Source organism: Rhipicephalus microplus, chromosome 8 (assembly GCF_043290135.1).
Source record: "Rhipicephalus microplus isolate Deutch F79 chromosome 8, USDA_Rmic, whole genome shotgun sequence".
Taxonomy (NCBI): domain Eukaryota; kingdom Metazoa; phylum Arthropoda; class Arachnida; order Ixodida; family Ixodidae; genus Rhipicephalus; species Rhipicephalus microplus.
The window spans coordinates 11,410,952-11,481,844 of record NC_134707.1 but is presented as its reverse complement, the minus strand read 5'-3'; the positions used below and the strand labels follow the sequence as shown (position 1 = coordinate 11,481,844).

General features: G+C 46.4%; 1 protein-coding gene across 1 annotated transcript; it reads right to left on the bottom strand.

The window, feature by feature from the left end:
• Positions 1-27,902: 27,902 nt before the first annotated feature.
• LOC142769286 (cell cycle control protein 50B-like) lies at positions 27,903-53,152 on the bottom strand. The gene is made up of 9 exons (XM_075872404.1): positions 53,042-53,152; positions 52,000-52,134; positions 50,091-50,280; positions 47,933-48,043; positions 44,608-44,769; positions 39,220-39,426; positions 31,325-31,457; positions 29,962-30,041; positions 27,903-28,027 (listed from the first exon to the last, which is right to left on the bottom strand). The coding sequence occupies exons 1-9, from the start codon at positions 53,150-53,152 to the stop codon at positions 27,903-27,905; spliced, it is 1,254 nt and encodes a 417-aa protein (XP_075728519.1).
• Between the last annotated feature and the right edge of the window lie 17,741 nt (positions 53,153-70,893).

Here is a 70,893-nt window from a genome sequence, read left to right as displayed (position 1 = left end):
ATCGAAACCTAAAAGCAACCGATAAACAACACGCAATACTTCTGTTTATGCTAGCCGTAAATTTTTGCGGCCCATCAGAAAACGTGTCACCATAAGCGCGTACGTGCCGCAGAAGTTGCGTAAAAGACCCACCACTAACCACCAGTGCATGAAAAATGAAAAGGACAACAGTGAGCGCAACCAATGGCTGCGAAGACACGACGGCAAGCTGAAGACCCCACGTACGTTCAACGAGACAGTACCGGGAAACGGGGAAATGCAGTAGCGGCGGCGAGAAGAGCCCGAAGCGACGGAACCCCTACGCCAATGAAGACGTTCTCGTAGACACACGAGAGTTGCGAAGGCTTGGTTTTTGGCGCGAGTTCCTGGATCTGGAGTTCGGACATCCGTGTCCTGTCTCTGATTGTCGAGGGTTTCAGCTCGAACCCCTCTGTACCGAGAATAAATGTGGAAACAATCTAGGCGAAGCCTAGCCGTGACCTGGAAGTAACATATAAATAATGTAAATGAAAAATTACTATGGTTCTGTATGAATGTCATGTATTGCGTGTATTTTTCTTTTTCTCTTCACACAGGTGGATTGTGAGCCCTACAAGTTGTTCCTAGTTTTTTTGTGTGTATGTAGATGAGTATAATGCGATTTTATTTTTCTGCTCGAGAGTTGTGCGTGCACGTTTTAGGTAAAATGGTATTTATGTTTCATTCTCTTTTTATTGCTATATGACTGTGTTATATCGATGTTATATTGATGAGAGGTGTAGTACTTGATTTTCATGTACCCTTTTATATTTGTGAATGTATGTTTCTGCTGCTTCTGTATGGATAGAACGGTAAAGTCAGGCAATGTGGCGGTGTATTACATCTCTTCAAAACGTGCCCACTAGTTCACTCTCATAGCCACTGACATGAGCCCAGATCTTTCGGTTTCCGAGAAAAAAAAAACGAGTGACCCGTCTATACGAGAACATAGATATACCTAATGCTATTCGTACGAGAACGTTCGGCATGCTCTTACAAATATAGCAATTTTTACGGAATTCATGTATAATTCCATAAGAGAGTCACAGAAACAGATGCACAAAATGTCGCAGTAGGAATCGCACGGTATTTTGCGAGATATCCTTCAGCTATAGTGTTGCCTGGCAAGGTAACTTTACAAGTGGCTAGGAGATGTGCATTGCACCAAAAGAGCTATGAATATTACACGGATTTGTGGCTTCCGACTTCTTCGAATGCGTTATTTATATTACGCCACCTACATTTCTAAGAGCTCGCAGTGTATATATGAAGTGTGCGATCTCGGAAAATCGTCTCGTTCAAAATGTAGCATAACCATATTTGACCGCTACAAAGTTGTCTTCGTTGAAGCCGAGATAGGCTGGAAGCGAATACGCGTGCTCCTTTTGAATGTAATTTTGATATACTGCGAAGCCACCTTATCCTGGAGATGTTACCGTATACTAAGTAAAATTCCAAAGTGTAATAATTTCCATGCAGCTTTCCTGACGCTTACGGAGGCGGCCTTCAGGAACACAATGCCAGAAACGTCTACTTCTTTCATTTGCCCTCCAACCCGGTCTCGCACCAGTCACTGTGCTGCACAGAATTACCGAAATGGGGGAGTACATATAGTGAAAACGAGGCTTAACTCGCGACCGATTTCGTCTGCAACGACTGGCTCGGCGAGTAGCACACGAAATAAAGTTCACGAGAGTTGCTATGCGGGCTTGTTGGTAGTTCATTTCGAGTAAGTTTCCTAGAAGCGCCCGTAAACAGCAGGAAGAAATGAGGGCACATGCAGAAAGACAGAACGCTCTGTCTGCCTGCATGTGCCCTCATTTCTTCCTGCTGTTTACGTGCGCTACAAGAAAACTTACTGAAGCATACGAAACGCAGCAACGCAAACAAGTTTTAAACAAGAAATTTTTGCAAGGAGCGCTCTCGTAGATGGAGCTCTGGAGAACGAGTTAAATTTAAAGAGCATGATATCTTTGTCTTCGGTTTTCCTTCTCAAGGGGCTGTACTTCCTGGTTCGTATTTTCGTAAACACATCATTCTTGGAACACCGTGTTCTGTGGTTGTTGCTCATATGGTGGCTGTGGTCGTCTGAATATTCGGAAGGAATAAAGGAGTATCTAGGGTATGGAGGTCGCATATAGGCTGGTCAGATTTGTTTAACCGAGAAGTCGTATTATTATTATAATTGTAAGACAGTAGCAACGTTGGAGTCTCGACGGCGTTTATTAGGCCAAATCGCCTGATCAACCCTTCGAACGAAGACGACGTTTTTCGTGATGATGATTATATACAGATGAAGAAGATGGAGGTCAAACGTTGTCAATATTGTGCTTACATTAATTTCCCCCTCGCGCGGAAGCGGCCAATTAGGCCGCTGTGTATGACGGTGGTGTACGGCGCACAAATGGTTTTAAGCGCGACACGTGAACGACCTCCGTACCACGAAAACGGCCGTCGGAAGGCATGACAACAGGGGTTACTCGATAGTTAACAGGGGACGTCTGCTCGACTATAGCGTAGGGGCCGATGAAACGTGAGTGAAACTTATCACACAGGCCGGGAACCCGCGGTGGGGTCCACAATTATTATTATTATTATTATTATTATTATTATTATTATTATTATTATTATTATTATTATTATTATTATTATTAGTAGTAGTAGTAGTAGTAGTAGTAGTAGTAGTCCCACTGGATACCCAATGACGATTAATATTCCATAAAGACGGTATTTTTGTCATACGAGAGTAAGAACATGAGTGTAGACATGCCCCAATTTTTTTCATCTGATGCAATGTGTAGGATGCCACAAATCTTCAAGGTTTCTTCTTGCAAGAGTATTGTACTTATGTTCTTTTACATTAGTGTTTGTATAATGTGATTATCCTATTTATTTTCCTTTGTTCCCTTTGTTTGCCTGGAATTCTGGTGCAAGCACTTGCGAATATTTTACGGTTTTTTTTTTGTCGTAGTTCTCGTCAAGAACCATGACCTGATAGAAGTGACTCTTCAGTATTTTAACGCTCTTTTATAGCGTTGTTGTCCTAGAAGTCTCTTTTATTTAACACTAATTTTATAGCGAACTATTCTGTAATAATAATCTACACAGTAACATTATTCATTATGAGTCTACATCTGATTTCAATGTAGCCCCCCTTACTCCTTACTGAATGCCTTCGGGCCTGTAAGGTATTCCTCAATAAATAAATAAATAAATAAATAAATAAATAAATAAATAAATAAATAAATAAATAAATAAATAAAAATAAATAAATAAACCGATAAGAAAGAAAGAAATAAGTTAGAGGAGTAGCGAAGGAGTAGCGGACACCATAAATGCCGTACATACATTTACACAAAAACGCGAACCTTTGGGGCTGAAAGTAAACCAAGAAGGGACCAAGCAGTAATTAAAAATACTTAACACTGAAGCGCACTGACATCGTGTATGTTGGAAACAGAAATCATCAACAACAACAAAAAAACAGCGAATAAGCACACTGTAATGTTCAGGCGCACTCAACATGACTTGAAACACGGCGGCAACGCAGCCAAAGTGGCACACCGAAATTTCGACCCCCCCCCCCCATATTGAGGAGTTCCCCCTTTCGCGAAAAAAAAAAATTCTTGACTACGCCCCTGCAACACAGAAGTGCGTGGCTTTCCAGATCAAAATTTCCACACGGCTTCGACTTGTTTTCATTATAATAATTAAATGTATTTTTATTTATTTCACATCACACCCAAGCGAAAGAAACACACGTTCAGTAGTGGAAATAAGGGCTTGTGGAAGTCGCGCGCAATGTTTTAACTCGTGCGGTCAGCCGCTCCCGTGTTGCTTTAGTAATATTGAGTGTCACTGTACGCGTATCAAGGTTGTATACAGTTGATAACAAGTCCATATACACCTATGCTGCACACACATAAAAAAAGTACAAAATACATGGTATGCCGCATTTCTATCAGAACGAATACGTTACTCTAAAGCTGAGATAAAAAGCAGTGATGGTGGAAGATATAAAGTACGGGCTTGGTAGCTCTTCCCATTTTTTGACTGTTCTTGGCAGAAAGCTGAATTTGTGTAATTTCGCCTGACAGTCAGGTGGCGTTTTATAGGAAGTATGGCTAAAGACAGCACACAGGGACGATACGGACGAAGCACAACTAACAAATTGTTTAATTAAACGAAATGATAGAAGTAGGAAGGAAAAATTCAAAGGAGGGAGGATTATGGGCAAACCAGGCATGAGAAAACATTGATGCTATGCAGAAAACATTTCTCGGAAATTTTCGTTCATGCAATACAGTATCAGTATCGGCAGTCTGTGTCGTATTTTGTCGTCCGTCATTGTGAACATTGCAGCGCCGTCTTCAGCATCCACAAATGTTCAAACCAGCACCCACACAGGCTCCTCTGAAGTAAGAACCAGCCAGCCCAAAGATACGTCCTTCGCACATTCGTTCTCCATGCAAATTCTGTTCAGCATCAAGTCAAGACACCCATTTCCTCTCCCCCTCTCAATTTACCAAAATTACCGCCGTTTCCATTCTTTGCGGAGTGTCGATGTGGTCGCAGAAATATGCGGCGAACGCAGTTCTGTGGTTTTCGCAAAAAAAAAAAAAAACGCGCCACATAGTTACGGCGTCGAGATAATTTCGTAACAGCATAACTCGTGTAACGTTGCTTGGCTTGCTTCTTTATTTTTTTTTTTGGCTACCATTCGCCCGTTGGCCTGGATTCACATGCATGCAGAATCTAGGCCTTTGACGCTCACCCAAAATATACTAAGTCAAGTTGTAACAGAATAAAGCACGCGAAAGCACATTCCAAAGCCGAAATAGCCTGAACCGCAGATTAACTTCTGGAACCGGAGCAATGCAAGCAGACGACACAGTATTTTTCTTTTTACGCGTATCTTCATAAAAAGTCGAATTCCCGATACGCTGAGCTAGCAGTTCATCCTTACCGTCCAATTTAATTATTTTTTTTTCGTTCTTCCTTATCGCGGTTTTCGTACATTTAATTTGCCGGTGCCGTTAACATCGTTATTTTTTGAAGCACTGTCTGCCACTGGAAAGTTGAGAAGCTACTGCAAAATCAATTCCACGGTTCAATTAGAGGGCCATGTCAGCGCATTGGGGCGGTCAAATGACGGGAATGCACGGAGTGATTTTGTCTGTCTTTATTTTTATGAGTTACTCTGAAGATTCGCTTTTGTTTCGTAAATTATAGTCTTCGCTGGTACGGAGATCTCATGTACATTTCCGCTGGTATAATTGCACTAACGCCACTTAAGCATAAGGATTGTCCTTAATTTAAGCTTTACACAAAGATTTATTTATTTTATTGCATTACGTCTATAGTTGCTACCAAAATTCCACGGACAGATACTCCGGTACAACAACACCTAGGCCAGTCACGAAAAGATTTAGGGAAAATAATTTTTCGATTTGGACAAGTGTTTCTGTTTTGTTTTACAAATTGCACATTCAATCTAGACATCTGGTGGGCGCGTTCAAGAAACACTTCCATGAAATACTGCCAAGACAAGGTTGAATTTCAACGACAGACATCACGGTTGAAATATAATTGAGAACCTACAATGGCTTTTTTTCCAGTTTGATAATGCACCTTCTTGGAGTTCTATTGTTTTTTTCAAAAAAGCGATAGACTTCTTTTAGTTAGAAAACATTCTGCCAATATCAACATTCGCCCTTTTTCAAACTCTAGCTAAGATAGAGTTTCCTCATGACGTCATTGACTCGCAGTGTCGAATTGGTAATTAATAATTTTCCTTCTTTACCCTGCTGTACGTTGTACACTGTTCCGAAAGCTCGAGTGCTACGCGCTTCTAGCTTTTTGTGTAAATGCATGTCATGCAATAAATGACATGGTAGCCCCGGTATACTTGAATGACTAATCGATTTCTATTCCCAATAAACATGGCATAAAAAGTAGATGTTACTGGAACAGGATCCGATTTCCAAGTGGAGGGTTAGCTAATATCAATTCTTTAATATTACCTGTTCGTCCGACACTCCCTGCATCTCTCCGTGCGTCCATTTATTACGCATTTGTCCATCCATCTATGCATATACGTGCGTCTGTCCAACCATCCATCCGTCAGTGTATCCATTCATACGTCCGTCCTTTATATTAGTCGGTTAGCTTAACATTGACATCATGGGCCTTAGGGCGTAGCTCCGCTTGATCATCAGAATTCGCTTCGTGGACCGGCTTCCATTTTTTTCTAGCATAGACTGCACTCAATGACGTTGCGAGCGAGCACGAGGGCACGTGGTGGCATCCCGTGGCAGCTACTGTAACTATTCAGCTCACGATGCTCAAGTCAGCCAACGGCATTGACTCTGGATTTCGGGTGTATGGTGCCGTAGTTGGGGTATATGGCATCACTTGTAGAGAGTCGAGAGAGCGATTTCTAGCTGACTTTGAAAATCGTAAATTACAGACCACGTGCTGGGCTTTAACGCTTGGCTCGCTTGTTTACCGGGAACCTCGACCACTGATCAGCAGCATTTTCTGACCATGCAGTGTTGCAGGGCGCCATTAAATCAAATATTTGAACGGCGGGCCTGCAGTATTTGTATCCTAATTATTTTATATGGTACTTATTTATTAGCCCATAAATAAGTTACACAGATGTCCTGGCTGTTAATGCAGGCGTGTGCAGTATTTTGAGGTAAGAAACTGTGCAGGATCTACAACACTATTTGAAAAAAAAAAAGCTGCGATAGCCGAGTTTTTGTGTAAAAAACGAATGAACCAAGACTAGGATTACTTTTGCGGAAAAAAAGAGAGGATTCTCCTAGAGGTTCGACCTGTCTTTTAGTGTGCAGACGTCTATCATATGTGGGGTACCCCAGATATTATATACATATGGTTATGAAACGCAAAACATTTTACGTTCCATGACCACGATATGATTATGAGGGACTCCGTAGTGGAGGGCTCCAAAAATTTCGACCATTTGGTTGTTTTTACCTCCACTGATATCGTACTGTACACGGGCTTCTAGCAATACGCTTCCACTGAAACGCTATCACCACGGCATAAAATCCAATCCGTGGCGGAGTACATCAGCAACCAAGTGCCATAACAGCCGTAACACACCAGTGGGCGCGCAGAAATGTTTGTCTAGGGACGCGTAAAAGTGGACAGGTAGGCAGCTAGGCTTAGAATCTAGGCCTACTCATCGGTGAGCTTGGCTTACCTGATAAAACATCTATTACGCGTACCGCACCCAACACATACACAATCCTAAAAGCAACGACGCATTACCTACTTGAGCTCGAGTGTCTTTGACCCCAAACATATCGTAGCAGTTGTGTTCAAATACCGCGCAGTAAGTGCACTTACCTGAAAGACTAAGTAGACGTGGGACCCTGACAGTGTAGAATTTCGGATGCCAGAGTGGTCACGTGGTTTCGATTGGCATCCAAGATGACTAAGACGATAGTTTGAACAATGTACGAGTAGCGGTTCGAAGGAAAGCCGAAAACGCTGACGGCCTTCCAGGGTTCTAGCCTAGGGTTTCGAGTGAACCCAGGGAACCCTCCGATCACAGAAAGATGGCTGCCATGACGTCATGGTGATGACTATGGCTTCTTGACTGCATTCGCGATTTGAATATGTCTCACATCAATGGCTCGCAACGACGCTAAAAACCTGGCTGAGATAATAAATTTCTTTAAAAAGATATAGACAAATCTTGAAACGATCATGAATTTTTAAGGAGAGTTTACCAATTTACAGACAGAACAAGCTTCATTCAGTCAAATATTTTTAAATTGCCGAACAGACATGCCTTTAACAACGACCTGATGTGGAGGTCCCAGAGGGCATTACATTTGAAGTAGAGAAATCCGACCCAGCCAAAATAAATGCTTATTTGAGAGTATTCTCATTTAGCCAACAAGAGGAACTAAGTGACCGGCATGATTTAGAAGAAAACAACAACAAGAAGTTATGATGATGATATCGTCTGGAAGATTTGATTTGATTGATATGTGTGGTTTAACGTCCCAAAACCACGATATGATTATGAGAGACACCGCAGTGGAGGGCTATGGAAATTTCGACCACCTGGGGTTCTCTAACGTGCGCCCAAATCTGAGCACACGGGCTTACAGCAGTACCGCCTCCATAGGGAATGCAGCCGCCACAGCCGGGATTCGATGCCGCGACCTTCGAACCAGCAGCCGAGTACCTTAGCCACTAGACCACCGCGGCCGGGCGTCGTCTGGAAGTTACGTCAAGTTTTGTGCAAGCGTTCTGTTTTGAGTAATTGCGAGCGACACCATGAAAAAAAAAAAAGGGAACGTGGAAGAGGTATCTGAGGTTGGAACACCACAAGTAAGGTAGACAACCGTGAGGTGACAAAGAAGAGGGGAGCAGTGTGGTCATTGTTGCTGACAGGGAAGTTTCAAAATAGTGGAGGGGAAGTATATATTTTATAAAGAGAAAAAAAGTAAGTTTGGCCTGAAAGGTGGGTTTTCCAATTAAATTGGCCCTGCAAATATTTTTAGCATGGTCACAAAACGCTTCCGATCAGTACTCGATACTTGTGAGAACACACGAGCTAAACATTGTAGTTCCATAGGAGGCCTGGAATTTGATTGACTGCTTTATTCGATTCGTCACAGTACAGTGTAACAGGAGGCGGAGGAAAAAGCCGTAATGACTGCTTGAGGGATCCTTCACCCCATTTGTGAACAGTGGCAGCAGCTGAAGGGCATCACAACATTATCACAATATCCTATACCTCGTACAGGGCATCACAATATGATATACTTTTTTTATAACTGTCACATTGTTTTGCGTAAAGATCTTGTCGTAAAAGAAAAAAAAAACTGAAAACGTTGTTTGTACACAGCTTACACAAGAAAGAGCGATCTTCTGCAGCTAAAGAAATTACTGCATAGTTTACACAACAAAAAGAGCCGCTAATTCTGCGACACTTAAATGAGACACATCTATACCTTTGCTAATATAAATATTTAGAATTGTTGGAAGAGTACATCGAACCATCTGAAGACCATTATTAGAGCGGAAGTAAGAAAAGTTCCACATTTCTGTATTTCTTCTTTCGTACGCCTTTTCCTTTGAGCAAAAAGTCGCCATCTCCATAAACGAAGAGTTTGAACATCTGAAGCTAAGACGGTACTTTCGTCTTAGCTGCAAACTTTCAAACTCTACGTTCAAAATTTACATTTCATTCTCAAGTTCAGCTAAAATTCACTGCCCCCCCACTTCTCTAAGGAAATCATGCAATATCCCCAAATTACTTCGCTATGTACCAAACGTCCACGTCCGTTGGCAAATTTGAGCATCGTGAGCTACCTAGTTACGATGGCCACCACCAGATGCCGCCACATGCCAGCGCTCGCGCTCATTATTCACGTGCAAGGACTGCGGCCCACGCCAATGGGATCCCAGACTAAGGATTCCATTAATATGCCTACTCGCGCAGAAAATTAGAATAAATGTTTTATTTTTTCTGTCATGATCACACTGATCTATGTTAGAGTGCACTAGAACATTCCAACACAGTGTTGGTTCGTGTGTTATTCTCACATTAAACTCTAACTGCGCCTTGTCCTTTTCGTAGCAGGACGACATACAGGAGAGCCATCTTTATTACCCTCTCTCCATTACCCGGAATACGCTGAGACGTGCTTCCAGCTGTATATTGCAGAAATAGCGTCTCATCCTGTCATCAGCCCTTCCTCGCCCCGCCGCGGTGGTCTAGTGGCTAAGGTACTCGGCTGCTGACCCGCAGGTCGCGGGTTCGTATCCCGGCTGCGGCGGCTGCATTTCCGATGGAGGCGGAAATGTTGTAGGCCCGTGTGCTCAGATTTGGGTGCACGTTAAAGAACCCCAGGTGGTCAAAATTTCCGGAGCCCTCCACTACGGCGTCTCTCATAATCAAATGGTGGTTTTGGGACGTTAAACCCCACATATCAATCAGCCCTTCCTCACTTTCTGCAAACACGATTGTTTGGCCCAGCGGATAAAACACTTCGTATTCGAAAGGTCGGTGGCTCGAATCCTGGCGTGTAGATTCCTTACCAAGAACGTATGCAAAATCCTTGAGAGCATATCAATTTTTCCCCAAATTTCCGAAGTTTATACACTATTCACATTAACTAAAATATATCCCGTGCATTTTTCACTAATGCGGTCATCACAGTGGTGCCGTATACAGTCAACCACAAAAGTTTACGGATCGGGTGAAGGCAAAGCCAGGAGCCTCTTCACGACCTTTCCGCTACGTCAGCTTCTATCGACAGGAGCGCAGCGTCTTAGGTGCACGTGTATTTAAACTGATGGCCAGTCTGTTTTCTGACTGGACGCTAATATTTTTTACCTTTATTTTTTTAACGTGAAGCGAACTTTAGCAGCCGCGGCTTTCGTCTCGAAAGCAGTGATTTCGCATAACTGTAATCAGTAACAATCTTTCTTGCAAAGTGATATCTACCAAAGAGCACGCCGCCTGTGCTTGTCGTTTGAGTGTTTCTTTTTCTTGTGTGTGTCTCTTTTGCGGCCAAATCATGCCATTAAGGATATTTTATCTTTTTGTCAGAAATATCATTTTACTTCTGTGTTTATACAGCACTTGCTGCCTGGTTGGGTTTAGTGTTGTTCCTCCGAAGGAGAAGCGAAATAAATTTAACTGGGAATTGTGGAAATCAAACTGCGAGCTGCTAAACGACTATGTATTTGTAAATGAAGCAACTGCGGATTCCCAAAATGAACAATAAATTGGCATTGGGGAAAAGATGTGAATTCCTAAAAAAAAACATTAAATTGAAAGCACTGGAACGTGCTACCACCGTAGCTAGACAAGCGATGGCTTAGGGAAAACACTTCTTTTGAACCTGCAGATGCTTGTTGCTCAAGAATATTGTAGCCAATTCATCGAGGATGTCAAGACAGTGAAACGCGAGCATGAATTTATCGATACCGAGCGATATCTTAAGTCGGGCGAAAGCGCAGAGGCCGATAAGCGGGAAAACGTGGATGATAAAGAGCGCTGGGTGAGAAAAAAGGACATGCGCAGAAGAAAGAAGTAGCAGACGTAGGATGTGGTGGTGTAGTCACTAACGAAATCCACGAAATCGCCAGATCGCGTTTTAGAGTGCAACAGTGTATTATTCGCTGGAAGTGTGCTCGACACCGAACATTTTGAACGACTGGATAACTGTTGGTTTTCAGTTCTTAGTGCACCAAAAGTGAGTAAAATGGATTTCTTTACAAAAATACAATGGTTCTAGGTGATACGAATGGCTAAAAGCTGAAGGAAAAACAGCTTGAATGGGCCGCCGGCCCGTTGCAAGGCATGCCCGATTGTGTGAGAAATATAGCAACATCGTTAGCTAGACTAAATTAAGTATAGCGGGAATTTCAGATATTGTGGCAGATACCACTTTCTGATGACGATAGTTCGGCATCAATTGCTGAGCTGCTTCAAATCAGAGATTGAGACAGAGAGGCAAGCAAGTAATCGTATGCGCACATATATATTTACCATAGTTCTCAGCCGTGATGATATGAAGTGATGGAAACATTTGTGAGCCAGTCATTCTTCAGCTTACACACGAAGGCAAAAAATGGTGACGTCACTGGTGAAATAACAAGGAAGATGAAAACGTTGAGTAAAACGCAATAATATGGTGACGACGTTCTGGTGCAGCCGTCTCGTATGGCCGCTTCCGGCGTCCAAGGCGATGCACCTAAACTGAAATAGTGACAAGAAAAAAAGAGATTTTATAACTACAACAAAATATTACTGGTAATAATAGCTGTACACAAACTAAGAATTTTTGAAAGAGATAACCACCGGCCTGTATCACGGAGCCACATGAAAAGCCCGAAGGATTTCCCAGAAACGCTTCTAGTTGAAAAATTCGTCTCTGTCCGGGAATCAAACCCAGGACTGAGGCTCTCCGGGTGGTCACTCAACCAATTAGGCTCACTATATTGTCGACTACCCTTTTCGTAATATCCCCCACCCCCCTTGCGTGGCTCCGCCATACACATCGGCAAAACTGATGAAATTGCGTGCGCGTAAAATATTATTTTTTCTCGCTTTCAAATTGCAGCATGACAGCAGTGGATATCGTCTACATTGCAATATATCTTGAAACATTGAGATAATTCTTGAACTCTGCAAAAGATCATGAACACATGAAAAAATATTCACTAATGTGCCGCTCATTTACGCAGTGACAGACAATTAAACGAAGGGTAGTACGGAGAACATTTCGAACATTTTTTTTTACCGTAGTGTGATAAATATACAAAGTGGAATGAGAAAGTAGACAGTCATATTTTATCTGTTGGTGGGATTCTAAACCACAAGTTCTATCCATTTTATTTCATTCTGCTTTAACTTGAAATTGCTGTATTTAATGTGCTTACTATACTACTTTAAAAAGACATTTTACGGTCCCCTGTAAGCCATCCTTGGTTTATTTTTTGTTGGTTTTTAACAAACAAATTAGCCATTAGAACAACTGCCCTTCTCTGTTCATGTTTCAGCCTATGTGGATACCTATAAATATAGCTCTGGCTACTGCCGTTCTCTTTCATCATAATCTGTGCCATGAAGTTATCAATAACAAAGTATAATGCGAAATTCACGCGCGGAAATTTAAATTCCTCAAAACACGAAAAAGAAAGCGTGTTCATAATTTATCAACATTGTTGGTGAATAAACAATATCCACACATAAGAAACATTTCCGCTATGGCGAAGAGTTCGCCCTACATTTCTTTAGACGTGGTGATCACACAAATCGCAGGACGCTTGCAGTCGCCTGTGTCTTGTGTCATAGCTGCCAATAAACACGAGAAACAAAGAGAGGCCCGAGACGAGGATTGGGGAGTATCTGGCGATAATTTAAAGTGCGAACAATAATGATTTGTGAATCAGTATCTTTCTGATATTCTTGATACTTCTAAAAAAACTGTATCAGTGCGCGTGCAGGGCTATTTCGGAAACTTTCTTTTTGACCATGGGGCCAAAACATTTGCTACTGATAAGTTACTTTCCGTAAATATTTTTTTGCGGGGATAAGCACATTTATACCATGTAGAAGTAGGTTGTGTTGTTCTTGACATAGTAGTGAGATGAGGTTCATTAAAGAGAATAGTTAGGCTAGGTGACGAAGAACAGAAAGCACAAAGATTCTTGGTATATTATTTGTAAGACACGGATAGATGCATTTCTGGGTTGTAATTGTATGTTATCGTTGTGCAACGAAGGTTAGCTGAAAGTCGGCTTTTGACCTTGTCTCATACAATTTCGAAAGTACAGCAGAATAAGACGAACGAGAATTCTGACACCATGTCGTATTCTATGAGATATGAGATAATGGGTTTCTTTCGGGGTTCAGTCGTGTCGTACAGATTTTGTTGCGCTAAGTCAACTTTTCGTGTATATCAGGGACAAATATGGCATGACAGATCGATGTCTCTTGCTACAACACATTTCTTCTTCGGTACTGCAGCAGACGTTTGTTATTACTACATTACTGCGTTTGTTACATTTTACTACGTTTGTTAGTACTACAGCTCTGTGTTGTAACTTGAGACACGCGACAACACTCGATTCTGTGGTCCCGACAATGTCTGTCGCACATCAGGAAAATGCAGCAACTACGGAGAGAAATTTTGTAAAAGCTATTTCTTGTGTCCTCCCAACAGGATTCGGTGTGATGTTTAACTGGGATGTTCTGCCTGTTGTCCCTCGTTGGCGTCGTTAGAGAACCTCTAAAGAACTCCTGAACATGCTAACAACGAGCACGCCGTTCTCTACCGGCGTTTCGTGCCTTTCCGGCGTGACTCGTGGTGCCAGAAAATTGTTCGCGTCACGTCACTTACAAATCAGTTCTCCGTTGGCTGAAACGAGACGTACGGACGGCGAATCGTATCTTGCCGTCGAACGGCCGTTCGGCCCTTGCTCGCATCGCCCTTTAAGAGCAATAAACTGAGTTCACTTCGTTTTGTAATTTTTATCCGGCACAAACGGAGACACCCAGGGCATAGCCGAAAGCACAAAACCTGATAAGCTTACCGCTTATCTTGTTTCACGAAGAAATAGATTTGAACGCAAGCGAACAACGCACAAGAAGAGAGGACGACTATGTGAGTCCTCACTAGCAGCTTTTTTTCGACTTCACGGAGGATTTGTAGCTGGCACGCTTATCGGCATGCAGTTTACAACGTCTCTTGTTTGTGCAGATTTTTTGCTGCTCTTTGGTCAACGATCCTGCATGGTGCTGTAGGCAAAGAGGTGTTTCTGCGCTTGCCTGCGCTGCCACCCACATTGATGGTCGACAGGGACCCAGCAGCGCACGGGGGTGTATTCGCACTGCCGTTGAATATGCACAGCGAGTCTTACGAGGACGGTGACGCGGACGGAAGGAATCACATGACCGGGGACGAAGCTACATGAACGAGCAGCACTGCGCCTTTGTGGTATTCGGAGCCGGCGCGCCTGCCGACATGCGGTGCACGTCACTTGCGTTTGGGCAGGTTAGTCTTTACTATTCCATTCACAGTCGATTGAAAGTAAGTGCATCGCCGGCTACTTCAACGATGGCGTGTACTGCTGACGCTAACGAAGAATGTGTTCAGGCAAAACTGTCCAAAGGCGCTTAAGGTTTTTTTTTAATAGAGTGCTGTATTTGCTTTTGCTGTTGCTCCTTGCCGGAGACGTGGATCTAAACGCCCGTCCTGATGGCGCTGTGCAAGCGAATATGTAGAGTCACGATGATGCAAACCAAATAGCTTTCCTCAGAAGTCTGCAAAGCGTCCAGGTGGCGATAACGAATAAGTTCGACGCTATTGAAAGTGGTTTCGCCGAGCTTAAAACTGCGATAGCGAAAATGAATAAAGACCTCAGTGTCACTCAGGACGACATTCATGAAGTCAGTAAAATTCGTATCGGGGCAGGGACACATTCGGAAAAAGTTAGTACGCAGTTAGTAAACGCGCCTTATTAGTTTCCCGCGTACTTTACTACCTTCGCCGCTTAGCTTTACTAGGCAGCAGCTGGTAAAGCTTGTAACTTTTGCCATTAATTACTAATCAAGAAATGTTTCATGGCATTTTTAACTATCTACTAAGCCACCTATGTTGCCAGATCTTCCATAGATGCCGCAGTGTATTTTGCCCAGATCTTGGTGCTCCCAAGCAAAATTTAGGGAAAGCTGAATTTTATTGACTACTTTAGAAGTTTCGTGCTATGTGATGGCACACAAATAAGCAAATAGAAGGGCACACGGTGATGTGTAGTTAGCACCTAATTTTCTTCTAAATTATTTGGCTGCTAACCTGCACATGGTGTGCCATTCCAAAGGAGGGGCACAAATAGCCTTCATGCTGCTGCTAGAGTAGAAAAGATGGGGTTCTGTGTGAGCGTTTGCGTGTGTTCTCGCTTGTGACTCGCTCATATGAGTTAACAAACTTACTCGTATATCATATCATATACTATATGTTCATACGAACATATAGTCATACGTACTTCATACATGCGATCATACACTCATAAAAGAAAAGTCGGCATACTCAACAACTACTGGCCAATCACTTGTCAGAAAAGGTACTAACCTCTTAGTAATTGCAGGTAGTAAAATGCAGGTTAGCCAATTTTACTACCTATTTAGTTAGTGCTGGCTCAAATGGTCAGTCCATTACTAAATTGTCAGTGACCCCGCAAATAGACATTTACGCCCAATTATTATATGTGCGTGTGCCTTGCCATATCAAGATAATTCTACAACAAAAGTACAGAATATATACAAAAAAAGAAGTGGCATTGCTATCGTACGTTATAAACAATGGCTGCTAACTACTTCAAGTAACTATACTTCGGTAAGTGCACATCATAGCAGCATACTTGTAGAGAGCTGAAAAAGACAAGGTTAAACTTTAGAGTCCGTTTTCTTTGTTAGAAAGAGTAATAATTAGAACTGACAATTATGCCAAGCAATGTGAAGAGAATATATGTAGAGTAATCGGAATGTAAACGTGCATAAAGAAAAGTGGAGGAAAATATTGCCGTGGGCAGGGACCAAAACTACGACTTTCGGTAAGCGCGTGCGATGCTCTACCAACTGAGCTACCTGGGCGACTATCCCCACATCAACTTTATGGGGTAAGAATGTGCATTAAACGTGGGAGCGTCAGTCAGCGAGACAAAGAATAGATCATATATTCATATGATGACATAATTTTCGCGTATATCTAACATATGATGATGCTCATGTGCTTCAGGCTTGAATCACACAACATAAGCTTGATTTTAAAACAGCTACAAAACGCATCACTGCGAGGAATGAGACGCCGGCACTGCGACGCATCACTGAGAGCATCACTGCGACGCATCAATGAGACGCATCACTGCGAGGAATGGACCGGCATCTGCTGCATCTTTCGGAGTCCACAGAGGGATGACATGGCGGTGGCGGTGGCGAAAGCATGATCGAAAACTTTGTCTCCGCTTTCCCCAACTAGCTACTGAGGCACAGGCCTGTACGGACACCCTCACTAGCAACAATTGACAAAAACTTTTGTGATCACCTCAACGGCCCACTAAATACACCTTGAGCATGGCATGTAACTCCGTGCTCTCTTAAATCTCGCGCAAACAAAATCGCACACTGCTAAGACATTCCGCCCCGTTCTCCACAAATCGGGGTTCGACGACACCATACTACAACACACCTTACGGCAACAATGTGTATTCGAGGCACTCATCCCGACTACCGCAATTAACCACACGTACACCATACGCCTCTAGATGAGAACATTACAAAAGCAGATGTTAGGGTGACCTTGCAAAGCATTCAGCGTAACGCAGTACCGGGACTGATGGGATTACGTACACACTTCTGCCGCGTAGGGCTTGCAAGTATCCGCCAAACCGGCTATCCGGTTTAACCGGAGAAAAGCAAATCCGGCCTTGGAAGCCACTTATCCGGTTATCCGGATTTACAGAAACGAGCATTCTGCCTGTCCGGTTTGAATGACTGTACACCCGGTTATTGAAATATTCTGAAACGAACATTTAGTCTCGCTAAGAGCTTATTCGAAATTTAAGTGATATTGTATATGCAACGACACAACATGCGCAGCTCGTTCATTTATTACTGACGTGATCACTAATGGCCCGTGCAAAGACGTCCCGTTTCTCAACTGTGCATGCATTTTCGCACCTTGCGGATATTTATAACTAACGGAATGTTTGTGAATGGGTAATAACTGACTAATTTTCAGGAGGCAATATCACTAGTGACTCACGTAATGTCCCCGAATCAAAACAAATGAACAAAATGTGAGAAGGCCAATAAAAGCACATATCGGGCTTGTAAAAATGATTGCAATGTTTTCTACAAACACGAGAATACAAGAAAACAAATATCTATGCTAGCATTACAAAATGAAAATCCGGTTATTCGATTATCTGAATATCACGGTATTGTTAACCAAATAAACAACCGAATATCCGGTTATCCAGTTTATGAAATCGAATAACCGATGAATCAAATAACCGGTTTTGCCGCAAAACTTGTTTAATGTTGATGCCCTACTTCAGCATCATTTAGATGTCCAGGTCTTCAAAAATTTACCCTTTTTTACAACGAGCATTGAGCCGCACCCTCCACCTTTCTTTTTATTCTTTTATACAAAAATTTAGAATTTCTTATATTTCTTTCGCTGCTTTTTTGTTTAGTCTTTCTCTTCTCCGTTTGTGAGTGGCGCCTCACATGGTGCTGGTGCGGCTCTAAGCTCTTGGCGGAATTCGGGACCCCGCCTCGGAAGATTCCCGGGGAGCTATCCCTTAAATAGCACAGCACCTATGACAGAGACAGCAGACGAGAAAACCCCCCTCCCTGCTGTTTCTGATGAGAAAGTGCTGTCCACTCCCGTCAGTGCGGCTCGGGCCAGTTGGGACCTCCCCATCCCCAAGGCTATGTCCTTGATAGCTGGGGCGGCCCCGTTACTGGACCAGGTTGCACTGCAACAGACTGCGACCCATCCCGTCCACCTGACCTCGTGGCAGTGGGCCGAACCGTTGTGTCCTGTGTCTATCAGTCACCCGAAGTCAAGACGACCTCGAGGCACAGTTGAGTTACATTCCGTTTCGGCACGCTGTTCTTCGGGAGATGGAGGCGGTAGGACCGGGGAAAGTTACCCTTACCCCGGTCTATGACCACATAACTGCAACCCTTGCCCGCAATCTCGGTGAGTTCTCTGCTGGCAGGTTTTTCTGCCTCCCCGGCACTATCGATACCGCAGCGTTGGCCAATCTCACCTCGTACGTGGGCCGTCTTCCCTACTGTGTGCGCGACGAAGCACCGATGGTAAGATGTGCCCTCCTTAACGAGTTAGTCATGATGGCCACCAATGTGAAGAAGATGACCCAACTTCCAACCAGGTATGAGCCCAGTCTGCGGATAGATTCTGTCAAGAGGGTGGTGGGGGGGCCTGGCACCGGGGTTCCCACCGGGAAGATCGGATGTGTTGACTTGGGCACGTACACACGGATCCTTGGCATACTCACTTCATGTGTAGCTAAACTCTCTGAATGCGTTGTCCTCTCTCCACTGCAACAGTTTCTCGAAGCCACCCTCTTTTTTCCGGATGCACTCTTCAGCTACCGTCTTAATACCTATACATAAAGCGTATTACTACAACTTAAAGATGACGTGTTGGATTGCCCCACTTCAAGTCACGTCCGGGCAATTCTGGTCCTTGACCTGAGCGTGCTTTTGACAACGTCTCTTTCGACCTAATTCTTGACAATGTAGCTTCCTCCCAGTGCGGCTCGCGTATCTACTATTACGTTAAATCCTTTCTTTTCGGCCGCACAGCCACCTTTGGAATTGGAGACTTCCGGTAAGGCGCACCATTCGCCGGCAGGGGAACACCACAAGGCTCAGTCCTTTCGCCTATTTTCAAGATGGCTGTGGCTAAACTCCCTCTATAATTACAACCGATTCCCATCATCCAGCATGCCATCAATGTAGATATTACGATTGGGTCAACCAACTGATCTGGCGGAACCACTCGGGATACCCTCTAGGAAGCTGCATCTATTGTACAAGACTACGCTGCTGCCGCCAGCTTTACGTCTTCAATGAATAAGTAGGAGTTGTTACTAGTACACACGCGGCACCACAATACTGACATTTCACTCTCTCGTAATGGCCATCCTACCCCTCAGGTACCTTGACCTCATATTTTAGGCCGCTACCTTCAGTCTGATGGGAAAGCCTCGCACATCACGCACCTTCGGCCACAAAAGATAAATTTATACACATGATCCACTGCATCACGAATCACAGGAGAGGATTCCGCGAGAAGGATGTCCTCCACATAGTACAAGCACTCACAGTTGGCGAGCTCACTTATCACCTTCCATATCATAATCTCACAACAGCTCGAAAAAAGAAGACATCCTTATACAGACAGCTGTCAAGACAGCTCTCAGCTTGCCCCGCACGCATCTACGCAACACATCCTTCAACTCAATATCCAAAACACCATAACCGAACTGCTCGAGGCCCAGCACAATAGTCAGCTCCAATGGCTTAGATAGACTTGCCAGGACTGCGCAATTCTGTCTCGTCTAGGCTAACCCATTTCCGCAATACCGCAACGTAAACATGCCACTACTCTTCATGCTCATATCAAAGTGGCTCCAATTCCACGCATCATGAATCACTTATGCCAGGCCGGCCCGAGTTCAAGCTATCAGACACATCTTTGGTGATGGTACTCCAGATTTTCAAATCCTCTACACTGATGCAGCATGCTATCCCGAGTATCTAGCCATGCGTTTAGCCATTATAGATGACACAGATGCCATCGTGGCGTCTGATACACTACGCACTACGTACAGTAGTTTCGCAGAGATGGAGCTCTCGCTCTGGCTATTCTTCCCGCCATGGCATTGTCACATGACTCCCCGGTTACCATAGTGACAGACTCACAAGGTGCTTGCGTGCCTTCACTCAAGGACTTGTGGCTGCCCATACACACATAATCCTTCCTCTCGTATCACCGTCTACATTACGCCAATTGCGTATCGTCTGGACTATTGGACACGCCTCTCTCCATGGTAATGAACGGGTTCATGTGGTTTTCCAAGGTCTGACAGGCCGGGCAATATTGGAAGAGCTGTCCAACCCAGACGATGGTCCAACAGGACCATTAAACTACAACACGACGCTGGGTTACTACTGACAGAGCCGTTACACATATTCTCCTCTTCATTCTTCATTTAACAAAACAGATGCTGCCGCTTGGCGGCAACTGCAGGCCAATTCATTTTCTTGCTTATACATGCTAAATCATTTTCATCCAAATCTGTACCAATTGTTCACGCCATGACATTGTCACACGACTCCCTTGTCACCATAAAAACAGACTCACAAACTGCCTGCCACGTCTTCATTCAAAGACTTAGGGCTGCTCACACACGCATAATCCTTTCCCTTGTATCGCCGTCCACTTTACGCCCAGTGGGTATCGTCTTGGCTCTTGGACACGCCTCTCTCCATGGTAATAAACGCGTTCATGCGGTTGCCTGAGGTCTGACCGGCCGGGCACCATTGAAAGAGCTGTTCAACCCAGACGATGGTGCAACAGAACCAGAAAACTACAACGCGACGCTGGGTTACTACCGACAGAGCCGTTACACATATCCTCCACTTCATCCTTCACCTAGAGCAGATGCTGCCGCTTGGCGGCATCTGCAGGCCAATTCATTTTCTTGCTTATACATGCTAAATCATTTTCATCCAAATCTGTACCCATTGTTCACGCCGCGACAATTTCACATGACTCCCTTGTCACCATAGCGACGGACTCACAAGCTGCCTGCCACGTCTTAATTCAAGGACTTGTGGCTGCTCATACACACCTAATCCTTTCCCTTGTATCGCCGTCCTGTTTACGCCCGGTGGGTATCATCTTGACTCTTGGACACGCCTCTCTCCATTGTAATGAACGCGTTCATGCGGTTGCCCGAGGTCTGACCCACCGGGCACCATTGGAAGAGCTGTTCAACTCAGACGATGTTTCAACTGAACCAGAAAACTACAAGGACTTGTGGCTGCTCATACACACCTAATCCTTTCCCTTGTATCGCCGTCCTGTTTACGCCCGGTGGGTATCATCTTGACTCATGGACACACCTCTCTCTTTGGTAATGAACGCGTTCATGCAGTTGCCCGATGTCTGACCAGCCGGGCACCATTGGAAGAGCTGTCCAACATAGACGATGGTCCAACAGAACCAGAAAACTACAACGCGACGCTGGGTTACTACCGACAGAGCCGTTACACATATCATCCTCTTCATCCTTCACTTAGAGCAGATGCTGCCGCTTGGTGGCAACTGCAAGCCAATTCATTTTCTTGCTTATACATGTTGAATCGTTTCTATCCAAATCTGTACCCATTGTTCACGCCATGACATTGTCATATGACTCCCTTGTCACCATAGAAAGACTCACAAGCTGCCTGCCACGTCTTTATTCAAAGACTTTTGGCTGCTCAAACACGCATAATCCTTTCCCTTGTATCGCCGTCCACTCTACGCCCGGTGGGTATCGGCTTGGCTCTTGGACACGCCTCTCTCCATGGTAATGAACGCGTTCATGCGGTTGCCCGAGGTTTGACCGGCCGGGCACCATTAGAAGAGCTGTCCAACATAGACGATGGTCCAACAGAACCAGAAAACTACAACGCGACTCTGGATTACTACCGACAGTGCCGTTACACATATCATCCTCTTCCTCCTTCACTTAGAGCAGATGCTGCCGCTTGGTGGCAACTGCAAGCCAATTCATTTTCTTGCTTATACATGTTGAATCGTTTCATCCAAATCTGTACCCATTGTTCACGCCATGACATTGTCATATGACTCCCTTGTCACCATAGAAAGACTCACAAGCTGCCTGCCACGTCTTTATTGAAAGACTTGTGGCTGCTCACACGCGCATAATCCTTTCCCTTGTATCGCCGTCCACTTTACGCCCGGTGGGTATCGGCTTGGCTCCTGGACACGCCTCTCTCCATGGTAATGATTGCGTTCATGCGGTTGCCCGAGGTTTGACCGGCCGGGCACCATAGGAAGAGCTGTCCAACATAGACGATGGTCCAACAGAACCAGAAAACTACAACACGACGCTGGATTACTACCGACAGAGCCGTTACACATATCATCCTCTTCATCCTTCACTTAGAGCAGATGCTGCCGCTTGGTGGCAACTGCAAGCCAATTCATTTTCTTGCTTATACATGTTGAATTGTTTCTATCCAAATCTGTACCCATTGTTCACGCCATGACATTGTCATATGACTCCCTTGTCACCATAGAAAGACTCACAAGCTGCCTGCCACGTCTTTATTGAAAGACTTGTGGCTGCTCACACGCGCATAATCCTTTCCCTTGTATCGCCGTCCACTTTACGCCCGGTGGGTATCGGCTTGGCTCTTGGACACGCCTCTCTCCATGGTAATGAACGCGTTCATGTGGTTGCCCGAGGTTTGACCGGCCGGGCACCATTAAAAGAGCTGTCCAACCCAGACGATGGTCCAACACAACCACTAAACTACAACGCGACGCTGGGTTATGCAAGCAGAATTGTTATACATATACTCCTCCTCACCCTTCACTTAACAGAGCAGATACTTTCGCTTTGCAGCAACTACAGACCCATTCATTTCCTTGCTTATGCGTGCTAAATTGGTTTCATCCAACTCCGTAGCCCCCCTTTTGCCCCTTATGTGGCTCTCTACCAACGTTATACCACTCTACGTGGGAATGCTCTGCTCCACGGAGTGCTCCTCCTATCCCCAACCCCACTCCTTCTTCTAGGAAGTTTGTACTGCTCAGCTTACTCCGGCGGGAACAGCAACATGTGGTCCAGCGGGCTCGCAGTGCCGCGCAAGGCAATGGAGCCCTGGTCTGAGGGCCCCACCCAACGAAGGCTCTCTGAATATACATTCGCCAATAAAAGTTTTCTCTTCTTTTTTTTTTCACAACAGATTTCCACTGTAGCAGGGGCTTCCCGTTAATTTATACCCCTGCTTTGGGATCGCACGCCGTGTACTGGTTAGCAGTAATAGAGTTTAAAAGATAATTGATGTATTCTACGCATCAGCGTGTGCCCTTCTATTTGTTTATATGTACGACATCACGTAGCACGAAACTTCTATTCCAAGGTAGTCAATAACATTAAAGCTTGACTAAACTTTTACGGCAAATTATACTGCAGCGTCTAAGAAAGATCTGGCAGCGTAGATTGCTAAGTAGTTACTTAGTTTGAAGAATCACAGGATATCCACGTAGTGAATGATGACTAGCGAAGCGTCCGGCCGTCCGCGCTTCCGTTCATCTGTGCGTCCGTGCGTCCTTCATTGAGACCATCCCTGAGTCCGTCCACTCGTGCGTCCGTCCATGCGTTCATCCATCCACGCATGCGTCCATCCATCCGTCCGTGCGTGCGTCTCTCCATCTGTCCATACTTCCGTCTGTCAGTCCATGCATTTATCTGTTGTCTGTTCATCATATATTCATCATGTACAAGTACCACCATCCAGCGGACATTCCAAGGACTGAACGAGAGGTGGCTACCTACTACTACTACTACTACTACTACTACTACTACTACTACTACTACTACTACTACTACTACTACTACTACTACTACTACTACTACTATAACACTACTACTATACTACTACTACTATACTACTACTACTACTACTACTACTACTACTACTACTACATATATCGAGGACGCACGACCCACAGTATAAGGCGCTTCACCCCTAAATCGCTAAGGCAGTTTCCCTAGTTTGTAGCAGCAAAAGTTGCGCTCTGTACTAGCTCCTGGCCAGTAAAAATATGCCGTGAAGGTAATAAAATAGCCTTAAAACAAGGAAACACGTGTTTACTAACTAATAAACTTTTTTCTAAGACAGGAATTCAGCTAAGGTAAGTTTAACAAGCCCACAGTACTGGTGGCTTCACTGGAAACGCTAAACGACCAATTGTTCTAACATATTCCTCTCACAAAGCGAATCAAGGTGTTCTACTAAACACCAAAAAAAAATTAGAGGCCGATTTCAGTGTTGCTCAGGATTGCTCGTCTGAGACGCGTGGCGTCCGCAAGTGCCGGTGGGAATAATCGAAAGCTAGAAAGAAAGATGAAAGATAATTATTTGAAGCTAAGTCGGAATAAGCTTGCCATTAACTGCAGGCTTTTCAGGTGAGACGAAGTGAATGAAGAAGTGTTTCCTGTCAAGAAAACCTGACGCAGTGCCCAAATTAGGACAGGGCCTCATCTCGACTTTGTTTTCTTTAGTTGTAAATCGCAGTAACGTGAGTAGAACAGCAGATTAATTTGCGGTTATAATGGGGCCCAGCAATCATGGTCAGAATACACTGCTAATCGGTAGTCGAGGCTTCCGAGAACACGCAAGCCAAGAAATATAGCGCAGCACGCGGCCTGGAATTCATGTAAATTTTCAGTAAGGTAAAAATTGCTCTCTATTCTCTCAACGAGTGATGTCTTAAGCTCGAAAATCACTCGTCAAAGCCATTGTATCACCGGCTGCTTTCGATATAGTGCGCTTGGGTGTTACTGGGGCGGTCTCGGAAGGCCACGCCTTGTCCAAGCGTTAGCGCGCAATCACACTGAAAAACCGCGTATTTGAAGAAGAAAAAAAGAAGGGCTCAAGGTCACGAGGCGCGCGTGACGTAACTTTTTCCCGTGCCATTCCTCCCTGCTCAGCTTCCAGCGCTTTCGCCGATCGGGACGAGAGAAGAGAGAAAGCAATTGCAGCGTACGACAAATCTTCGCGACTCCGTGCGGACTTGATGGATTCTAAAAAAAATTAGGGGATCCCTAAACCTCTCGTTTAAAGGTTGAACGTGATAGTGATGTTCTGTTCCTATAGTGCGTGCTTCGAACATTTAGTGCTTGAAAGATTTTTGAACTTGCTATAAAATCACTGCATGACATTAAGATTGGTGCGATAACTGAGGAAGAACCATTAGGGGAACGAATGTAGTAGCGCGCGTTCCTTTTGTAGTGGGTTACCGGATTTAAAACACTAAGCAATCATGTTAATCCCACGTTATAACGTCCCGTAGCAATGGGCACTTGCACCCCGCAATAATACCGCAATATGTCATGGGAGACAGAAGGTTAGGTGGGCAGATGAGATTAAGAAGTTTGCGGGTATAAATTGGCAGCAGCAAGCACAGGACCGGGTTAACTGGCGGAACATGGGGGAGGCCTTTGTCCTGCAGTGGACGTAGTTAGGCTGATGATGATGATGATGATGATGATGATGATGATGATGATGATGATGTCATGCATTGTGAAGCACGTATACAGGACGCCTGTGTTTGTAAAACATGTGTTACATTCAATGCCTTTCCAAGCAGAGGAAGTTATTTTCACTGTATTCACAAGCACAGGTGTTAACGTGTTATTGAAAACCCGCTTGCTCCGTCAATGACCCGGGTTCAATCCCCACCCCGATGCAGAATTTTTTTATTTTATTTGCATTGTTCTCAATTTTGCGGTCAAGCATAAGATGATAGTTTTTTACTCGCAACCAATGACGCCAACGCCGGCATTTCTGCGAAACGAGCTATCTAACACTATCGCGTTAAACTTTTTTTTTTGCGGTGGTGCATCCGTGAGGCAATAAGCTCCTTTAGTGAAGCTCCCTCTATGGCTACCTTGAAAAGTGTAGCAAGGCCCTTTTATTAGAGCCTGTAAACGTGCATATAGTATTTGGCACACAACCTTGGCTAATTCCTTCAATAAGCTACAGTGAAGTTTTTTCAGACAACTTTATCGCCTATCGAGAAGATAGGCTGAGCCTTGGTGGTTGCGTTTTTCTTCTTTTTTGCTAGTTCAGTCTCATCTGCACTCATACGCCCCTGATATCAGTCAAGATGTGGTGGAAGCAGTGTGGGTTAAGGCGAAATTATCTGATAATTTATTGTTTATCGCCAGGGCGGTTTATTAGCCACCAAAGTCTAATATGACGTCATCACATGCTTTGAGCCAAGTTACCTTAAGCGAAGTTAGCAGCGAAGTTATCGGTGATCGGTATATTAGAAGTGCTTACGTCTTTCTCTCTCTCTTTCTCACACACACTTACACGCAGCGTAGTAATATGAATGAACACATTAGCATAAGTGCGGCAGAGGCTATAGGGCTTGCAATGCCGCAATGGACGCAATTATGAACTACGATGATAAACAAAGATTCTCTTTACAGAACCTAATTTCGACCAATGGCTGCTTTACATACTACTCGGGGTTCCTACGGCGATATGTGGTGTGATTAAAAAAAACAGCTTTTGAGGCAACCACTACAAGCACATTGGCGTGGTACTCACTGCGCCATACATTTCCGTAATTTTTGGGAACTGGGAAACCGTTCACTATGCCATTTTTGTTGGCAGCATTAAGAGTGAAATAAGTTGTCCTAAATGCAAATTCACTGTTCGTGCCACTGCTGTAACTCCCCTCCTGTAATACCTTCGGGCCGTGAGGCATCGTCTTTGAATAAAGAATGAAGAAGAATGAAAGGGCGGAAAGGAATAGGTCGGCCAACTCACACATCAGCTCACTCAGACTCAGATCGAGCCGTCAACCTCAGCGAGTCCGGCTGCATAATATTTAAAGTTTCAGTCCAAGGGAGTCCAGCTGAATAACATTTTGGTGAGTGTGAGTCCGAGTTAGTCCGGCTCCGGGAAATTTCCAAATTTCCTAAGGAAAAGTCCAAAGCGCGAAATATGTTTGGTGAGCGAGTCTCAGTTTATCTTTTTTTTTTGCCGACCGGTGGTCCTATCCACTCATCTTAGGCATTACTGTAAATCTTACCTGGATCACGGTTATACTCACGTCTACCCTCACGTATTCAGAAGCAGTACCGGTCATACACCATTTTAGTATTTATTGATCATAGACACGAATCACGTAAGGATGGAGGGTCTTGAATTCCCCCCCCCCCCCGGTCAACTCTTCCTCGGAAGTTCGTGATAAATCTACTTTATGTTGACATCTATTACGAGTCAATTGTCCTTACCCGTTTTCAACCACTTATGTCTCGTTTTAGAAAGTGCTATATTAAAAGTCGCCAGGAAGACGTCAGAGTACGTGAGAAATTGGTGTTGAAAGAGTAATGACACCATTGTCGAAAAACCTAATTCTAGGCTGACGGACTCGTGAGTCGACTCACTAATGGCCGTATTCACAAACCAACCAACCTTGGCCTGACCTCACGTTTTCCTCATCTTCCTGTACATTCTACATGCGTTACAAAGGCACAAAATTGGTTTCCTGATGAAAGGTAAGGATACAAATGGTTTATGAATACTGGTCCAATTTGTTTATCATGCGCAATAAAAGTTAAAAACCGATAAAGAAAAGTCGAGGAACGGTTGAGGTTTGTTTGTGAATACGGGCCTTAGGCGCACTCACTCATATCGAGCCGTTAGTCTGAGTGAGTCACAGTGAGTGATATTGTGGTGAGTTTGAGTCCGAGCGAGTCCAGCTGAGGACAATTTTCGTGGGGCTGAGTTCAAAGCGCTAGATATGCTTGGTGGGTGAGTGTGAGTGAGTTCCTCTTTTTTGCCGACTTGTGCGAGGTCGAGATAGGACCTATAGGAAGGACAGGAAAGGCTAAGAGAAACCGCCCTTTCTTCTTTGAATAGGTATGTATCAGGGGCGACTCAAAGAGCTCTGCTTAGGCAAAATACTTTGACGAAACTGACCGCTCCGCCAGTACGTGAAGGCGAGACGAGGGTAGCGCCGTCAGCGGAGGCTGGATTTGCTCGGTGGCCGCCCGGCTTTGCTGGCCGAGCGTGGTTGAGGCAGCGGCATCAGCGAAGGCTTTCGTGCCCGCCACACGTGTCGGTGCTTCTCGAAGTCCGAGATCTCTGGCATCGGAAACTTGCTGCAGGGCGCCAACATTGCGTGTCACATCGGACTACCGCACAGTATCTCACAGGGCGAAACTTTTGCGATTTATAAAAGATGGGCATGCCATTATTTATGATCAGACTACAGCTATCTACTGTAAACTGCATCACTCAACTCAATAATTCAAAACGTTAATTAACGAATTTTGGTTAATTATTCGCGTCAGCATTCATTCAGTTGTGGAAAAGTATTTCCGCCCCGACATAGAGTTCATGTGCGGAAACGACAGGAGCCTGGCTAATGGTATTTTTTATAAAAATCTGTACAGCTTTAAAAAAGCACTTTTCATACTGCTCATTGGGTTTCTTAGTGCAGCTGGTTTTCTTAAGGCGTTCTAATTTTTTGGCACATATTTGAAGAGATCAACCTACCAATACTCATCCAGCTGTACTACTGCTGTCGGCAACATTGATCGCTAGTTCTATATTTTGAACAGCGTTTACGTTAGCTAATAACGCGGCAGTGAGGGCTTGTGGTGCGTCTTCATAATTGTGATGCGCTGCAGGGTAAGGAAAAAGAAAACGTTGTTGATCCCTCTATCTATAGGAATCGGTATAACGAGAAAGTGAAACGCGTCCTCGCAGAGATATTTATTCATTGTGCCTTGTTTCGCCACAAGGATGAAGGAATGAATGCTGCAGTACCATACTACAATGTCACGCGAAGAACGACAGGCAGCTCAAAACTTGCAAAGCACACCTCGAGCAGAGAGAACGCATGGAAGGAGCACACACAGGACGAGCGCGGACAACGGCCACAGTTCTTACTTGTTGGTGCGTGAGCAGCGCGCTGCTTTCACAAACGCGGCCGCGGCAGCGAGCGAAGTGACGTTCGCGCTCTTATTAAAGGGCCAGTCAACAGGCTCCGAAACGCACAGGAAAAGCTCGCGCACTTTTCCTGCGCGTGACCAACCTCTTTTATACGCGCAGTGACGTCAACTCTGCGATCGGTGACTTGACGTAGCACGCAGCTCGTCGATTGGTCTAAACCAGGTCTCAGCATAGAGTAATGATGTCAACGTCACTGATCGCCGAGTTGACGTCACTTTTCGTGCGAGTTTTGGGGCCTGTTGACTGGCCCTTTAACTACAACAACTTCAAAGCAAACTTGCTGTGAAAACACAAAAGGTACACTGTGCCCGAATACTGAGATAGGCGCGCGAGCGAGGGTGCCACATTGCTATATATACACACTTTGACAGCGCCATGTGTAGGCGTGCGCGCACAGTGACGCACGATGTGACGAGGCACGACTTTGAGCGCGCGCACCCAACGTGCGTCGGTTGTGCCATCTATATAATGATGGCGGAAATGCGCTAAGTTTTCTAGCCCTGGGGACCGCCAGCGATACATGATGTATATAAACAGATCGCCGTTAACATAGCGGCGAAGGGTCGCTCTGTGGCTTTTTGGTTAGCGTCGGTCGCAGAGGAGTGCGAGGTCACTGTTTTGACGCCCTGCGGCGGAACTTTTTTCTTCTCGTTTTATCTTTGCAATTCGAAAATATTTTACAACGTCATATCCGTGACGGAGATACGTCAAGGAGCCGGGGTTCATAGAGTGTCTTAAAATTAACTACAGTTGAACTCTGGCGCTACGATCGTTCAGTGACAAAGGGAATGATGGGTAATACACGGATTTGCCTATTCTTTGTACTTGCGGTCCTCAAATCACACTTGAGGCTACCTTTATTGCCGTGTTATGGTTTTCTTTCCAAATAAAGAACGAACTATATTGAAATTCGTGACCTTTTTTGAACTTGCAAGAAAGAAGAGCTGGTGAATCGTAACTGCTGAACATTTCCACATTGTTGTTTTGTGATGAAGCAGCTTCAAGCCACGCGAATCCAAAAGGTAGGTGAAGTACGAATAATAGGAAAATTCGTGTACTACCCATCATTCCCATGCGCGCTGAAAATATGTTCAAGCTCCCACGGAAACTCCAGGGTGCCCTCAAGTGTATATATAGAAAACTCTATGCCATGGCGGACCTTTGCATACAACATAATCGTGTTGAAAAATAAAACAAAAAAAACAAAGACGACACAGGGTAATGAGTTTTTGGTTGCTTTAGGTTGCGCCTCACTCTGTGTCGTCTCAGATATATATTTTTCCTTGACCTGCAGCGCATCACAAGCACGTTTACGTTAGCAGTACAGAAGCACTTTACTCTGAACAGGCACCACACTACAATGTTCTTGAGGTAAATTTAAATAATTCTGGTTTCACACTTGGTTACGACATCACGAAAGCTTGCACTCTAGGTTTTTTTTTCAAACTTCCCTGGCTGCATCTCCCTTCCTCCGATTCTGGTGGCACTGGCCAGCCACTGACAACAGAAAAATAGAAGTGATAGTGAAAAGCAAGGCACAGCCTTTTCCTTGATTCAAATTTCACTGGCAGCACGACATCACAGATGGCGCTTATGCTCAGGCCACGTGACGATCAACTACCAGAAGTTACACTTTAGGATATGAAACACACTACGAGGGGTGTGCTGTACTGAGGGATCTGTTGCAGCGCGAACTTGACTCAAGGACACGTTGACTCAAATTTTGGTGGCAGCACGACATCACAGATGGCGCTTATGCTCAGGCCACGTGACGATCGACTACCAGAAGTTACACTTTAGGACATGGAAACACACTACGAGTGGTGTGCTGTATTGAGGGATCTGTTGCAGCGCGAACTTGACTCGAGGACACATTGACTCAAATTTTGGTGGCAGCACGATATCACAGATGGCGCTTATGCTCAGGCCACGTGACGATCGACTACCAGAAGTTACACTTTAGGACATGGAAACACACTACGAGGGGTGTGCTGTACTGAGGGGTCTGTTGCAGCGCGAACTTGACTCGAGGACACATTGACTCAAATTTTGGTGGCAGCAAGACATCACAGATGGCGCTTATGCTCAGGCCACGTGACGATCGACTACCAGAAGCTACACTACTTGCGTCCTTTAGGATATGTAAACACGCTGCGAGGGGTATACTGTACTGAGGGATCTATTTCAGCGCAAACTTGACACGAGGACACAAGAAGAAACACACACATCGATTCCTTCTTGCGTCTTTGTTCTCGAGTCCGCGCTGAAACCAATCCCTCACGACTTGCCAACAAGCCCAATACGCAACTCTTGGATACTGCACCGACATGGTCCACGAAGCTGTGGCCGATGCGCGAAACACGCCGTCGTTGTCGACGGTGCTCGACTCACATGCTTCCGAACCTCCGGTCGACGGCGACGAACGCTAGGCCTAACGCGACGCACAGGCAGCCCACGCAGACGTAGGCGATCGCGATGAACGGGTTCCGCGAGCCCATCCACGACGCGTTGGATAGAATGAGCCGCTTGGTGCCGCCGAACCCCGTCACTGGGTAGCCTGGGTGGCTGGCGCTCAGGAAAACGTGCACAGTAGTAGCAGTACTAGGTACAGTAGCGGTGCCAAGAGCCGAGGCCACCAGGCCTAAAAATCTATACCCTGCCTGTTTTGCGACGTTGCAGTCACTTTCGAGCTACTTAATTACAACCTCACAACAACAAGAACAACAAAACACGAGGATTGAAAGGAAACACAATAGACAAGCGCGAACTATCAACTGAATTTTATTTGAAGAAACATGAATGCTATAATTCATGAAAATGCTGATGCCCCACCATGGTGGTTTATAGTGGCTAAGGCACTCGGCTGTTGAGCCGCAGGCCATGGGATAAAATTCCGGTTGTGGTGGCTGCATTTTTGATTGAAACAGAAATGTTGTACGTCCGTGTGCTCAGATTTGGGTGCACGTTAAAGAACGCCAGGTGGCCGAAATTTCCGGAGCCCTCCACTACGGCGTCTCTTATACTCATATGGTGTTTTTTTTTGTCGTTGAGCTCTAGATATTATTATTATATTGTTATAGAAAGACTGATACCATTCCCACAAGGTCATGAAGCTAGCACTACATTCATGTAAACTCTCTCCTCCCCCACATCAAATGCCTTCCTTAATTAATGTTATGCTCGGGCAGGTTTTTGGGAATGATGGCTTGCGAGGAACCCTGAAGTTTCATACGTAGAACTGTTTTGGTCTCCACTTTATACACCTTGAAGGATGGGAACCAAGGACGGGACATCGTTAGAAGCGTGCCATCACACAATTTTAACCCCCCCTTTTTCAAGAGAACAAAAAAGAAGAGACCCGAAATGATTTCATGGGAACATTTTCTCGCTCATTTTGCAGAGCTTGTCGTTCTGAATAAAACGGTACTATTCTCCGAATTCAGTGTTATATCTAATTAGCCGTGCAACGACAATATATTGAAGGTTCTTTCACTGCATGGCTATAACAATAAAAGATGGCACCAAACCGAAAGCCAGAACACATATCGCACAACACGGAAAGGTGTGCCTATCTAGCGTCCACAAACTAAATTATGAAGAGTGTAGTCATTGGTTTCATGTTTGACCAATTATGGTTGGTGATGAGTATGGCCTTCATGAGTCATTATCGCACAAAATATCATGACTATTTTTCAGTGGTAGGGAAAAGGTTAATGTTTTCTATTGTGACGCTTGGTTCCTGCGCCTTGTCACACCTTGCTAGGCCTTCAGTTTCCTGTCCAACGATCTTAAAAGGTATCCATTCCTTTTAGAGCTTAACCTTCGAGCTTGTGTTCTTTGAGACTCTACCAATCAAAAAGGGGCAAGCTTCGGGGAGGTGGGAGAAGGCAATACTGCTGTAAAAGCCGTAAAACTTTGCTCACTATCCCCCCTCCCATAGTGGGCAGTCCGGCACATACCTATAGTTATGACCCGAGAAGACGAAAAAAAATGCCCCCCTTCTCCCCGAAGAAAATCGTGAGAAAATGCGAATGCATTTCCTGCGTCGAGAGATGGTACCGTTGCCGTCAGACAATCGCCTTCATCAACTTCTTTCATAGCGAAGGCCCTGCCGCGGCGTTATAGTTGCTAAGGTACTCGGCTGCTGACCCGCAAGTTGCAGGATCGAATCCCGGCTGCGGCGGCTGCATTTTCGATGGAGGGGAAAATGCTGAAGGCCCGTGTGCTCAGATTGGGTGCACGGTAAAGAATCTCAGGTGGTCGAAATTTCCGGAGCCCTTCTGTACGGCGTCTGTCGTAATCGTACGGTGGTTTTGGGACGTTAAACCACACATATGTAATCGACTTCAGCCATCGTCTCGAGAGGCGCCCAGCCAGCGAACGGGCGAGAGTGAGGTGCGAGCGGACGGGAGAGTGGGGCGAAGGGAGGAGACAGAGCGAACGGTGAGAGAAGGAGCGGCAAAGAACTGCACTTACTCTTTCCTACTCTCTCGGGTGCTGCGCCGTGCTCCCAACCGGGCTGCAGAAATCAGGCGCCTTTTTCTTCTAACCTCTACTACCAGCACCACACTCTCTCGCACCACATACTCCGGTTGCTAGGGGCGAGGATAAGCGTGCGCACCCTTGCTGTTGCTAAGGGAGACAGATGACACCTGCCGGCGCACGAATGCCGGGGACAACGCCGGATGCCTGACACAGCCCGACGAAGAAATGCATCCACATTTGAAAAGACAAAAATATGACCATGTATTTGCGGGCTTCACTGCAAATATTGTGACGGAGCGAGGTCTTGGCTTACAGGACAGCGTCCACCGAGAGTCGGCAGCCGAACAAGATGGCTGAGTTGCCTCTCGTGCAAGCGCCTAACGCACAGGCGTCTTCTTCATCTTCGCTAAGTGCCACGCTTGCTCCTGTCGATGATGCACCGTAACATCACTCCCCTGCGGCGGAAGCGCCGTCACGGCGCTTAGTACGGCGGCGACGAACGAGGAGGGTGATACGGTTTCAGTCTGGAAACGTGTACAACGTCTGTCTGGAGTGAGGTGGTCGAAAAGGCATTGTTTAGGGGTGCGATCTCGTAGCTCACGTCACTAAGTTGTCGTAACACTTTGTAGGGGCCATGGTAGTGTGATAGTAGCTTCTCTGATAAGCCGACTTGGCGGTTTGGTGTCCAGAGAAGTACCAGAGACCCCGGCGAGAAGTGCACGCTTTGGTGGCGACTGTCATAGCGGTCTTTTTGCTGCGCTTGCGACAAGTGCAGCCGATCACGGGCAAGCTGACGGGCTGCATGGGCTCGAGAAACGACATCGCTGGCGTACTCAGTAGACAAGGGGGCAGCCGAAGGAAGGAGCGTGTCAAATGGTAATGCTGGATGTCGGCCGAATAGCAAATAAAACGGCGAATAACTAGCTGTGTCGTGCCGTGAAGAATTGTACGCGAACGTGACAAAGGGGAGTGCTTTGTCCCAGTCACGGTGATCTGGCGAAACGTACATTGACAGCATCTGCGTCAGCGTTCGGTTCAGACGCTCGGTCAATCCATTTGTCTGTGGATGATAAGCGGTGGTAAGCTTGTGCTCAGTGGAGCAGGCGCGGAGAATATCATCCACAACACGTGAAAGAAAGTACCTTCCTCGATCAGTAAGCAGCTGCCGCGGAGCGCCGTGATGAAGAATGACTTCATACAAGAGAAAGTCAGCGATGTCAGTGGAACAGCTTGTCGGCAGTGCTTTAGTGATGGCAAAGCGTGTGGCGTAGTCTGTGGCGACTGCAACCCATTTATTTCCGGAGGTGGACATAGGAAACGGGCCCAACAGGTCAAGGCCAACACGGAAGAATGGTTCCGTTGGTATGTCAATGGGCTGTAGGAGGCCAGACGGTAGCACAGAGGGGCGCTTGCGGCGTTGGCAGCGGTCGCAAGCAGTGACGTAGCGAACCACAGAACGATACAGTCCGGGCCAGAAAAAGCGACGTCGCACACGATCGTAGGTACGAGAGGCGCCTAGGTGACCGGCTGTAGGTACGTCATGTAGTTGTTCGAGAACGCTGGTACGCAGGTGATGGGGAAGCACGAGTAGTAATTCCGGGCCATCAGCGTTGAAGCTGCGACGGTACAGAATGTTGTCGTGCAGTTCGAACAAACGAACGGAAGGGTCTGTCGGAGCAGAGGTCAGACGCTCGATAATGGAGAGTAACGACGGGTCACGTCGTTGTTCGGTGGAGATATCACCCAAAGCGTGGATGGAGAGAACGCAGAAGTCTGAATCAAGGTCTGTCAAGTCGGGCGTTTCAACCGGATAACGTGACAAACAGTCTGCGTCTGTGTGGAGGCGTCCCGACTTGTAGTGGACCACGAATGAGTATTCTTGCAGACGGAGCGCCCAGCGACCAAGACGTCCAGATGGGTCCTTTAGCGATGACAGCCAGCAAAGAGCGTGATGGTCCGTAACAACGGAAAAAGTTCGGCCATACAGGTAAGGCCTGAATTTCGCCACGGCCCACACTAAAGCTAAGCATTCACGCTCAGTGATGGAGAACTTCTGTTCGGCAGGTGAAAGAAGACGACTGGCGTAAGCAATCACGCGGTCCTTCCCGTGCTGTCGTTGGCCAAGGACCGCTCCAATTCCATGGCCACTGGCATCGGTCCGAAGCTCTGTAGGTGATGCTGGGTCGAAATGGGCCAGTACTGGTGGCGTAGTCAGCAGATGGATAAGAGCCGAAAAGGCGTCCGCTTGCTCTATACCCCATGCGAAGGGAACGTCCTTCTTTAAGAGATCAGTAAGCGGTCGAGCGATGTCGGCGAAGTTGCGGACAAATCGACGAAAATAGGAACATAGCCCTACAAAACTTCGGACGTCCTTGGTTGAGCGTGGTTCAGTAAATTGTTGTACTGCTCGCACCTTTTCGGGATCTGGTTGAACACCATCGGCACTGACAAGGTGGCCGAGTATGGTGATTTGGCGACGTCCGAAATGGCATTTTGCAGAATTGAGCTGGAGAGCAGCTCTTCGAAAAACATCAAGGACAGCTGACAGACGTGTTATATGGCTGTCAAAGGTGGGCGAAAAGACGATGACATCGTCTAAATAACATAAGCAGATGGACCACTTATATCCTCGGAGAAGGGAGTCCATCATGCGCTCGAAAGTTGCCGGCGCATTACACAGTCCAAACGGCATGACTTTGAACTGGTAGAGGCCGTCGGGCGTAACGAAAGCGGTTTTTTCACGATCCATGGGGTCGACGGAAATTTGCCAATAGCCGGATCGAAGGTCGATAGACGAAAAGTATTGGGCACCATGGAGGCAATCGAGGGCGTCATCAATCCGAGGCAAAGGGTAGACATCTTTGTGGGTCACTTTGTTTAAATGGCGATAGTCCACGCAAAAGCGCCAGCTGCCATCTTTCTTCTGAACGAGCACGACTGGCGAGGCCCAGGGGCTGGATGAGGGTTCTATTACGTCTTTAGTAATCATTTTATCCACTTCATTTTGGATTACTTGGCGTTCCTTGTGAGATACGCGATATGGACGCCGCCGTATAGGACTGGCATTACCAGTGTTTATCCGGTGAGTCACTGCAGTTGTTTGGCTGAGAGGGCGGTGGTCAAAGTCGAAAAGGTCTCTATATGATGTTAGCAGACTACGGAGGCTGGCAGCTTGCACTGCAGTGAGGTCGGGAGCAATCATCTTGTTAATGTCATCTGCAGGCAGAGTGTAATTGCGGCCAAGACAGGGGGATGTAGTATCGGTGTCCAAACTAGTAACGTTGCAGCTGTCAAGTGGAGATAGGGTGGCCAAAGACATGTCTTGCGGAATAACTTGAGTCAAGAGACTCACGTTGAGTAGTGGTATAACCACTGTATTATTAGCGACGGCGACAACAGTGTGAGCAAGGGCGACGTCTCGGGCCATCAGTACGTCGACTATAGGAGTGACGAGGTAGTCACCGTCGGGCACATGACGTGAGCACGATAAAGTGACATATGTAGCAGCTTGCGGAGGCAAGCGAACGTGTTGACGAGAGCGTAAACGGGGAGAATAGTCTGCTGTAAAATCGGCAAACTGCGGCAGTTCAAGCTGAAGAGCACCAGTGGCACAATCAATGAGCGCAGAATGACGTGACAGGAAGTCCAAACCAAGTATTAGGTCATGAGGACACATTTCAATGACGGCAAACTGAACTAATGTAGGATGACCAGCAATGGACACACGGGCCGTGCACATCCCTTGAACATCAGGGGTCCTCCCATCAGCGACACGAAGTTTGTGGGAAGCGGCAGGCGTGAGCACTTTATGTAGGCGTCGGCGAAGGTTCGCACTCATTACAGAAATGTGCGCTCCAGTATCTATAAGGGCAGAAATAGGCACACCGTCAACGGCAACGTCTAACAAATTTTGTCTCGTCGGAAGCGTCAAGAGAGGATTTGTGGAGGGAGTCGAAGATGCAGCGTCACCTCCGGGCGCTGCACCGTTTAGTTTTCCAGGTAGGCAGGAGCGGGGTTGAATGGAGATGACGGCCTGCGAGTCTGCGGTGAGCGAGACGACTGGCGACGTCCTGGAGGCGAACGCGACTGATGACCATGTGGTGACGGAGATCGGCTGTTGAACCTTCTGTAGTTGTTTTGCGGAGAAGGCTGCACGGCAGACGCGAAGCGGGTGCTGTCCTGTCGGTAGTGAGGTTGAGATGAAGTCCGAGGTGGCGAGGACCAGCGGTAATTGCAGTAACGGACGACATGACCGATACGGTGGCAATGAAAACAAATTGGTCGATTGTCGACGGTTCTCCACGCCGCAGGGTCGCGAGATCGGGCCATGAACTGCTGCTCGCGATAGGACGAGGGTGGACGCCATGAAGCTCGCTGCGGGCTGGGCAAAGCGCACACCGAGGGAATACCTACGCTGGCGAGTTCTTGGCGGACGATGGCTTGAACCATGTTAGCAGTGAGTGGGGTGGTGTCACTTGCAGCGGTGTGAGCCGGAGCAGAGGCAATGGCTTCAAGTTCGCGCCGTACAATTCGGGTCACCTGATCCGATGAATCTAGAGGTGGTGGCTGTGTTCTTGCACGGTCTTCGCAAGATGATGTTGCGGCCGTATTCGGAAGGCGGGTGAACACGCTGTTAATCCGCCGGCTCTTCGCTTGCTCAAAGCGCCGACATTCTTTTATAATGGCGTCCACTGTAGAAAAATTTTTGCAGATGAGGAGGTTGAATGCGTCATCCGCAATCCCCTTAAGAATATGCCCAACCTTGTCAGCCTCCGGCATATCGGCATTGGCTTTGCGACACAACGACAACACATCTTCTATATAGGAGACGTAAGACTCGGTCGAGGTCTGCGCCCGAGACGCGAGCATTTTGTTCGCGGCCATTTTTCTTCCAATCGGCTTTCCGAACAGGTCTAGCATTTTCTCTCTGCACACTGCGCAACTCACAAGTTCTGTTTCATGGTTCTCATACCACGATTTGGCGGTTCCCCTAAGATAGAATAACAGGTTTGCCAGCATAAGAGTCGGGCCCCATCGGTATCGAGTACTCACACGTTCGTACTCTGCCAGCCAATCTTCAACGTCAACTTCATCTGGATCGCCGGAACCGCTGAACGTGCCAGGATCCCGCGGGGGTTCGAGCACAAAGGTTGTGGTCGCAGAAGGAGATGTAGTTACCGCATCATCTCCGGCCGCAGGAACACCAGGAGCAGATGCAGACGCCGTACTCTCCGTCATCGTTGTGGAATGACCCTTCAAACGTCGGCCGCTGCGAAGTTCCGTTGCGAGGCGGTTACCCAGCACTTCCACCAAATGTGACGGAGCGAGGTCTTGGCTTACAGGACAGCGTCCACCGAGAGTCGGCAGCCGAACAAGATGGCTGAGTTGCCTCTCGTGCAAGCGCCTAACGCACAGGCGTCTTCTTCATCTTCGCTAAGTGCCACGCTTGCTCCTGTCGATGATGCACCGTAACAATATAGTCGAAAGAGGATAGTCTTCCGCCAGCCTTGTTTCGGGTATAACGTCGCCTTTTCAGCGCAGCCTATAAAACACTAGGGTTCTAAAGATTACGTATCTTTCTGTTTTATACTAAAACAAGACACCATCTGATACCTACGTTTGGTGGGTGCACCTCAGATATGCGTAATATTTGCTTTAATATGAACAATGTTCATACGTATGAGCACAGCCACCAGATAAAGATGGCTGTGCGTTCAGCCAGTGCCTAAACTTGGGCCGGGGTGCTGAATTGTGTGATGGCCAGACAGTACAGTTAGACCGAAATTTCTGCGTGAAATTTATCAATAAAGACTATCATCTTAAAAAAAGGATACGGTAGTGCACCTCGAGGTAGTACTCCCCTCGAGGCACGACACGGGCGAAGTCGCCCGTGCTCACGATGCGGCCGTACAACTTGCGCAGCGACGGCAACGCCGCAGTGCGCATCCACACGATGAACGCCTCGTTCTGCAGGCCTCCCGGGATCTGGTCCACGGGCAGGGGCCAGTTGTGAGGCTTCACCGTGCCCGACAGATTCTTGCCTGCAAGAACAACATGACGGTTAGTCATTAGCAGGAGCCCAGCATCAGACATTATGGTTCTTCAAAGAAAAGGCGCTAGTTCCTGCCTCCTGTGGGAAGCCATGGCTCTGTGCCTGCGATCAGATGTAACCTAATAGCTTCGAGTAGTGACACGAACTTAAAAACATTTTGTATTGTTGCCCTAGAAAAAAACACTGCCTTGAACCCCCCCCCCCCCTCAAGAAGTATTGTGGTCTCTACAGGCATCGTAGATAATCTTAATACAGCTGCCTTAAAACATTTCCGATGGAGGCGGAAATGTTATAGGCCTGTGTGCTCAGATTTGGGTGCACGTTAAAGAAACCCAGGTGGTCGAAACTTCCTCCACTACGGCGTCTCTCATGATCAGATGGTGGTTTTGGGACGTTCAACGCAACATATCAATCAATCAATCAATCAATCAATTAATCAATCAATCAGCTGCCTTAAAAAGCAAGTTTCGACGCGGAAGTGGCTGTTGAGCAGTAACGTATCACCACAGTCTGACTTAAGACAAAGTCACGTGCAGACAGCTCGACGTGGTGTTTTAGCAGCCACTTAGGGACGCTATGCAGGATGGTACGAGTTTCTGGGGCTGACGAGTTTGCTCCGATCTCACTCTGCGACGGCTATGTAACGAAGACAGTGCGGAGCGCGTGATAGCAGCGTCGATAAAAATGGCCACAGCAACACGCGTGTCGTTAGAAACCCGTGTGGGGCATTTGCGGCAGTTATCGAAGAAAACACCGCGTGCAAACACGCCAGCGCCACCACTCCGTCAACATTTTAACAGTGCAACTCAACACGTGCGCCTCCCACAGCTGTGTTCGTCGGCGTATGTCCTCTTTCGCACAGGTTCTTTCGTTCCAACTGCGTCATGGAAATTTCCCCTCTCGAAGGCAGCAAAGTGTCACACGCAGCACTCTCGTGCTGCTCGTTTCGCTTCTAGTAAATATTGCGGATAAGTGTAAAGACAAGTGGTCGCCAGGAGCGTTCGCATCATTGCGGCAACGCGGCTGTGATTGAATACTTCGCGAGTGTGGTGAAATTGAATGCTAGACATAGTAGCCGCGTGATGATATCACTTTTACTTCTGCGCGTGTGTGTGTCCATAGTCTGCACGATAAAGCTGATAGATTCTGATTGTGCTGCTCGACGTGAGTACTGTTCCTGAGCAAGAGCGAGCGTGGTGGACTTACCCGATTTTCGTTGCGGCCCTCTGTCAAGCAAAATGATTGACGCGTGAACTCGGATACAAGGTCGTCGATTGTGAGAAGGCCTCAGTTCAACTCATGACTCTCACGGTGATGCTGTGACTGTCAAGCATTTGATGCGGTGAACGCTAGGCGGCACCTTCGTTGCATATAAAATAATTTGGTGAGCTGGCACTACTTGCGCAAGGCTAGAGCCATAGAGGAGCTTGGTGTAACCTAGCGTCTTGGAGCTTCTGAAGTTGGTCGTCTACTAATGTGCCTGGTCGGCCTCGAAATAAAGCCCGCATCTGCTCCGTCCTAATTTTTGACTATACTAAGAGACTAAGGCTTAATGATCATTACACTATAAGGATTGAAGGGTCATTATGTTATTAGCCAATAGCAAGGCCATCATCAGTATGGAACTAATAAACGTAATCTTGACTAGCACGATACTAATTCTCATCGTATTATGGAGGAAAAATAAGCATGGTTTTATTTGTCGTGCTCGTGAATAACGTCATGTTAATTAGAAAGGTTTAGTTAGTTTGCTCATCAATTAGCATACTTTAGTTAACCCAGTCATATCTTTCCATGACTTCATTAGCATGGTCTTGTTAAGATGTGGCGTAATTACCTTGGCTCAGGCGCGTAGCCGGGAATTTTTTTTGGGGGAGGGGGCACCTTCTTGATTTCAAGAGGGGCACCCCTTGTAATGTCTTTCTTCGCTCTCTATGCAATGGCGAAAAAGTTTCGGGGGTTGCTGTAGGTGGAATGCCGAGGGGTAAATTGGCGCCAGGCATTTTTGCAGGTGAATTTAGACCACGGGGCCAGACTCTTCTTGAAAAACTTGTGTGACCGCGCGGTGAAAACTGATACGCACATAGCGGTGGCGTGAGACCCGAAGGGCTAACTGCCCAGCCTACCAGCGGGGATGCGGCCTTAGCGAACGAAGGGGGACCCGGTGACCATCGTGCTGGTGAGGTGGCCTCGGTTTGACTTGTGCCCCGTGTTGCTCTCAAAGTACGTGGCGGGCGTCTACTGCCAGTCTTCAGACTCGCATTTCACGTTGGCTTCAGTTTACGCTCCTCTACTCAAGCCGGTGGAGTCGACGCTTTGCGTGGCGCAGGATGTGGTGTCGCAGTCGCGCTCGCCACGCGTCATAGTGGCCGGCCGCTTCAACACTAAGCACCGGGCGCGAGGTTTCAGGGCGGGGGAAGAGAGATGCGCGCAGGCGGTGGAGTGGGCTGCCACGGCCAGCTTGGTCGTCATGAACGACCCACAGTCAGGGCCGACGTACGAGACTGCATACGCCGCCAGTTGGTGACTCTGTAGACGTGCTCCGTGCGGGCGGCGGGGTACTGATGGGAAGTAAAAAATGACGTCACTTATTCGGAACACAGGAACATTGCAAAGTGGATAGGCAGTGACGGAAGGGGAGCTCGCAAGCGTCTAACTCGTTATGAAATGAGAGAAGTGGTATGCGAGGATCTTCTGCTCGCCACCCTGATCGCCAGAGGCATTGGACTGTGTTCGAGGGGCGTTTTAGCGAGTGTTCGACCTGCACCTTCGACGCCATCTGTCACAAACGACTCCAATTTTCGGAGCATCCGCGGGCCCCACCTACCAAGGAAGGGTGCTTTTGTGTTGGGGGACGACATCCGGCGACTATAACGACCCAGCGTGGCGCCGACTCGTCTTCCCTGCACCGGTACCGGAAGGGGCACCGGCGATCTAAACAAGGAAAATTACTCCCAGATGAGACGGGAGCACGTGTACGCCCCTGAGGCGGTTTGAACTGCATCGCAGGAGGAGTTGACGTACAGCCAGCAACAAGTGCGGTCATCGGTGTCGCGAGTCTCGCGTAGGCGGCGAGCATGGAGTGACCCCGCGCAACGTATCGAGACGGCTGCAATTCCGGGCACCCTCGTCGTCTACCAAGCCGGCGAGACCTTCAGTGGTACCCGTCAACTCCCCTACGTGCACCAAGAGCTGGCCTGGTCCGTATGGAACTTTTTATTGTGACTTTTTTTAAAACCGTTAATGTATTTTTAACCAGCCTTCTTTTTAAATATGTGTATTTGTGTGCGCTGCGTCGCACGTTAGAATTTCAAAAACGCGACCGTAATCTTTTTCATGTAATTTTTCTTATATCTCCTTCGAGTCATGTCATCAGTGTGTTAACATGCCACGTATTGGTCTTTTGTTTTACCTCTTGTAGTGTTCTTTTAGAGCATAGTTTGTTTTATAGCCTTTCTTTCTCATCGCATATCAGTTTTCCTCCTTCGTTATTTTTGTAATTTCCTGCCTCTGCCCCTGTTTTAATTAAATGCTTGTTTATGTGTAAGCAAACTCCGTGTCTGCTTATGAGTGTGTCGGTCAGGCCCACACATCACCACATGTGCAACCCCACACGGGTCGACCAACCCGCAAATAAATTCGAAATGTGCCACTTCGAGGCCTTTCAGGCGTCGCAGGCCGAAGCGTAAAGTGGAAGCCTGCGAGTCTGCCGCACGTCGATGTTGGATCGGCGGGGCCTCACCCGAAGTGTGTGACACCATCTTAGGCTGGTTGAGTCGAATGCCCGGGAGATTTTCTGGTCGACTCCGGCTCTGACACAAGAGCGTTAAAAGGTGAACACCATGCGCATAGGTTTTCAGAGGTCGAAGAGCGATGACGTGCGTGCTGTTATGTGAATAGAGTATAGCGCTGCACTGGAACACTTCCGCCGGCGGGTCTGGGAGGTGAAAGGAAACTTTGGGAATGAGTGTCACTCGGCGTGCTAGCGGGAAACCATCTTCTCATCCTCTTACCGAGAAGCTACCGAAAGCAACCCGATCACGAGGGTTCTGTCTCCGGTGGAGCGAGTGGACGGCTTGAAGACCTCGACGCGTCTCGAGTTGACAGCCCTCCTACTCGACACGCAAATCGCGGTAGATGACCCGAGCACTGATTTACCCGAGCAAGCAGAAGCCAGACAAGTGGCCGCAGTGCTTTGTGATTCATATTACGTGGATGCCACTTTCACGGAAGCAGAGGTGTGCGAAGTGGTTCGGGTGACACTGTCCCGTTCGTCACCGGGACCAGACGTGATTGTGCTGCTCCTTATGAAGATCTGTTTAGGATCCACTCGTGGTTCCTGATGCTTGGTTTTAACGCGCCACTCGCGCTTGGCTATTTATCGCGATGCTGGCGCCAGGGCAAGATCCCTTTCATCCCGAAGCCTGGCCGTTCTCTCGATCACATGACATCGTACAGGCGCATTGCCATAAATTTAGTGTTCAGCAAGACCTTGGAGCGGCTCTTGAACGGTCGCCTGTAGTACTTCTGGTGGAATAACGGGCATGTTCACATACATCAATTTGGGTTCACGTACAGCAGAAGGGCGGTAATGACGCTAGTACACCTGAAGGAGACGCTTCTTCAGCTAAGGGTCTTGAAAACGCCTGTGGTGTTAATGTCGTTAGATTTTAAGGGCGCCTTTGACAGCCTGTGGCATCCTCGAATGCTCGGGTTCTTCCGAGAACACCGCGTGCTTGCGAGTATGTGCCAACTGATGCGGACATTCTTGCAGCAGCACTCTATGGTCTTCAGCCCCGCCGCGGTGGTCTAGTGGCTAAGGTACTCGGCTGCTGACCCACAGGTGGCGGGATCGAATCCCAGCCGCGGCGGCTGCTTTTCCGATGGAGGCGGAAATGTTGTAGGTCAGTGTGCTCAGATTAGGATGCACGTTGAAAAACCCCAAATGGTCGAATTTCCGGAGTCCTCCACTATGGCGTCTCTCATAATCATATGGTGGTTTTGGGACGTTAAACCCCACATATCAATCAATCAATCAATCAATCAATCGATCGATGGTCCAGATCAAATGCCAGCGATATAGTTGCGTACCCCTCTTTGAAGTGCCCACAGGGGTCCACACACTTTCCATGCAATGGAGTGTCATCATTTGTTGCCTTCTGTACCTTACCTTCCCACTCGGCGTTACGATCCAAGCGTACGCCGATGGTGCCATCTTCGTCATTTCGGCAGATTCCCGAGAGCACCTTAGAGAGGTCGGGTTCACGGTGCTGAAGGACGTGGTCAGGTGGACTGTCGAGGCGAAGGTCACCCTCAGCAGAGAGAAGACATACTGCGTTTTGTATTCTCACAGGCACCAGTGTATACAGAAGTGGCGCCCATGTGCGTCTATTACGTCTATATCTAGATGACAAAAACTTGATCTACAAGGACTCGCTACGAATTCTCGGGGTAACTTTTGACAAGCGTATCTCTTTCCTTGAACATGCTGAATTTTTAAAAACAAAGTCAGAACTACTAATAACGAAGATTAGGACGTTAGCTCGTATGCAGGATGGCCCCATGCGCCCCAAGCAAACGGTGAAATTCTATCGCAGTAGGATCTTACCCGCCATCCCGTATGGTTCGCCGCCGTCTGGTGAAACGAGCAGTGTCCGGACTATTGCCTCAAATCTCATGCCATCTCCCTGCAGCGCGCGGTTCTCCTGAACCTGTTGGGGGTGTTCAGGACAACGCAGACGGCGGCCCTTCAGGTGTTAATGAGAGCTCCGCGAATCACTCTGGAGCTTGACAGGGCTATAGTTCAGGCTGGTAGTCTCGCATAATCCGATTCAGCATGGACAGTTGTCCTTACGGCGTGACGACGTCCTGCCCACTGAAGACGTCTGGCTGGACCATCTCGCGGCTAGACATGCCTTCCCGTTTCGTAGACTGGCGGATGGCCCGCATGCCGGGAATACCCGTATATAAGGACGGGTCGTACACGGCTCGTTTGGCAGGGCGGCCGGCATTCGTTGTGCTGGGCCTGGAGCGAGCGAATCGGATTGATAGGCAGGAATCGTATCGACCACGCCACGAGCGCGTACTGCAAGGAAGTCATCGCACTAATCGAGGCGTTACGTTACATAAAGAACAAGGGCTCAGCAGCCACTGTCCGGGTATACACGGATTGCTTGTCCCTGCTCCAGGCACTCTCAGGGTTCTGGTAGACTGACCCGAGAATTCGAGAAATAAAGATTATCTTGCAAAATATTTTTGCCGTCACCTCTATTGCGCCCTACACGTACCAGGGCATTTGGGACTTTGTGGCAGTGAGCTGGCAGATCTTCTCACTACACATGTGGCCTGATTTGGCGACATGAAGCAGGCTCGTCTCACTTCAAGGGCGGTTCTCGGTGCCTTGAGGAGGCAGGGACGCCGGCGTTGAGAGCTCAACTGGAGGGAGAATAACACCGACACTGACCTATTCAAATGGGTTCCACACTTTTTGGACGCACCTCTTTGGTTCCCACCTAATGAAGACTCGTCACCTTCTTAATGGGGCTAGGTTGGTTCCACTTCTATTTTCACATGTTTGACGGGCTTCCGAAACCGGTCTGTTCATGCGGCGCAGTTTGCGATGGAACTGATCAGTATCTGCTTGATCGCCCCCTAACCCGACATCTGGCAACACAAATACAGCCACGTGCTAATACGAGCAGAACAGGTATGCGTCTCTGCTACGATACGCAAAGAACCGCGCGCTGATGATTAAACTTGTTAAGCTGGTAGGAGACACCGTCCCTGACCTCTGTTGAGTACGTAGCCTGCGAAATTCTTCGCGCTATATTGGCATGCCAAGACGCAGGAAAAAAAAACTAGGGCGCGGCAGACAAAGACACACCCGCATGATTGGGATGATGTGGAGGTGGAACTGTCTTGTATGCCATACACTGGCGAAGGTGAGATCTCCGGCAGCATCTGCCTCCCTCATTGTCTCCGTCTGCCGCACAGCCTCACAGCCAAAGCAGGAAGAGTGACTTTTTCAGTCCCTCCCGTTAGCTCCCTTGGGGCAACTACTAGAGGTGCACTGGCATGACACTCTCTATGAAATAAATCGTGTGAAATTTTGTGAAGTAGAAGAGCACACACAATGTCATTATTTGCCATTCTGCGGAGAAGTGAGGTACCCACCACAAATCTGCCTTATGTGCTAAATGTGGAGGAGGGCCGTGACTCATAATGAAGAATCATGGCTGATTCCTTTGCAGTAGGTTTGAAGCTGTTGGTTACGCATTAGTTACGTAATTCTCACTGTGTGACACCCGGTCGTTATCTTACTCTCCTGCCACGCTATATTAAAGATGTTAACGTCATTTATTTTCCGACATGAAGATATTACAGGTTCTGTAAGCATTACAGATATTACAGGGTCTGTAAGTTGTAAGCATAGTCGTGGCAGAATACTCAGCTGCTGCCTAAAAGGGAAACTTTTATCCTCGTTTTTCTTGTGATTTCGAGCGATAGTGGCCATAAACACCGGTGGGGGTGCGAAACTGCCATACAAAAAAAGAAATGAAAAGAAAGCTCACTTTCACAAACTGCATATTTAATCCCACTAAAACATTGTTTGCAGTGAAGTATTTGCGTGTACTTCAGGGCAAAGAAACCAAAAGTATAAGAAAAATGAATGCTTGAATAGGGAGTGTCCAGTGACAGCCCATTTTGAAAGATTCACACGGTCCACAACAGGTGCTAGAGTGTAATGATGCCACAGATGTGGTCAACCTTCTCGAAGCGCTGCATCGTCGTTTCAACGTAGATATATTGTGGCAATGGGCGTTTTACCGAAGACTTGCCCGAGAATGCACAACGGCAGTGACGTGACGCGTGCAATATCTTTTGGGGCCACATGGGTGGCGAATTTCGCAAATTATCCCCAAAAACACAAGGTCACCGAGATTTCCGAGATTTGCTAACAACTTCGGAAGCAACTGACACCCAGCTTTGATTTCAGTGATCTCCTCTGATAGCATTCCTTATCGTTGTTAATTTTAAAATAACAGTAAGATACCGGGCTCAAATTTCGAGCTGAACCCTAAGTGCAACTTTTGCTCGACTCACTAGCACATTCGCGTATTGATTAGGCCATGTTCGGGGCTCCACATGCGAGATATGGTGGCTGCTTTTAATAACCTAGCAATTGCACAGTAAACTTCATGATTTACCCTCCTTCTCCTCCCCAGCGATGTTTAGGCCACGGTATTCTGTCACTGGCTTAGGTACATATTTAGAGGATACCCGTTTAAACTTCTTTTTTTCGTGATTTGAATTCTCAATTGGAAAACTCTTGTTTGAATTGGAAGCTGCAAATTCGGGGCTGGGAATGATACACAATGAGGTTCTTGCTCGAGCCTATGCGGCGGCGTGTCATTCGTGTTTCTCTCTCCCAAAGCATACATTCTAGAGTGGACTTTACAATAAGTAAAGTTAAAATAAAACAAGCAGAGGCTTACTTATCGGGTTTCTGAACTTTCGCTCATGGTCCAGAGGCCAGGTGATGTTTTCCGTGGACAGTTCCACGTCTCGGTAGTTGGTGCCCACCTTGTGCCTCAGCTTGAATGTATCTGCGCAAAGACAAACACACTCAGCTTGAAAAAGCACAGTACCTTTCCCGAAGCAATTCTATCGGAAGTGAACTGAAACTGTGGTACATTGCGTGCTTCTGTGCAAATGTCCTCAAAATGCCTTCTGCCAGCCGTCTGTTTTGTGTATAACGTCATATTTTCAGCACAGTGCAGGAACACACCACCTAATACTTAAGCATTGATGTCGTGCTTCAGATATGCACAATATTTGTTTTTTCATCAACAATGAGTACAAATATCAATGCAGCCACCAGTTCAAGATGGCTGGGCGTTCAGCAAGTGTTTAACTTTAGCCAGGAGGTTCAATTGTGTGGCAGACAGACAGACCAACAGGCAGGCCGACCGACAGGCAGACAGACCGACAGGCAGACCGACCGACAGGCAGACCGACCGACAGACAGACGGACGGACGGACGGACAGACAGACTGAGCCGACCGAAATTTCTACGTTCAAGTAGACCAAGTCTTTCACCTTTAAAAACAACTTAGGGATAATTTTTGGTAGAAGTGGAACAAAAGATCTCACAAGGTTTCTAACGCTCAGATAGTGTATATGAGCATAAAGCTCACACAGTCGCCAGCTCCGCTATCCTCCAGCTCATAAAACCCTTCCTCGACGTGATCCCATCCTGTGGCGTAAGCTTAAGACAGGTGTCTTTCCCAACCCCTGGCTATGTAGCAAGGTACACCCACACCTTGTGACACCAAACGGTAAATACTGCTCACAATCGGCCACCCTCATACACATGGCATGGACGTGCCCACAGTATGCCGACGCTTCTCACACAGAAGATACATGGGAGTCCCTTCTGCATATCACTGACTCGGCACAGCAACGCCGGGTAATCTCACGCGCATTGGAGGCCGCAGTGTCCCAAGGGATCCCCGCTGACTTCTTCTAAGCAGCGTAACCGACCTCTCGGCCGGTCCCCTCTTTTGGGAGCAATAAAGTTTTGATCATCATCATCCTAGCCAAATGTCTCAAGCTCGCCTCGACTAGGAGGCCACAGTCACGAAAATCAGTCCCACAAGGGCGAGAGCACTGAAGATGGTAGGAGAGGGAAGACTGGGGAAGGATGGGTAAGTTTGAACGAAATTTATGGTAACATTGACATTTCAAAGAATGCATTTCGCGTCTCCCATGTTTAGGATTATTTTTGAAGGGAGTGAGATTTCGAAGAACTCACCCATACTGATTTTCACAACGACGAAAATTTGAACACCCATTTTAAAATATGTAGCTTTTAGTTAGACCATTATCTATCAACTCGTAATGAGTGCATGTGGTGCCTCACAAAAAAAAATATTTGAGATCAGTCTGTCTCTGTACCTGAACCAAACAGAGCACTAATATTTGAAAAAAAATCTAGAAAGTAATCACTGTACTCGTTTAGCAAACTCACAAAACTTTATTGTGTGAGAAGCCGCGGGCCATGTGTTTTAGATCCCTGGCCACTCAGAGGTAGAGAATTTAGCACGAGTCTACAGCAATGACGTAGCCGTGATAAAACGGTGTCGTAACGAACGAGTTAGATGCCTCGGAAACAAAAACAGTGCGAGAGACGGAGCACCAGAAAAAGAGGGAACAACAGCGCTGTCTTTACAACAGTTATTGGTCATCACCGCGCAAATACATATATGCCCAGACCTCAACGAAAGAAAGAACAGTGATAAACAATGATAAAAATAAGCAGAAACGAAGTATCACCCTCTCACCATTAGATAACAACTTGAACTGGTATAGCGCATTACGGGGAAGAAGAAACGGCCGAGCAGACCGACACAAGAGGACAGAGCGCTGTGTCCTCTTGTGTCGGTCTGCTCGGCCGTTTCTTCTTCCCCGTAATGCGCTATACCAGTTCAAGTACGACGAACAAACTCGCCCAATCTTCAACACTCGTAGATAACAACTGTCATCCTCATCACTGCCAGATCGAGCGGCCATGTCACTCTCAACCATGTACATCACTGCCAACCGTGGCATGATCTCACCGACTGAATGACATTGATCGATGGATCCTCTCACCGTTGAAAAGGCTGTTCGCGATGGCGCCGCATGGGAAGACGGCGTAGCCCTTGGCGTCCACGTCGTACGGCTTGCAGGCGTAGCGGGCGCTCAGCGGATGACCCAGCAGCTGCTTGTCGTCGCGCGACTGGACGTAGAACCGGAAGTTCTGGTAGTAGCTGGTCAGGCCGTAGTACACGTTCACCGATTGCTGCGCACGTTCGCGAAATCCGTGAGACGTCTCTCGCGCCCTTCGCATGCATGACGATATTTATGGCGCGAGAACAAAACGACGACACAGAGACAAGAAGGACACGAAGAAGGTCTCTGTGTCGTCGTTTTGTTCTCGCGCCATGAATATCGTCATGCCATACCAACTAGCCCAAGCTGCCACACTTCACATGCAGTTGCGCAGCCGCATAAAGAACTAACTGAAAGGACGGGACGAGCAGGTGTGGAAAGTCGTTCTAGACGTTGTCTGTCATGCCCTTCTCCAAGTGCCATTAAGCACGTGAGAATGCCGTACTAACTACTTGACGCTTTTCTTAAGGTATCTCGTTCCATTTAGCTTTCATTCCCTTCTCTAAGTGCTACTACGCACATAAAAATGGCGTACCAACTACTTGAAGCTTTGTTTAAGGTCTTTCGTGCGATTTAGTCGACGTGCCTTTCTTAGGTCTTACAGCAAGGCTTGCTTGTGAGCTAGTTGGTTAACACTTAAAAAGAAAACAGATAAGGCGCATAATGAATAGAGACAAAAACTCAAAAACACGGACTGGTCTTCACTCCGTCCCCATCTCCTTTGCGCCTTACCTCTTTTAGGTCCGTAAAACGGGCGATTTCGCGTGGAAACGCTATAGGATGGCTCGCACTGAAACCGCCGCCATGTTGGGGCACACCAAGGAGGCGCAAGAAGTTTGTGAAGTCTCATTGATGATATCAGTACATTAAAAACAAGGTGCTATAGCGTAGCCAGCATTTCTCGGGGGGGAGGGGGTTAGATCTATTACGTATGTGCGTGCGTTTGTATGTGTCCGTGTATATAGTAATACGTAAGCAGAATTGAAAATTTTCCGGCAGTTTGAACATCCCTCCCCTGGCTACGCTCATGTCAGTTATTGAGGCAAAGCAGCCATAAACATTCCTGTTATTTCGTTTTGACACTGAAGCAGGTTCACTGGATCAGGATTACGGTGTCCTTACGTAACTGAACGTGCCAGTTTGAGCAGAAGTACGTTAGGCTGCGTCCGCCACGTCACGTAGAACCAATCTATACCAATAAAAGTGTCGATAACGAGCGAGATTGAGCGTTATGAGCTAAATGTCGGCAATTGTTTATACGCCAGTATACTCGCACATACTTCCACGGACGAACGTTCAAACGCCAGTTTAGTATCTATTAGTCAGAGGCGTGAGCCATGCGCAGGTGAGGTGCCTTGATGTCTCTCAGCAAGCTTTTTTTAATGGAAATTTCGATACCAATATTTCGCGGGTAATCTACAACGATGCCCGTGCTTGAATGCAACCATTGATAACTCGCCGGTAAATGTACGATATCAAAAGGTGTCAAACAGAGCAACAACAATCCGATATAGCGTTGTTAAAAAGAATTTCAAGTTTGATCAAAAGTTTAGGCGTACGCGTACGGCTCATGAATGGACTCCTAACTAAGACTTCATCCGACTCGGATAGAGGTGCGAGTCTGAGTCTGAGCGAGTTCGAGTAAGTTATGTTATGGTTGGTTTGAGCTCCAGCGAGTTTGGTTGGAAGAAAGTTGCGAGGAGCCTCAGTTGGAGTGAGTCTGCGCGAAGAAAAGTTTGGTTAGTCTGAGTCAAAGTGAGTCCTAGAGGCAAAATATACTTCGTGAGTGAGTCCGATTGAGCTACACGTTTTTCGCCGGCCTGTGCACGCGTATTGTGAACGTACTGACCTGGAAGTCTTCCGGGAGCGTGATGATTTCGTAGCACACGCAGCTCTTGGACGGCTCCTTGGCGATCACCGACGCGCAAGTCTTATTGGTGTTCACCTGCCGGCACTCCGTGTAATCGAACTGGTACTCCTGCAGCTGTTACATACACGCACGTCACGTACAACTACACTGTTAATCGTAACGCATGTTCGTGAAGACATTTGGGACCACGTTTTTTCTTTAATACGTAGTAAATGCGCACATGATGCGGCAGTCTAATAGAGCGACCACTGAATCAATTTAAAAGCTCGGGAAAAATCAATTTGTTGTACAATGTTCTCGCAATACGCCTCATGGTCCAGACCATGTGCGTCCTCAAGATCTATGTTGCCGTTTTTTTGTGTAATATTTCCATTGATAAAAATCTGTATTAAATGAGCACTTGTCTACTCACCCATGCCTTAATCTGTTCTAGTAGCTAGAAACACGTGACATTTATGGCAGCTCTGCTACTTTGTCGGCCATTTGCGTGGTAGGGATACTTTCACGTTAACAAATAATGGAACCACTGCTGCTTTTAACATCCTAACAACTGCTTACGCGCCCTACACTTTCATTCAATTATAACACAGGGACTAGTAACATGGCGGTCAGTTCTGCTGACCCGCCAGAAGGAGCCTATCCATTGCGTTCGAGAGCCCACGACTAGGGAGCCCACATCCCTAGTGCCATTATGCAGGACTACCACTTTCCATATTCCAATGTTTCAAATCAGCCTCAATCCCTGACATCTTGGCTCGTACTTTTCGCTAACACTCTGCACATGTCGTACAATGGCTTACAAGCCTTTCCATTTTTTAAACCGCACTCATGACGATGCACAGAAGGACTGCGTCTTGTGTTGCCCTTCTGTATTCCGCCTGTGTGTGTTCCCTTCCATCGTGTGTTCCATAAAATTTTGGTTCAGGCATCTGCCAGTCTGGCTGATGTATATATCTGAAGCCGCAGGACAATGCCTATACACCTAAAGCGCGCGAGAAATCGGTGGCGATGCAGTGCATACCCTGCTGGTGGTGAGGAACACGGCCACCCCGACCGGAACGAAGACGAAGCCGGCCAGCAGGAACGGCAGGGCCGCGTTGCGCGCGTTCAGCACGGGATTCCAACTCGGCATCTTCTGCTGCCAGAAGGGACGGTCTGCGCCACCACCGAAGCATACACTTCACGTCACAGACATCGTAAGTCGTATATTGTCGAGTTCTTGAGATCGGGCATGAAGAGGAGAAGGGTAGAGGCTCGTGTAATTTCCGGAGCCCTCCACTACTGCATCTCTCGTAATCATCTCCGGATTTTGGCATATAAAACCCAAGATACTTAGTGTTATTGTTATTAATATTAGTATTATTAGAACAGGCATGGAGACTCTGAGCTTTGGTTAAAAGAACGACCTTTCTTGTGCGCGCATAGCAGAACAAAGAAGCACTCAAGGTAAAATACCTCCGCCGTGTTGCCACAGTGGTTACTAGGCTGCTCCGAAAGTCGCCGGCCATGACCACGGCGGTTGCATTTTGGTGGAGGTGTACTGTGCGACGTCAGACGCTCAAAAGTTTTGGAGCCCTCTACTACGGCGTTCCCCGAAATCGTACCGTGCGTTTGGGACGTAAGACTCCAGAAATAAATGTAAATATGATATGAAAGAGTACTCGTGTAGAGAGCTTAATACGTTTGGCGAGAACGCTGGAGAGTCATGGTCCGGGCTGCGTGGACGATGTCTGCACAGATAAGACTTGGTTCGAGACGGCTTAGATTTGAGCACGCGCAATTCGTAATGACGTGCCTAGCCAGCGTTTTCTCGCCCTTGTTGGCCGTCGAAAATGCTGTCGATGTTGTAGTACGAAAAACAAAATCGCAGTATATCCACGGAGTGAGTTATCGCGAGTGGGGAGAAGCTCTCGTCCATCCGTCCATCCGTCCAACTGTCTGTCTGTTTGTCTATCCGCCCGTCTCTCTGTGCGTTCGTCCATGCAACCGTCCTTTCGTGCGTCCGTGTGTCCGTCCGTATGCCTGTGTGTTTGATACTGCCCACTACGCCTGACGCAGGATAAGGTTAGGCTTAGAGAAGCTTTGGCCCTATGAAAACAACAATGGTTTTGTGAGCAAACAACCGGTGAGCGAAGCTTGTTAGAAAGGAGAGGCAAATGACTACGCGCCTGATCTCACTGCTGCCTTTCATGAAGGTGGGGAGAGCGTCTGTTGCGCCCGGTCTGCTGCGCGAGCCCTCTGCCAGGAGCGCCACCTGTTGTTTCGCTCGGCACGGTTTCCCGGCGCAGGGAGCTTCGACGGCGGAGCGCGGGCCTATAAGCAGCTTCGCTTCTAAAACAATGAAAACAACGAAATTGCCGGAATATGTGTGACAGCCTGCCGGAAAACGATGACGCCGTCAACCGATGATAATTTTGTGGCGTAACCTGCGTTGGACGCCAAGCCAGCCGATTCCCACGCTTTTTTCCCCCCAAACAGTGGACATGTCCCAGGGCTGAGCCGCGTCGCATTACGACAGACGAATGTTCGCGTCGCATGTCACGCTCTGGTTTCCAGATCCCATCATTCACTACCCATCATTCACATGCTTACTGAACGATCGCAGTGACAGCCTCCTCCAGTTCATTTTAGCAAACTGTATGGCTCCATCAGCGTGATCCCTTGAAAGCGGTGAGGTTGCAATGTTTTGAGAGATTTTTTTTACTAAAAATCAGTGGCGCCAAGCCTGAAACAGGGCATGTAAGGAAGGGTGTTTTCCGCTACACTAACGTCCCCCGCAAGCTAGCCGGGATGCAGCTTACCCTTAAGGTGGTGGCGCTCCTGCTTCTTCTTTACTAATGATCCTCTACTTCGTAAAAGAATAGAGTTTCCCAATATACACTAGAGGGAACTCTGGCGCTAGTGTCTATGGGAGCTGCAACGCATGGCGCTTCAGCGAGCACGGGAATGATGGGTAGTACACACATTTGTCTAATCTTTGTACTTCTGGACTGCTTTTGGATCCGTGTGTGTTCGTGTGGCTTGGAGCTGTTTGTTACGAAACAAATATTAGTAAATGTTCAGCGGTTGCGTTTCACCGTCTTATTTTTATAGACTTACCTTTCAAATCAGATCACGAATACAAAAGGGTTCGTTCTTTTTCTTTAAAACGAAACCGTAACTACCAATAAACGAAGCCGCAAGTACGATTCGCCTCCCGCAAGTACGAAGACTAGGCAAACGTGTGTACTGCCCATCATTCACATGGTCGCTGAACGATCGTAGCGCCAGAGTGCCCTCTATTTAATTTTGAGGAACTCTATGCGTAAAAGTACCGCCATCTGCTTTCCCCCTCACCGCCTCCTCTCCAGTGTGTTGCTATTTTTGTTTCGCTTGCGATAGTGGCGCCTCCTGTAACGCGCCACGAGCTTGCAGTTTGCTTTCGAGCCGTTGAGAGGAGGAAGCGGCGCAGATCAAAAGAAAGCTGTACTTTTCCGAAGGTATGGTGGCTTCGTGGCGAACGTGCACGCAGCGATCCTTGCGGCGATGCCAAGAACTGTTTATTTTACGCCACCGGAGGAGAGCGCACGCGCCCACTATGCTGCTTGGATGCAGCTATTAACGTTTTTCGCTGGCACGGTTTGTCAAAACAAAAAATGAAGCAATTAGAGCATCTTAGTGCCAGCATTTTCATTTACATATGTAGGATCAGATGTTCTTCGGACCACGAAAGGAATGAAGTGGTAGAATTAGAGAAGCAGACGCTGTGTAATCGCAGCTGGCACGTGCCTAATATTACTCATTGTGTAGCTTGGATTGATTCTGCACGTTCTTCAATATAAGAGCGCCTTACAAAACTACTGCAAGTGAAAGAAAGACAGACATTGATGAAGTACGTTTGAGCAGACGGATATTGATTCAACAAAAGAGCGGAGACTGCCTCCGGATTTGAAACAATACTGCGTGAAAAAAGTTCAATCTTTTAACGCTCCGTCTGGCCAAGAACAGCAGAAATATTGGGCGAGGGCTATATGAAGAGAAAATTGACAATGTGATGGAAGCGACTGCATCTAGGAAAATTATTTTCGCGGCGGGACGGTCGGCAAGTGTGACACTACGGTAAGTTTAAATTTCCAAACATCCCTGACCAGCCAAAATTCTTGTGGCTCCTTGAAGTGGTACTTTAAGTTATTGAACGGAGGTTTTATTTACTCGTGCCCAAAAATGAGGCCAAAAACTGGCCGAAATCTCGCTGAAATTACTGATAAAAGCAGCGCCAAACGAGCGAACGTAGAGGATGTTCGTCACGAGTTAGAAGTCTTCGGCGAAGATTTTACCTACCTCCAAACTTCCGGGCGAGCCACATCGTGAAAAAATCGTGGTTCTCAGTTTTACGTATGTGGTTGTTATAACATGGCATGAACGATTGGGGCCCAGAAAATTACAACATAAAACAAGGTACGGAACAGAGCAGACACACGAGAAAAGCTTTTCCTTGTTTTTTTATTCTCAGTTTTAGTTTTCCCTAAAATCAAAAGCTCCCTGCTCCCCCGGTATGTGTTTTTGAATTAGTGCATATTGTATGCCATGTTCCCACAAATAATGTTTCTACCCTCGCATGCAAAGCAGAAAGAGTGAAAGTGAACCTGTTTAGGGCTTGTGGACAGCTTCGTGAAACTATCGCGGTATAATCTCTCTCCCAAGGCACTCTGGTTAGTTTAGCGGAAACTCATCGTCACAGTTACCCATTTCGTTTAGCGAGTGTATCTAAACTATGCATTGACACACTGTGAGGCAAGCACAAGCGTGCAAGCAGACGACAAGAGCGTGCTCCACGCTGCTCGTGGCGTGGCAGTTCGACCGTGCTGGTGTATATGGCGCTGTCACGTCATTCACCGCCGCTTTGCAGGGTGACATCATCGCGGTGTGGAAAGGAGCCGAGTTTCCCCTGCTGTCTATTGTTCCTCCATGCTCCATGCTAATTAACTCCTCACTCAAAACTCCACAACTCAAAACTCCACACTCAGGATTTAACAACTCATAAATCCACAGTCAAAACTCCACAACTGAAAACTCCACACTGAAACTCCACGATTCTGAACTCCACACTCAAGATTCCACAACTCAGAACTCCACACTCAAAACTCCACAACTCAGAACTCTGCACTAGAAACTCCACAATTCTGAACTCCAGAACTAAAAACTTCACAGACCGAAACTCCACAACTCAATACTCCACAACTCGAAACTCCACAACTCACAACTCCACAGCTCGAAACTCCACAGCTCGAAACTCCACAACTCGAAACTCAACAACTCGAAACTCAACAACTCGAAACTCAACAACTCGAGACCCTACAACTCGAGACCCCACAACTCAAGACCCCACAACTCGAGACTCCACAACTCAGAACTCTACAACTAGACGCTTTATCAATCAATCAATCAATCAATTTATTTGGCATTCATTACAGCAAGATAATGAACACGAGGACAAGAACAAAAAGCTGCTATACAGCAGCTTGACAAAGGTCCTTGCCCCAATTCTCGACAGCCAAAAACAACCTACCATGCATTTAAACATCTCTAATTTCACATTTCTATTAAACATTTTCGGTTATCACATCTAGCAGAAAAATCATGAAACAGTGCATAACGCAAGCGGAAATAATGTAGAATAATGGAATACACAGGTTATTTCGCACAAATGAGATGTACAAAATTTGTATGCGCAATAAAGACCATTATGCATCATGTATGTAAACATCTTAACAAACTGAGAAGCTTGTATAACAGGCAAATTTTTTGATAAAAAATAACTTAACGTAACGCGCACTACTACTTTGAAGATAAGTGCTCACCCACATACCGTTTTATTGCACTTCTTGAAGATCTTTGTATGCAAATGCCATTTCTTTCAAATTCGTTGAGCAAGCGTGGCACAAGGTATGACAGACTGCTCATCCCATATTTCGTTCGCGAAAAAGGTATGAGCCATCTGTCTCTCTCCCTTATGTTATATGAGATAGCTTTAGGTATAGTCAGCTTGCATAATAACAAAAAGCTATGGTTGTTGCATCGGAAGTATTTTTGGCATTTTAAAGCGAGGTTAACGTTATAGAAATTTTCGAGGGGGCAGATCTTAAGGGTGGAAAATAGTTCTCCAGTATTGGCATCATACTGAACATTTGCTATGTGACGAACTGCTCTTTTCTGAAGCACACTCAACCTATGTAAATTGACTTTAGTAGTGTCACCCCATACTAACTGACAATACGTTAAGTGAGGGGAAAATAGGGCGTTATAAATCATGCGTTTAACGCTCCTCGGTAAAGTATAGCGCAGTCTACAGAGCACCCCACAGGCTTTCGCTAAACGGGTGGCAATGTGATCAACATGATCATTCCAAATGAGATGATTGTTAAAAACAACTCCCAAGGTTTTGACGTTTGATGCAAGTTCTATGCGAGCAGATCCAAGCTCCAATCTGAAATCTTTAAGATCATGTCGTTGCGGCGGGGTGAAAAGGACCGCCTTAGTTTTTGCTGTATTCAGTTTTAATGAATTAACGAAGCTCCATTCGGCTAAGCATTTCAGTGCACTGTTAGAGATGACCGAGAGAGTACTTATGTCACTTGATCTCAAGAAAATGCTGGTGTCATCTGCATAAACTATGAAGTCAGCGTCATTAGAAATATTTGTTATATCATTGATATAAATGTTGAATAGTATGGGCCCCAGTATGCTACCTTGCGGTACTCCTTGAGTTATTTTTTGTAGTGTAGATTGTTCTGACATGATGGCAACGCATTGCCTTCTGTGCTTTAGATACGAAATTATTAACTCAAGAGGAGTGCCACGAAATCCGTAATGTTCTAGTTTTGTAAATAAAGTGCGGTGATTCAGGCGGTCAAACGCCTTAGAATAGTCAACAAAGATACCCAACATAAATTGTTTATTTTCAAAACTGTTCAAGATTAACTCTTTTTGTGTTAGTAGGGCAAGTTCTGTTGACATTCCTTCACGGAAACCGTACTGTTGCGCTGTTATAATCGAGTGTTTATCGCAGAAAGCCGTTATTCTTTTGCAAATAATTTTTTCCAATCCTTTTGATATAACAGGGAGAACAGACACTGGCCGATAATTCGAGAATACATTTCTGTCACCAGATTTGAAAATGACGCTAACTTTCGCGCATTGCATTTCCTGAGGAAAGATTCCGGCACATATTGAAAGATTAAAAATGTGAGTAAGTGCAGGTGATAAGATGTCAGCCACAAACTTTATCGGTCTTATCTGTAACCCGTTTATGTCACGTGCTTTGCTATTTTTTAAGGACATAAAAGTTTGGAAGACTTCATCGGAAGTTGTGGGCGCAAAAAAAGCTGTGTATGCATTGCGCGGACCTAAAAATTCAGTCGCGGCAATATTAAAATCGCTTTTTTCCAGACTAGTAAAATAATCGTTAAACTGATCTGCAAGTTCTACGCCTTTTATGACCCTGTGATTATGTATTAGCTCAAGCTCAGCAATCTGGCGGTTGTTGCGGTTTAACAACTGGTTAATTTCGCGCCAAAGCAAGTCGCTCCGACTACTTATTTGACTGAAAAGGTTTTGAAAATAAACTTTTTTAGTATGTCTCAAGAACTTTGTTACCTGGTTGCGATATTTCTTGAATGCCGCAAACTCACATGGGTCCCTTGTTTTGACAAAATTATTATATAGTAAGTTCTTTTTGCGTATCATGACTGCGCACTCGTTATTAAGCCAAGGTTTGCGACCTTTCGCACATTTTTGTACGGTTCTAAACTTAAAACACTTCTCATAGATACCTTTCAAAATGTGTAGGAACGTGCTATATGCTCTATCAGGGTCATTACAGTGAAACACGGTTGTCCAATCTACGTTTCCAATTTCGTTACGGAACATGCTTAGCGTTTTATAGTTTATTTCCTGGACAAGAAAAGTCTTGGAGTGACGAGCACCCCCAGAAGATGCACTGAATGGACAGAACATATAGATTGGCAAATGATCACCCATGTCAGCTACGATAGTACCTGCTTTCGTGTCTTCGATAGTGCAGTTTGTTATAAAAAGGTCAAGGAGGCTATCGGAAGTGCTGCTAAGGCGCGTAGGTGTTGTTATCACATTTCTACAATGAAATGACTGAAAAATAAGTTGTAGATCACGCGCGCATTTGGTATTTTGCAAAAGGTTAACGTTGAAGTCACCACCTATCGCGAGGTACAGGTCGTTTAGGCAGATGAAACTTAGCAGCCTTTCGAGAAAAAGAAGGCATGCGTCGATATTTCCGTTTGGCGGGCGGTATAAAACAACGAAAACATATTTTTTACATTGCACGCTTAAAACTTCATAGTCTGGCGCTATAAGGCAGAATTCTGGTAGCATCGTGCATGACAGCTCATTCGATACCAGCTGCAGCACGCCTCCACCACGACGTGTAGGTCTGTTTAAGAAGAAAGTTTGATATCCGGGAACGCTAAGTACGTCGTCAGCATATTTGTACCAAGTTTCTGATAACATTATTACATCGAAGTTAAAAGAAAATGCATCAAAAAACAAAGTCAACTCGTCGTATTTATTCCTCGCGGACTGCGCATTTAAGTGTAAAAATTTCAGATAGTCGCCATGGTTCGAAATATCCAGTTTATAAAGCATAATTTATCACAACAACGAAGTAAAATGCAGAAAGTGGCACTCACAAGTGTGCAATTAGCTAGTAGGCGTTTGGTCGACCATTTTTTCTAGGTCAATTTCACATGCAATCCGCACAATGCGTGATGTTTCCGTTTGCCGCGCGAAAACTTTGCCACCTTTGGCCCACGCAAAGCGCCAGTTCAGTTCCCGTTTTTTTGCTATGGTCATCCCAAGCAGCTTCTTCAGCCGCGGGCAGAGGTGCTCATTAATATAGACCGGCTGCTTTTTCGTGTAGCCGATGTCTGCTGCAGTGAACCTACTTTTTCTGGCCCTTTCGACGATAGCATCTCGCTTAGCACGGTTGTTGAAAACGACTAAAATGTTAGGGTCAGAATCGGCACTCCGCGTAGGCAACCGGTGGCAAACTTCAATGTCATCTTTCCTTATTGGTTCACCTATCAGATCGCCCACTTTGCTGAGTATGCCTTCAAGGCTCTCGTTTGCTACCTGCGGAACCCCTTTGACTTCGATATTCTTATTTCTAGAGTATTGTTCCTGCGCTGTAATACTCAATGCATTTTCATGGGCTTTCTTCTTCAATGCTTCAACTTCTTGCAGGAGCGCTTCCTGCGTTGCTCTGAGAGTGGCATTTTCCTTTCTTAGTTCAGTGCATTCATTTTTCAGAGACTCAAACTCTTTGTTGATGAAATCCATACTAGTTTTCATCTCCCTCATTTCTTTACGAAAATCACGCTTCAGGGCATCAAGTTCTCCTGACATCGTCAATGTTGGTAAATAACACGCAACAACAGTTGTAGTGGCAGCAAGGGACAGCAAAATACAAATTGAAGGAGTGCACTAAAAATCGAGAAAGTTCCAACCTGAAGAAACAAGTGGAAGCGTTACGGATACGCTCGGTGAAAAGTCCACATTCAAAACTCCATAGTCAAAACTTCACAATCAAAACTCCATAATCGAAACTCCCCAGCTCGAAGCATCTAAACTTGAAACACCACAACTCGGGAACTTCACAATTGAAAACACCACAACTCGGGAACTTTACAATGAAAAGTCCACATTCAAAACTCCATAGTCAAAACTTCACAATCAAAACTCCATAATCGAAACTCCCCAGCTCGAAGCATCTAAACTTGAAACACCACAACTCGGGAACTTCACAACTGAAAACTCCACGACTAGAAACCCCACAACTAAAAGCTTTACAGCTCGAAACTCCACAACACGAAACCCCACAGCTCGAAACTCCACAGCTGAAGGCTCCACAGCTCGAAACTCCACAACCCAGTACTCCACAACCCAAGACTCTACAACTCGAAACTCCTCAACTCGAAACTCCAGAACACGAGTCTCCACACTGAAAACTCCACTCAACACTCCACAGTCGTAACTCCACAACCAAATCTCGACAACTCGGAACTCCACAACTCGAAACTGCACAACTCGAAACTCCACAACTAGAAACACTACTACTAGAAACTCCGCAACTCGAAGCTCCACAAAACGAAACTCTACAGCTCAAAACTCCACAACTCGAGTCTCCAAACTGAGAACTCCACATTCAAAACTCCACAATCAAAACTCAATATCTGGAAACTTCACATCTCGAAAGTCCACAATCTAAACACCACAATCAAAACTCCACATTCAAAACTCCACAATCAAAACTCCACATTAGAGACTCCACTATCATAACTCCACAATCAATACTCCACAACTCAAGACTTCACATCTGGATACTCCACAATCAAAACTCCACAATCAGAACTCCACATTCAGAACTCCACAGTCAAAACTCCACATTCAAGACTCCACTATCAAGACTCCACAGTCAATACTCCACAATCAAAACTCCACAATTAAAACTCCACAAATAAGAACTCAACAACTCGAAACTCCACAACTATACACTTTGCAACTCGAAACTCCACAGCCCAAAACTCCACAGCTCAAAACTCCACAACTTGAAACTCCACGCCTCTAAACTCCGCAGCCCCAAACTCCACAATCCAGTACTCCACAACCTGAGACTCTACAGCTCGAAAACTCCACAACTAAAAACTCCACAATTATATCTCCACAACCCGAAACTTCACAACTCGAAACTCCACAACTCGAAACTCCGCAACTCGAAACTCCACAACTCGAGAACTCTACAACTAAGAAGTCCACAACTAAAACTCCGCAGCTAAACACTTTACAACTCGAAACTTCACAGCTCACAACTCCACAGCTCAAAACTACACAACCCGAGATTCTACAACTCGAAACTCCACAACTCGACACTCCACAATGAAAACTCCACAATCATAACTCCACATTCGAAACTCCACAACTCGAAGCATCAGCACTCGAAACACCCAATCTAAGAAACTTGACTAGTAAAAACTCCACGACTAGAAACTCCACGACTGAAAGCTTTACAACTCGAAACTCCACAACTCGAAACTCCACAGATCAAGACTCCACAGCTCAAAACTCCACAACACAGTACTCCACAACCCAATACTTTACAACTCGAAACTCCTAAACTCGAAACTCCACAACTCGAGTCTCCACACTGAGAACTCCACACTCAAATCTCCACAGCCTAAACTCCACAACCAAATCTCCACAACTCGGAACTCTACAACTCGACACTCCACAACTAGAAACACCACAACTAGAAGCTCCGCAACTCGAAGCTCCACAACATGGAACTCTACAGCTCAAAACTCCACAACTCGAGTCTCCACACTGAGAACTCCACATTCAAAACTCCACAATCAAAACTCCACAACTAGAAACTTCACATCTCGAAACTCTACAATCAAAACACTACAATAGAAACTCCACATTCAAAACTCCGCAGTCAGAACTCCGCATTCGAAACTCCACTATCAAAACTTCACAATCAAAACTCCACAATCAGAACTCCACAATTAAAATTCCACAACTAGAACTCCACAAATAAAAACTCCGCAACTCGAAACTTCACAACTAAATACTTTGCAACTTGAAACTCCACAGCTCAAAACTCCACAGCTCATAACTTCACAACTCAATACATCACAGCCTGAGACTCTACAACTCGAAACTCTACAACTCGAAAACTCCACAACTAGGCACTTCACATCTAGAAATTCCACAACTAGAGACTCCACAACTGGAAACTCCGCAACTAGAAACTCCGCAACTTGAAGCTCCGCAACTCGAAGCTCCACAACTCGAAACTCAAGAACTCGAAACTCCACAACTCGACACTCCACAACTCGAGAACTCTACAACTAAGAACTCTACAACTAAAAACTCCACAGCTAAACACTTTAGAACTCGAAACTCCACAACTCGGAACTTCACAGCTCGAACCTCCACAGCTCACAACTCCACAGCTCAAAACTCCACAACCCGGAACTTCACAGCTCGAACCTCCACAGCTCACAACTCCACAGCTCGAAACTCCACAACCCGGAACTCTACAACTCGAAACTCCACAGCTCGGGACTCCACAACTCAAATCTCCACACTGAGAACTCCACACTCAGAACTCCACACTCAGAACTCCACAATCAGAACTCCACAATCGAAACTCCACAATCAATACTCCACAATCAAATCTCCACAACTCGAAATTCGACAACTCGAAATTCGACAACTCGAAATTCGACAACTCGAAACTCTACAGCTCGAAACTCTACAACTCGAAACTCCACAACTATAAGCTCCGCAACTCGGAACTCCACAACTCGAAACTCCATAACTCGAACCTCCACAACCCGGTACTCCACTACTCTAAACTTCTCACTCAAGCTTCACACTCAAACTTCACACTCAAACTTAACGCTCAAAACTTCACGCTCAGTACTCCATACTCAGAACTCCATACCACGGAGCAAGAAAGAGAGGAGGGGAAACTCCAGCTGGCGCCAGCGCGAGCGTGCGCCACCATAATGTCAATGTGGGAGAGGAGGTTGGATGGATGAATGGATGGATGGATGGATGGATTGATATGGCTGTATTCTTTAGGCGGGCGGCGGCTAACGCCACCTAGCCGTAATGCTTAGTGAACCAAAACTCAAATTCTACTTTGACCTCCTGGTCCCTAAACCCCAGTGCTTTGAAACACTTTGCGCCGTCATCCTGGACTATAGGGAGAAGATCTTTACAAAACATTATCAAGTGTTCGGCAGTTTCTTCCCTCCACACGCACTGCATACCATGTCTACTCCTTCGTATTTAGCGCGATAAGTCTTGGTTCGCAATACTCCTGTCCTGGCCTCAAACAGTATAGAACAAGCCCGAGAATTATCATAGATCCTTTGCTTGGCAATTTCCTGCTTCAAAGTTCAATAGATCTCTAGTTCCGACTTCTTAATCATGCTTATTCTCCACATGTCGGTCTCCGTTTCCTTAACCTGGTGAAATAAAGTCCCTATGCTTCGTAAAAGTACCGCCTTCTGCTCTCCCCCTCACCGCCTCCTCTCCAGCAGGTTGCTTTTGTTCTTTCTCTCGTGACAGTGGCGCCCCCTTTAACTCACCACGAGCTTGCAGTTTGCTTTCGAGCCGGTGAGAGGAGGAAGCGGTGCAGATGAAAAGAACGCTGTACCTTTCCGAAGGTATATAGGGGATTTAATCTCTACATGGCTTCTTTTTAGTTCCTTACGGCGTGTAGACACAGGTGTTTTAACTTCGCTAATGTCGTTGGTTGTTTGTTGGGCAAAACGGTACGTTCATTTTTAGCGATCTGATGGTGAGTTGTGGCATTTACGTTATTTTCGTGGGATGTAGCTGTTTATGGAGGATCGTGATCAGATGACACATCATGGCGACATAAAACGCCACCAACCCTATAGGATGCTTCGCACATGAAATACTGCAAGTCGAAGCACTACGAACGCCGACCTCTTCTAACTCTTGTGAGTGCTTTTCTTCTATCCTGTCCGCTGGTCACGCTCCTTCGGTTTGCCTGGAATGGCCCTGTGCCACCGCCAACTTATGCACGGCTTGATGAATGTTTTCCCGCCATGACGGTCGCTTCCGCCTCCCAACGCCCGACGGTCACGTCGATCTGTGTGCTACCATTGCAAAATTCCTGGCTAACTTCCTGGTTTTGCTGACGCCGCCAACAGGATGAAATATGGGGCTACGACTACTACGAAAGAAACGAGCTGCCTGGTTCGATGCCACGGAACAGTCAACCCTACCGATGGTATCAACACAGCTCGCCATATCCGCAGAGCCCCTCTGATCAAACCCAACGGTGATGATGAATATATACAGGCGAGAAGATGAATCACATGAATAGTGTTCACACTAATTAAGCAGGGATACCTACCGCCTTCCTGATCTGTTTTTTATTCTACGCCTAATCCCGGTTTTCGGGCTCGGACGCACCGGTTCTTTACACGTAAGTCATCATACGTTCCAACATAAGCACTTATGGTCACGCAGGTTTAAATGACACTATAAAGCACAAGACTTGCTTTAGATTTATAAGCTGCACTCTGAGACCTGTATGCCCCGCCGCGGTGGTCTAGTGGCTAAGGTACTCGGCTGCTGACCCCCAGGTCACGGGATCGAATCCCGATTGCGGCGGCTCAATTTCCGATGGAGGCGGAAATGTTGCAGGCCCGTGTGCTCAGACTTGGGTACACGTTAATAAAGCCCAGGTGGTCGAAATTCCCAGAGTCCTCCACTATACGGTGTCTCTTATAATCATATAGTGGTTTTGGGACGTTAAACTCTACATATAAATCAATCAATCAATCAATCCTGAGACCTGTGTTGTCACAAGTTTCACTATCATAAGTTTTTTTAAAAACGAATAAATCAAGGTTGAAGCGTCATGTTGAATTCTAGCGCCGAATTCTTTGTGCGTGACTTCATAAATTTCAAAGCGTATTTTTCCAATTTTTGTGACATTAAAACAATGTAACCTTCTGAAACTTGAATTGCTAATTTTGTGAACAGCCACAGATGAAAATGTGCTTCATTTTTATCAATTAGTATCTACACAGGCTAGGAGCGGATCCATCCACTCTCTTTAGGAGGGGAGTGTCACCTTCAGTGACACAGGAGGGGAGTGTGGTCATGCCTTTTCGTTTTTACTAGCAGCAAAAAACCTTCATAGCATAAATACTATTATTGGATGCTCGCAGGGGCTTGACTCATTTGTCTTAATTGGTGATAGGAGGTGGGGTACAAGCCGTGAAGGGTAGGGGGTGCTGACACAGCCTTTGGGTGGGGGGGCGATCGCTTTTACCGCACCCCTCTGTATACGCCACTGGTAGGGCCCACTAGATGGCTTCAAAATTTATGACGTCGTGGTGGTTGGTTCTAGAATCCCAGGATGGCCTACCAAGCTCATGTCGCGGTAAGAGTGGTGTTTTCGGGATAAAGAAATCGCACTTTACTGGTGCACTGAAAATCACTTTGTTCTTTAGTGCCCCTATCAAAATGCACAAGGGTAAAGGAGTCGCTAAGACAATTCGGTTAGAATCATCTATACCATTCGTGAAGGTTTTCGGTGCATAAAGAAGTTACGCGCAGCTTTATATGACGACGTCGCGAAGGTTCATTAAAAAGAAGCTTAAAGGATTTTAGAAGTGAATCAAACTTCGTGTTTAGGAAGAACCGACATTTTAGTTGACGATGTCATAATTGTTCTCGCAGTTGTCGCAGCAGCAGCTTTGGAACAGGCGAAATAAAGTATCGCTCCGCCCCCACGAGCGCCCTGAAAGTGTGGGCGTGGGAACATACGTCATCTTCGTTTCCTGTGGCCCGGAGCAAGTGTTCTTTCTTATCTTCAACCACGGTCTCTATGACTAACCCATGACGTGCCGTTGCCGGAAATAATCGATGAGGCCACACTACAGCAGTGCTGCTGTTGCAGATGACGTGGCATATCGAGAATGACATCACCGCGATCGCTCGCCGTCTCAAGAAGCCCGGCGGCTACAGTCACCGTTTTTTCACCAAAAAGTGCTATTGGCGTTCCCTTTTGAAAAATATCACATCACTTTTCTTATTAAGCAAGAATCAAGCTGTCCTTACACGCTCCTAGGTCACTTTTTAGAAAAGTGTTTCAGCTTCCCTTTAAACGGTGGAGATGGTGACGTCAGCTGATCTTTCCTCCTCTCTCATCAGCACCACATGTGCTCGAGCGTGCGCTGCCATTGGCCGACTCGTTCCTCGGCCAGGCGCTGCCTCTGCACAGCCAATCACTCACCTGTCCTATCCTCCTTTCCACACCACGTGCATCACTCTCGCCGCAGCGTCGGCTTTGTTCTCCTCCTCGTTACAGAGCTTCACCCTTTTCTGCGTTTCCAAAACAGGCCCACCTCACTACGCTATAGGCTTCCCTCTCACCTACATAGCTTTATACAAGCTCTTCACCTCGTCGGGCTTCACTCTCGCTCAAGGTTGCACGGCGGGCTTGTCGGTGATCCATAGTGTCTGATGTATAGCGCATCAAGGACGGGACAGACAGACAGACAGACAGACAGACAGACAGACACACACGCACGTACACGCGCGCACACAACGCGAACTTTAAACTACGCACAGTTTATTGCGAGAAAATCAACAGTACATATCAACAGTAAGCCACGTGCTGAAACCGGCATTTATGTACGGGAAACAAATCGCTGTGTGACACTCAAATATTCCATTTCTTTAGCTTCACAATGGTACAGAGGATTTAGCAACACGCGCGCTATCAAACTGCGACAAAACGTGCTTCGATATCGAGCCTCGCCATTTCGTTAGTGCTCGTTCCACTGATGTTCACGAGAATAAAGAAGCCTGTAGCATGCGCGCTCCATGCAGTGCATTGCAAGGAACCTCGGTCGCAGCTTGGCCAGAAAGTGCGGACGATGAATCTCGCGGAATTCGTTCCGATGTCAAACCACTCCGCAGATAAAACGCGTGCATTCCGTCAAGTGCGGATTTTCGCGGTTGCTGATAGCGGAGTCTAGCTTGAGATTAGCGCAATAGTAGTCCCCAGGGCGTGGTCTCAAAGCACGCAGGATTCCCTCGAAGGCACGCAAGCGTGTATTGAACAAACACGCCCAGATCCGAAGTGCGCGCACTTCTCCCATTAGGTGAGTTTCAGTGGCATAGAGCGTACTCCCAAGGCGTGAACAATTAGTGCTGACACGTATTGAAAATTTCACCGTAACTGACACAGGCTGGTTAAAAAGAAACGGCGACCTCGGCTTGCCGAATGACAGCACTAGAAAAAGATTACCAATGTCGTGTATATTTAAATTTAATTTTACAATAACCACTTTACCTGACTTAACTGATGGTCGCATAGCCCGAAGAAAGTTCCCAGCCTTCCATCAGTGACCTTCATTGATTTTTACTTGTGAATTTACCTATTGCTGTTTCGAGTGAATACTATGGGGAAAACAAACATTGCTCAAGCGACACTCGCAAGGGATCCGACCTGCGAACGCTGCTTTAAGCTCGCCTGCAAATTACGCGAGCCTCTCTCTTTTTAAACGGCGACCCCATTTCACAGATTATTTGACTCAGACTTAAAATGCAAAGCGACGTTTGCGCCACAACTGCGAAGCATTTTAAATTATGCGGTGACCTTCAAATAAGCGTGAGTAGCTAAGGCGCTTTGTACCTTTTGTGGGCCCGTCGGCGATGCTGCGACGATTAAGTCATTTTTAACACCCAGTCATCCTTCACCTTTTTGAACTTTGACCTTTTCGTAAGACCCCAGGTGCCTCATCGAGCACCAAAACGAACACTCAGGGTGAACACAAACGGTTAAAATAATCTAAGCACTCAAGCAACCGGTAAAAGCAATTAAACAACCAGCGCGAGGCTGATGATGATGATGATGATGATGATGATGATGATGATCTCTATCTTCTGGTATGGCCCACACCCACGCAGAAGTATTGGCCAATCGAACGCCAAAAAGGACGTTCAGAGGGAACATGAATGGTTGCAAAATCTAACCTATCATGCAATTTAATCGACGCACTTCGTGGTCTCATGCGGCATGCAAGACTCCTAACACCAGAAAGTGTGGATAGTTGGAATCGTTAGATAGAGCACGGAACAGCGCAAAAGACATCAGGCTGATGGTAGTGTACTGCTGCTGGCTGTTAATATGAACTTGATTCACTTTCTATCTGTGGCATTCTGCGTGATTCCGTACTTTGAGACTGGCCATCGAGTGAACATGGTATACAAGTAAATAGAGAGGGATCGACAGTAATTAAGCAATAATTACGAGTAGCTCAGAGGCTAAAGAGATCAACTAGGAAGTAATGTACAATAACTGAAAACACATCAAGGTTGTTGAAAGCATTTTAAGATTGAGAGATATTGAAAATGACTACACCCAGTAATTCATTTTCTTTTTTCATTCCACAACAAAGCTTTGGTTACTAAACGACTCCCTAAGAGCGTGTGTAAGGTAGGAACAGCGCAAAAGATATCAGGCTGATGGTAGTGTACTGCTTGCTGCTGGCTGTTAATATGAACTTGATTCACTTTCTATCTGTGGCATTTTGCGTGATTCCGTACTTTGAGACTGGCCATCGAGTGAACATGGTATACAAGTAAGTAGAGAGGGATCGACAGTAATTAAGCAATAATTACGAGTAGCTCAGAGGCTAAAGAGATCAACTAGGAAGTAATGTACAATAACTGAAAACACATCAAGGTTGTTGAAAGCATTTTAAGATTGAGAGATATTGAAAATGACTACACCCAGTAATTCATTTTCTTTTTTCATTCCACAACAAAGCTTTGGTTACTAAACGACTCCCTAAGAGCGTGTGTAAGGTAGGATAGAGTTCGACCATACCCTGAGCAGCCATGTTCACACAGTGCTTTTGAAGGCAGGGGGTGCCGCACAGGTTGTCTGGTGACACTGCGCTAAGAATAGAACCTTACGCCGTACTTCCAAGAAAGGACAGTTTTCTTTCATTTTTTTGCGTTTATCTGAAACACGGTGTAAGAAGTCTGAAATATCCGCTAAACACGGAAAGCGTGCCGCCTTGCCGAATTTTTGGGTGATGTCTGATAGTGCCCCTAAGAACTGGAAACGGTCGGGTGAACGAACATTTCTCCACAATGACATCCCCCGGCCGGTATACCTCCAGTAAGAGATCAGGCCCTCGTATCTTTTTCGCTATATGGACATGACTGATACATCATTCATCATCAGCCTGACTACGTCTACTGCAGGACAAAGGCCTCTCCCATGTTCTC

Coding starts and splice junctions, on each gene's coding strand:
- LOC142769286 (XM_075872404.1), bottom strand. CDS start 53,152: ATGCCGAGTTGGAATCCCGTGCTGAACGCGCGCAACGCGGCCCTGCCG. Junction 39,427..44,607: donor TCGTAACGCCGAGTGGGAAG/GTAAGGTACAGA, acceptor TTGTTCTTGCAG/GCAAGAATCTGTCGGGCACG. Junction 31,458..39,219: donor CTACCTCGAGGTGCACTACC/GTATCCTTTTTT, acceptor CCAGCCACCCAG/GCTACCCAGTGACGGGGTTC.